The sequence below is a fragment of the Castor canadensis genome, chromosome 1 (genome assembly GCF_047511655.1).
Source record: "Castor canadensis chromosome 1, mCasCan1.hap1v2, whole genome shotgun sequence".
Classification (NCBI taxonomy): domain Eukaryota; kingdom Metazoa; phylum Chordata; class Mammalia; order Rodentia; family Castoridae; genus Castor; species Castor canadensis.
In genome coordinates, this window is record NC_133386.1 from 208461929 (window position 1) to 208515356 (window position 53428).

At 55.8% G+C, this 53428-nt stretch overlaps 1 protein-coding gene across 1 annotated transcript; it reads right to left on the bottom strand.

Annotated features, from left to right (window-relative positions):
• Positions 1-219: 219 nt before the first annotated feature.
• On the bottom strand, positions 220-33957 carry Muc5ac (mucin 5AC, oligomeric mucus/gel-forming). The gene is made up of 57 exons (XM_074064719.1): positions 33885-33957; positions 31786-31860; positions 31139-31198; positions 30593-30854; positions 30234-30348; positions 29638-29728; positions 28722-28831; positions 28386-28599; positions 28150-28275; positions 27832-27949; positions 27474-27612; positions 26405-26515; positions 25819-25888; positions 25575-25712; positions 25326-25490; positions 24500-24594; positions 23798-23924; positions 23245-23500; positions 23113-23165; positions 22662-22762; positions 22196-22347; positions 21783-21921; positions 21582-21695; positions 21294-21473; positions 20000-20239; positions 19471-19627; positions 18909-19037; positions 18488-18653; positions 17864-17907; positions 17583-17771; positions 15241-16775; positions 13747-14823; positions 13326-13660; positions 12742-13208; positions 12211-12650; positions 11324-12148; positions 10291-11181; positions 9826-10125; positions 8673-8865; positions 8239-8438; positions 7547-7721; positions 6979-7229; positions 6697-6880; positions 6193-6406; positions 5515-5693; positions 5151-5238; positions 4908-5011; positions 4735-4766; positions 4218-4389; positions 3795-3896; positions 3470-3507; positions 2833-2955; positions 2655-2753; positions 1492-1611; positions 1219-1366; positions 1000-1114; positions 220-460 (listed from the first exon to the last, which is right to left on the bottom strand). The coding sequence occupies exons 1-57, from the start codon at positions 33955-33957 to the stop codon at positions 220-222; spliced, it is 12657 nt and encodes a 4218-aa protein (XP_073920820.1).
• Positions 33958-53428: the final 19471 nt, after the last annotated feature.

Here is a 53428-nt window from a genome sequence, read left to right on the forward strand (position 1 = left end):
CAAGGGCACTCAGGGTCAGAGCTCCTTTGAGAAGAAAGTGGTGAGTGGACAGTGCCAGGACTCCAGCCAGCTGGACAAGGGCACCTGTCACACTGGCCTCAGGAGCTGGGATCTGAGGACACAGGGATGTGAAAGATGTTCTGCTCAGATGTCTGGGAGGATGGCTGTGGACTGGTGGTTTACTAGGAAGACCTGGGCCCCTCCTGCTGGCTCCTCCTCTCACTCCTGCCTCTGCTCCTTGTTCTCTTTGAACATGGACTTGGACTCTGATGATGCTGAGGGGCTGATGTCATCTGACGCGTGGCACTGCTGGCCTCGGCAGCCGCACTCCTCCACCTGAGTGTAGCTGAAGGCCCGGCGGGAGCCATCAGCGCAGTGCAGGGTCACCTGCCTCTGCGAGGTCTGCACCTCCTGGCAGCACTGGCACGTGTGCTCAACCATGTTAGCTTCCAGGGAATACCTATGGACAGAGCTGCTCAGCACCAGGGCCTGCTGTGGGTTCCAACCCTACCACAGCTCCCCACAGACACCACAGCACTGGCCTGCTGCCTCTACAAGCTGGAGGGTGCTTGGCCCCTGCCGTCCTTGTCACCCTGTACTCTATGACCAGGGTTGAGCTACTGGCTCTCACTTGTCAATTGTTTGGGAGCAATGCTCCTGCCAGGGCTGGTGTCAGCCACCACTGTGACCTCATGGGTCTCAGGGCTGGGGAGGGTCACACAATGACAGCAGCAAGTTCCCGATGGGGCACTCGTATGATACCTCAGCAAACAGCACTAATTTCAATACAGGCAGTGGCCCAGGTGCTTAGAGCCCACTGGCCTCACCCTTGCGCGTTCCAAGTGGTCATTAGGATTCCCCTCAGGGGCCCACAGCCCCCTTCCTGGTTCCACCCCATCTGCCCAGCCCCCATGGGCCCCACTGGCAATCACATCTCTGATCACCCCCCACCCCGGGGACTCCCTGTGGGGAGTGGGGATGCCCAGGAAGGGCTCATACATAGATGTAGATGCTCCACAGTCGCCCTGGCAGTAGGACAAGCGTACAGGCCCGGCAGAGCTGCAGCCATGCTGCTGGATGATCTGGTCCCTGTGATGCATGGCGCAGATCAACCCTGGGGAGGACATAGGAGGCGAGGCAGAGGTCAGCACCTGCCTCATCGTTTCCTGAACCTCCCGGGCTGGAATTGGGTCCTGCCCAGCAGACATTCCCACTTACCATTGGTCTGGGGTGCAGGCGGAGGACAGAAGTAGCAACAGCCATCCGTACTCAGATAGGCCTTGTCCTGTACCAACAAGGGGCTGCCATTGGTGCCGGGAGGGTCACTCGGCAGTCCCAGAAATGGGGGAATGGAGACACTGGCCAGCTTCAAGCAGAACTGGGCAGCCCTCCTCAGGAGGGTGACAGCCCTGTGGCCCTGCAGGGCTGACCATTCCCCACTAGTCTCCAGGTGATGTCCCCTTGGCTGGTGTGGAAGGGCCTAAGACTCACCTTAGTACAGCTGAGTGGTGGGCACTCCATCTTCACAGTCACCACCACAAGCCCACCTTGAAGCTTCTCACATTTGTGGGAAACACAGTGGTTCTCAGGGTCTGCCCAGGACTCATTAGGCTGAAAGGAGGCCGGAGCAGCAGGGTGAGTGCCCCTCCTGGGCACCCGCCTTGTCTGTCTTCCAGGGAGAACTGGCATGGCCCAGACCCACGCTTTGCAGAGATGCTTCCTAAGTGCCCCAATGGACCAGGACCCAGCACACTCAGGGCCCAGTGCCCCCAGGACCCTGTCCACTCAGTTCAGTGTCCCCAGGTCCCTGCTCACTCAGCCCAGTGTCCCCCGCTCAACCTATTGCCCCTAGGACCTTGCCCACTCAGAATCCAGTGCCCCCAGGACCCTGTCCACTCAGTTCAGTGTCCCCAGGACCCTGTCCACTCAACCCAGTGTCCCCCACTCAACCTATTGCCCCTAGGACCTTGCCCACTCAGAATCCAGTGCCCCCAGGACCCTGTCCACTCAGTTCAGTGTCCCCAGGACCCTGTCCACTCAACCCAGTGTCCCCCACTCAACCTATTGCCCCTAGGACCTTGCCCACTCAGAATCCAGTGCCCCCAGGACCCTGTCCACTCAGTTCAGTGTCCCCAGGACCCTGTCCACTCAACCCAGTGTCCCCCACTCAACCTATTGCCCCTAGGACCTTGCCCACTCAGAATCCAGTGCCCCCAGGACCCTGTCCACTCAGTTCAGTGTCCCCAGGACCCTGTCCACTCAACCCAGTGTCCCCCACTCAACCTATTGCCCCTAGGACCTTGCCCACTCAGAATCCAGTACCCCCAGGACCCTGTCCACTCAGTTCAGTGTCCCCAGGACCCTGTCCACTCAACCCAGTGTCCCCCACTCAACCTATTGCCCCTAGGACCTTGCCCACTCAGAATCCAGTACCCCCAGGACCCTACCCACTCTGTTCAGTGTCCCCAGGTCCCTGCTCACTCAGCCCAGTGTCCCCAGGACTCTGGTTGCTCAGGGCCACAGGTAGGACCTGGGCCCTGTAGAGATCCTAGGAGATGTATGGTGACTTTGTCCCAGCTAGGAGACCAGGGTCCACCCTCCCAAGACCCAACTCCCTGCCCTGAGGCCACCCAGCTGCAGCAGTGGCTACTTACATAGTAGAGGTGGACGGAGCTGCTGCTGGTGTTCATGACACAGGCCACCTGCACGCACTGTCCACAGCACTGCCCTCTCTGGGCCTGGTACTCAAATCCCTGTGGAAGAGTGGATGTGCTGACTGAGTTTCAATCGGCCACCTCTGAGGAAGAGGGCAGGGGTGGGACAGGCACTCACCACAGGGCAGTGGGTGTTGCAGATCTGGGCCTCACAGCTGACCACAAAGGCATCCCCCTGGGGGTTTCTGATCTCCTCACACCTGCATGTCTCACACGGGCTGGAGGAAATCACGTCACCAGGCTGGGGAGAGTCAGGGCTGGGCATTAGTTGGCTCGGGCTGGACTTGGGGAGAGACCTACATCCCACACACACCCCCACTGCCCAGTTGCTCTAGCCTGTCCAGCAGGCCGACCTGAACCCTGGGTGGTGGCCCTTGGTGTCACTTCCTGATGCAGAAGCCACAGCTCAGCAGCTGTGCCTCTGTAGGTGCCCGTGAGGTCACACCGAGAGGTTCAGCAGGAAGAAGCAAGGCCGGTGGGGGCGCCTGGCACACTTGGAATGATGGCGAGGAGCAGTGAGCAGCAGGTATCCCAGGCTGGACCTAGGCACCCAAGTACTGGTACCTCCAGAGACCCTGGGGCCAACCTTGAGCCTCAGCCACACTCAGCTGTGGGCTGTGTCCACAAATACTTGGTCCCCTGGTCTGGGTAGGAGCTCCTTGCCAGGCTCTGCAGGGGCTCAGGCTGGCAGGAGCGCAGGAGTGGGAAACTGAGTCCTGTGAGCTGTGGGGCACTGGGTGCTGGCCAGTTCTCACCTGGTAAACAGTCCCGTTGACAACGCAGGACTTCACGCCTGTGCAGGAGACACACAGGCTGCAGCCCTGGCTCTGCAGGATGCAGTCTGTCTCTAGCCCACCCAGCCCGTCCTGTTTCCACCTCCTCCAGCCACCTGGGCCCCCGTGAGTTCCATTGCACACTACTGAAATTCACCAGGCCTCATCTATGCCAAGGCTTGGAACAGAATGTGACCAGTACTGAACAAGCCATGGCTTCATCTGGTTGTGCCCTGGAAAAACCCCTGCCTGAGTCCACAGCCTTCAGTGCCCAGCACGGCCTGGGGCAAGGGTGAGGAAAACTCACTGCAGTTTTGGCTTGGGCAGCAGGCCCCCTCCTCGTGGGACACGACCCGGCGGTAGCCCTCGGGACACTCCAGGGGTTCCGGACAGTAGCTGGAGTTGCAGGCTGCAAGTCAGGGAAGCAGTCAGGACTAGACCCATACCTGAACCAAGAGGCTGCCCGACCAGGGCTCTCCAGGAGTTCCAAAGGCATGGGACCCCTCAGAAGCCCCACACCTGGAGAACACCTACTGGGGTCACCAGATGGGCTACAGAGCTCTCAGGCTGTGTGCAGAGGCTGGGAGGGGCAGTGTCCATCCTCTGTCTCCCTTGGCTAGGAGAGCTAGCTACTAAGACAATGTGACCATACCCTTACACGGGGTCAGCCCTCCCCTCCCGCCATGCTCGTGTGGGAACAGCAGCCCTCATCCACCCAGCAAGCACTCACTACAATTGAACTGGGGACAGCACTGTCCAGCCTCCAGGGCTATAGGCACAGGCACAAAGCCGAGCAGCGGGCAGGCAGGGGGCAGTGGGCAGGACTTCCTGTGGCAGGACAGGGTCAGTGTGGCCTTCTCACAGGTGCACTCGTAGCAGTCATCACTGACTGTGTGGCCCGGCTGTGTGGAGGGACACCTTAGTGTGAGCTGCTGGTCAGATAGGCCAAAGGCAGTGCAGCAAGGCTGGCACAGGCAGGTGTGGAGCTGCAGGCTGAGGCTGCTGCAGCTGAAGTCCAGCCTGAGGGAGGAGACTCCCTCCACCTCACACCGTCACATGTCCCTCAGGGCAGAAGGAGCCCTAGGGAAGGACAGGCAGCTCCGGTACCCAAGCAGAGAGCCTCCTGGGTCCCCTTGAGGTGCTCACCCTGCCCCTGCCCTTCCTCTGACACTGAAATGACACTCCACCCATTGTTTCTCCCACCTCAGGTTCTGGGGCTCCAAGGACAGTCCACTGTCCACACTCACCTCCACTGGCTTCCCATAGGGTCCCAGGCACACTGTAGGGCGAGAGATTAGGTTACCTTGGGCAGCAGTAGGGATTGGGCTGGGGCATGGCCCATGTCGGGGGCCAGGGTGGGAGCTGCTATCAATCTACACCCTGCCCTCTGCCCACCCCCCCCAAGCCACTGGGGACATACTGCTGCAGTGTGCAGGCACACAGACTTGGGCCTCATTGCTAAAAAGTGTCATGCTGTCTGGACAGAAGCAGCCTTCCGTGATGTTGCCAGCCTCCGGAAGGGCCCTGTGAGAGAGCAAATGGTTGGCAGGGTCCCCAGAGCCCCACGACAGGAAAAACTCTGGCCTGGGAGACACAGATTCCCGAATGAGGTAGCCAGGTGGCTTTGGGGTTCATTGACCCTATTGGGGGTGCTGGCACGTACAAGAGGCTAATGTTGTCATTCCCGTAGCAGAAGTGAGCACTGGATGGACCACAGGGCTGATACACCTTATCAGCAGGGCAGGTGAACACTGTGGACAGAGCAATTCACACCTGAGAGGCCAATTCAAGACTGTGTCTGGTCCCCTCCAGACCCCAGCCGTTGCTGAGCACCAACACTGCTCAGAAGCCTTTGATGGCTGCCCACGGTCAACTACTGGGTCAGACTCGACTGCTGCCCACCCAAGACCACCTGCATCTCAGCTCCCTGGGACCATGGAATCCAGAATTCTGCTCTGAGCCAGCCCTCCTTCCTCCAGAAACCCCTCACAACAAAGGACAGGGTGGCAGCTGGGCCTGGCACTCACAGCATGTGTTGTTGGTCCAGCGTCTCCAGTCGATGCACACACCGAAGGACGCGCAGAGCGAGGCGTACAGCTCCAGGCTGGAGCACTCCACCTCCGGGTCAGTCACATGGCAGTGATCAAAGATACAGCCCTCATAGAACGGCTTTGGGGAGATCACAGCATGGCAGCGCGTGAAGACCCTGCAGGCGTGGGGCGGGAACAGATGTGGTGGTGGGTGCACCCCTGCCTACTCCCTCCTGTCACCAGCCAGTTCCACAGAGAAGCTCCCCAACCTGTGATGCCCCCCATTGGAATTGAGGTTCTCAGTGAGCATGACTTCCAGATGAAGGGTATCCCGCAACTGTGTGTAGCAGGGAGGGTGTCTGGCTGGCACATCCCTTTCTGCAAATTCCTCTCCCCAGGACCCCCTTGCCCTAAAAACCTGGGTGCTTCCCAATACTGGGCAGTGACTGATGCCCACAGAGGTGAGAGGAGGCCAGCAGAGGGCCTCAGGCACTGACTGGCCAGCTCCGCAGTAGCTCTCCAGAAGCAACCGTTCTGCCATGAGCTCCAGCGATGGCACTCAAGGTCCATAACGGGTCAGCTCTCCTCCTTCTCAGGAGCCCCCTGAGGACTCAACAGCCCTCAGCAGGTGGGGCCAGCAGGGCTGCTGCCCACCTCCCTCACACCAAGACTTACTTGCTCAGAATCAGCTGACAGGTTGGTGATGGTGGGCACGAGGCAGGTGAGGTCGTGGGTGCAACTGAGGCTGAGGCAGGTGTCGGAGTAGGCCCGTAGCAGAACGGCTGGTCGGGGGTGTGCACCTTCCAGTGGCTAGCCATCTTGGAGCAGGAGGTAGTCACCTCACCCGCAGGCAGGCGGCACTCATCCTTTTGATCATTGGTGCAGGTACCTGCAGGAGAGATGGGCTCAGACGACTGGACAGCAGTGCCAGGCTTCCACCCCACTGTGGGCCCAGCGTACCCTTGCTGGGGTCAGGCCCGGCATCTGGGCTCACAAGTATGGGACCTGCCCAGGCTTCTTCCCTTCCCTGTGCCCCTTGTTCCTCCCGAGAAGCCGGCCCCAGGCAGTTCCTGGCATACAGAGAGGTCATAGCGCAGACAGCTGTGAGCCTCAGGTGTGCATAGCGAGGACACTTAGAGTCCTCCTCTAACGTCTCACAGTGCCCAGGGCAGGACTCACCGCACTGGCCCTCAGTGTTGTTAGTGAAAGTGCTGAAGGGAACCTCCACAGAGAAGATGAGGCCAGTGAACATGACCTGGACACCGATCTCTTGGATGGTCACGTACATCTTGATGCCGATTTGGGAGACAGCTATGCCGTTTTTCTGGAAGCCAGGGCTGACCACCTTGTCGTTGAATATTATCTGGATGCAGGTGGGACACAAATGAGGGGAAGTCAGGATGGCTCCCCCCGCAGACAAGCCTCCCCGTCCCAGCCCCGCGCACATGAAGCTGTGCCCACCTGGTTGGTCATAACCCTGTTGACTGGCCTGCGGGTCAGTACCACGCGGTCCTGGTGGTACTCGACAATGATGGACTGCGGGCAGGAGATGCTACCTTCCATGTCACAGAAGTAGTTGTCAACGAGCACGCGGAAGTGGCCATACACGGGCACGATCTGCTGCACCAGTACGTAGGTGCAGTTGTCCAGGAAGGTGTAGTAGGTGCCATCGAAGGTGATGTAGTGGGGGTCACCCCAGCCGCTGCACACACCTGCAAGCACAGCTGGCTTAGGACTCGCCCAGCTGGAGTAAGAGGCTTTCAGGCCTCCTCACCACCCCCATGGCCTGACTCTGGCTTGGCACCCCCACTGCCTCCACATGGGGAACTCGCCAGACTCTCCAAACGATCCTGACACACATGGCTGGCCCTTATAGACTTAGCCCAGCACATGTTTCATAAGGCCCCAGGGGCCCTTTTCTTCTACCTGGCAGGGGCCAGAGGATCCACTTGACACCCCAAGGAGGAAACTCATCTCCACCCATTCCATTTTCCTGTCCCAGCCCACCCAGTTGCGCCCCCTGTCTCACACTGGCACTGGTAGTGCTGGCAGCAGCCTTCCTTGTCGTACACCTTCAGGGCCGGATAGCCGTTGGCGCAGGTTGGCGCTTTCAACTCTGGGCACTGGCGCGGGGTCAGGGTGACGATCTGGTTGCCCTTACAGGTGGCCTGGGAGCAGTTGGGCATGGCCCAGGTCTCCCCTGTCTGCAAAAGCAAGAGCAGCTGCAAGTCTGACCCCTGCATCTCAGAGTCATCCCCCAGACCTCAGGGTCCTGCGTGGGGACTAGAGAAATGACAACTGCGCTATCAGGACCCCCATCTGAGCCCTGACCTTCGTTCCACCCCTCCCTGCCCTGTCACCTATCATGTCCTCCTGAACCCAAGCTGGCTGAGGGGGCTCACCGTGTGGAAGTGCTCCTCCACCATCCCTGTCACCTCCCTCCCTGTGCTACCAGGCCAGTGGGATTCGCCACCTGCTCTGCACCTTCATCCTCAGCCAGTGGAGTTTCAGCCTCGGTTCCTACACACCCAACTGCCTGACTATGCAGAGTTTGGGGAGCCAACCTCTAGTCCAGAGCAGGACCACCTCCCGGTGGTCACCCTGCCTTGGCTAGGGGCCAGTGACTTTCACAAAAGCTTGAGCTGAGGGCTAACTGCAAGGAAGCTGAGGTCTCTGCTGTGTCCCTGGAGCCCCAGAAGGGCAGAAGAGAAGTAGGGTTACCTTCCTTGGAGGTACTACGTTTGGGCATCCTTGCACAGTGACAGACTCAGAAGTGGACGTGGATAGGGATGAAGTCAGCATGGGGGTTGATGTGGTGGAGGGACACTCTTGGTCAGACCCTCTGACCACCTCACAGTGCTCGTTGCACAGGGCGTAGTAACAGTAGCTTGCAAGGTCTGTCTGGTTGTATATGATGGACCCTGCAGGGACAAGGTTGATGAGAGAAACCCCACTGGGAACAGGCCCTTCCCTTGGCCAGCTGAAATCCTAGGCCCAGAGGCCTTCCAAACCTATGTAAGAGAGTTAAGAACTCAAAATGGCCAATCCCAATGATGAAATTAAGCCCATGCCACCAGCAGACTCCACTCATCTCCACAACTTCATGGCATTTCACGGAGTTTTGAAAGGGAAATTAACAGGGAAGACATGCTTACCTGCAGGGTAGAGCTTGCCGGACACGCGGCAGAAACAGGTTGTGGTGGCGAGTGCCGTAGGGCTTTGTGACCACGGGGAAGATGTGGCTGAGGTGGATGGGGCTGGAAACGAAGTCTTGGTGGGTGACGTCAGGTGGGGTGTCACCGAGGTCAGCGGGCAGACTTCAGGGGTGCGGCAGCACAGCACACGCACCTGGTAATTGAGGCACATCCCAAGGCCCCCCTGCTGGTCACGGTTTTGGCACACCAGGCCCACATCTGGGTTGCACTGCACCACTTGGCCCAGCTTCTCCACACTTATGTCGGGGTGGTTCTCCGCCCGGCACTGCAATCTCGTGATCTCAGACTGACGACAAATTCTCTCTCCCTTCCTGAGGATGTTGTGGTAGGTTTCATGGTCCCCACCATGTGGACCAGGGACTGGAAAGTCCATATCAAACCACTTGGTCCAGCTGCACTGTGGCTGGCAACCTGTGGTCACTGCTAAGGACTGAGTTGTCCAAGGTGTAGACACTTGGTTTGTGCTGGTCAAAGAAACATAAGTGGTGCTGGGTGTTTCCACAGAGGTGGCACTGGATGGTGGCCTAGAAGTTGAGCTGGCTTTGTGTACAGAGGTTGCACTGGTTTCTGACATGGGCGATGAGCTGGCTGTTTGCATAGAGGTAGCACTCGTTGGTGGCTTGGAGGATGACATGGCTCTGTGCATGGAGGTGGCGCTGGATGGTGGCCTGGAGGTTGAGCTGGCTGGGTGCACAGAGGTGGCGCTGGTGTGTGGTGTGGAAGATGAGCTGGATGTGTGCACAGAGGTGGCACTGGTTGTTGGCGTGGAGGTTGAGCTGGTTGGTGGCAAAGAGGTGGCACTGGATGGTGGCCAAGAGGTTGAGCTGGCTGGGTGCACAGTGGTGGCGCTGGTGTGTGGTGCCGAGGAAGAGCTGGATGTGTGCACAGAGGTGGCGCTGGATGGTGGCCTGGAGGATGAGCTGGCTGGGTGCACAGAGGTGGCACTGGTTTGGGGTGTGGGAGATGAGCTGGTTGTCTGCATGTGAGATGTGCTCCAAGCCACACTGGTGGTTCTCTCAGTCGGGGTGCTGGGCACAGTGACAGGTGGGATGGTTGGGCAGCCTTTGGGGGTGCGGCAGCACAGCACACGCACCTCGTAATTGAGGCACATCCCGAGGCCCCCGTTCTGGTCACGGTTGTGGCACACCAGGCCCACATTGGAGTCACACTGCACCACCTGGCCGAGCTTCTCCACGCTCACCTCGGGGTGGTTCTCTGCTCGGCACTGCAATCTCGTGATCTCCTCAGGCTGGTGACAAATCTTCTCTCCCTTCTTGAGGATGTTGCTGTAGGTTTCCTGGTCCCCACCATGTGGACCAGGGACCGGAAAGTCCACATCAAACCACTTGGTCCAGTTGCACTGTGGCTGGCAGCCTGTTGTCACTGTTGGGGACTGAGTTGACCAAGTTGTAGACACTTGGTGTGTGCTAGTCATAGACACTGAAGAGGCGCTGGTTTTTTGCACAGAGGTGGCACTGGTTGGCGTGGAGGTTGAGCTGGCTTGTGGCAAAGAGGTTGCACTGGGTGGTGGCCAAGAGGTTGAGCTGGCTGGGTGCACAGTGGTGGCACTGGTGTGTGGTGCGGAGGAAGAGCTGGATGTGTGCACAGAGGTGACACTGGTTGGTGGCCTGGAGGTTGTGCTGGATGTGTGCACACTGGTGGTGCTGGTTTGGGATGTAGATATTGAGCTGGCTGGGTGCACAGTGGTGGCACTGGTGTGTGGTGCAGAAGATGAACTGGATGTGTGCACAGATGTGGCACTGGGTGTTGGCGTGGAGGTTGAGCTGGCTGGTGGCAAAGAGGTGGCACTGGGTGGTGGCCAAGAGGTTGAGCTGGCTGGGTGCACAGTGGTGGCACTGGTGTGTGGTGCAGAGGAAGAGCTGGATGTGTGCACAGAGGTGGCGCTGGTGTGTGGTGCAGAAGATGAACTGGATGAGTGCACAGATGTGGCAGTGGGTGTTGGCGTGGAGGTTGAGCTGGCTGGATGCACAGTGGTGGCGCTGGTGTGTGGTGCGGAGTAAGAGCTGGATGTGTGCACGGAGGTGGCGCTGGATGGTGGCCTGGAGGATGAGCTGGCTGGGTGCACAGAGGTGGCACTGGTTTGGGGTGTGGGAGATGAGCTGGTTGTCTGCATGTGAGATGTGCTCCAAGCCACACTGGTGGTTCTCTCAGTCGGGGTGCTGGGCACAGTGACAGGTGGGATGGTTGGGCAGCCTTTGGGGGTGCGGCAGCACAGCACACGCACCTCGTAATTGAGGCACATCCCGAGGCCCCCATTCTGGTCACGGTTGTGGCACACCAGGCCCACATTGGAGTCACACTGCACCACCTGGCCGAGCTTCTCCACGCTCACCTCGGGGTGGTTCTCTGCTCGGCACTGCAATCTCGTGATCTCCTCAGGCTGGTGACAAATCTTCTCTCCCTTCTTGAGGATGTTGCTGTAGGTTTCCTGGTCCCCACCATGTGGACCAGGGACCGGAAAGTCCACATCAAACCACTTGGTCCAGTTGCACTGTGGCTGGCAGCCTGTTGTCACTGTTGGGGACTGAGTTGACCAAGTTGTAGACACTTGGTGTGTGCTAGTCATAGACACTGAAGAGGCGCTGGTTTTTTGCACAGAGGTGGCACTGGTTGGCGTGGAGGTTGAGCTGGCTTGTGGCAAAGAGGTTGCACTGGGTGGTGGCCAAGAGGTTGAGCTGGCTGGGTGCACAGTGGTGGCACTGGTGTGTGGTGCGGAGGAAGAGCTGGATGTGTGCACAGAGGTGACACTGGTTGGTGGCCTGGAGGTTGTGCTGGATGTGTGCACACTGGTGGTGCTGGTTTGGGATATAGATATTGAGCTGGCTGGGTGCACAGAGGTGGCACTGGTGTGTGGTGCAGAAGATGAACTGGATGTGTGCACAGATGTGGAACTGGGTGTTGGCGTGGAGGTTGAGCTGGCTGGTGGCAAAGAGGTGGCACTGGATGGTGGCCAAGAGGTTGAGCTGGCTGGGTGCACAGAGGTGGCACTGGTGTGTGGTGCGGAGGAAGAGCTGGATGTGTGCACAGAGGAGGCACTGGGTGTTGGTTTGGAGGTTGAGCTGGATGTGTGCACACTGGTGGTGCTGGTGTGTGGTGTGGAGGATGAGCTGGATGTGTGCACAGACGTGGCACTGGTTGTTGGCGTGGAGGTTGAGCTGGCTGGTGGCAAAGAGGTGGCACTGGGTGGTGGCCAAGAGGTTGAGCTGGCTGGGTGCACAGTGGTGGCACTGGTGTGTGGTGCAGAGGAAGAGCTGGATGTGTGCACAGAGGTGGCGCTGGTGTGTGGTGCAGAAGATGAACTGGATGAGTGCACAGATGTGGCAGTGGGTGTTGGCGTGGAGGTTGAGCTGGCTGGGTGCACAGTGGTGGCGCTGGTGTGTGGTGCGGAGTAAGAGCTGGATGTGTGCACGGAGGTGGTGCTGGATGGTGGCCTGGAGGATGAGCTGGCTGGGTGCACAGAGGTGGCACTGGTTTGGGGTGTGGGAGATGAGCTGGTTGTCTGCATGTGAGATGTGCTCCAAGCCACACTGGTGGTTCTCTCAGTCGGGGTGCTGGGCACAGTGACAGGTGGGATGGTTGGGCAGCCTTTGGGGGTGCGGCAGCACAGCACACGCACCTCGTAATTGAGGCACATCCCGAGGCCCCCGTTCTGGTCACGGTTGTGGCACACCAGGCCCACATTGGAGTCACACTGCACCACCTGGCCGAGCTTCTCCACGCTCACCTCGGGGTGGTTCTCTGCTCGGCACTGCAATCTCGTGATCTCCTCAGGCTGGTGACAAATCTTCTCTCCCTTCTTGAGGATGTTGCTGTAGGTTTCCTGGTCCCCACCATGTGGACCAGGGACCGGAAAGTCCACATCAAACCACTTGGTCCAGTTGCACTGTGGCTGGCAGCCTGTTGTTACCGTTGGGGACTGAGTTGACCAAGTTGTAGACACTTGGTGTGTGCTAGTCATAGACGCTGAAGAGGCGCTGGTTTTTTGCACAGAGGTGGCACTGGTTGGCGTGGAGGTTGAGCTGGCTGGTGGCAAAGAGGTTGCACTGGGTGGTGGCCAAGAGGTTGAGCTGGCTGGGTGCACAGTGGTGGCACTGGTGTGTGGTGCGGAGGAAGAGCTGGATGTGTGCACAGAGGTGACACTGGTTGGTGGCCTGGAGGTTGTGCTGGATGTGTGCACACTGGTGGTGCTGGTTTGGGATGTAGATATTGAGCTGGCTGGGTGCACAGAGGTGGCACTGGTGTGTGGTGCAGAAGATGAACTGGATGTGTGCACAGATGTGGCACTGGGTGTTGGCGTGGAGGTTGAGCTTGCTGGGTGCACAGAGGTGGTGCTGGTGTGTGGTGCAGAAGATGAACTGGATGTGTGCACAGAGGAAACACTGGTTGTTGGCGTGGAGGTTGAGCTGGCTGGTGGCAAAGAGGTGGCACTGGATGGTGGCCAAGAGGTTGAGCTGGCTGGGTGCACAGAGGTGGCACTGGTGTGTGGTGTGGAGGAAGAGCTGGATGTGTGCACAGAGGTAGCACTGGATGGTGGCCTAGAGGTTGAGCTGGCTGGTGGCAAAGAGGTGGTGCTGGTGTGTGGTGCTGAGGAAGAGCTGGATGTGTGCACGGAGGTGGCGCTGGATGGTGGCCTGGAGGATGAGCTGGCTGGGTGCACAGTGGTGGCACTGGTGTGTGGTGCGGGGGAAGAGCTGGATGTGTGCACGGATGTGGCACTGGGTGTTGGCGTGGAGGTTGAGCTGGATGTGTGCACACTGGTGGTGCTGGTTTGGGATGTAGATATTGAGCTGGCTGGGTGCACAGTGGTGGCACTGGTGTGTGGTGCAGAAGATGAACTGGATGTGTGCACAGATGTGGCACTGGGTGTTGGCGTGGAGGTTGAGCTGGCTGGTGGCAAAGAGGTGGCACTGGGTGGTGGCCAAGAGGTTGAGCTGGCTGGGTGCACAGTGGTGGCACTGGTGTGTGGTGCAGAGGAAGAGCTGGATGTGTGCACAGAGGTGGCGCTAGTGTGTGGTGCAGAAGATGAACTGGATGAGTGCACAGATGTGGCAGTGGGTGTTGGCGTGGAGGTTGAGCTGGCTGGGTGCACAGTGGTGGCGCTGGTGTGTGGTGCGGAGTAAGAGCTGGATGTGTGCACGGAGGTGGCGCTGGATGGTGGCCTGGAGGATGAGCTGGCTGGGTGCACAGAGGTGGCACTGGTTTGGGGTGTGGGAGATGAGCTGGTTGTCTGCATGTGAGATGTGCTCCAAGCCACACTGGTGGTTCTCTCAGTCGGGGTGCTGGGCACAGTGACAGGTGGGATGGTTGGGCAGCCTTTGGGGGTGCGGCAGCACAGCACACGCACCTCGTAATTGAGGCACATCCCGAGGCCCCCGTTCTGGTCACGGTTGTGGCACACCAGGCCCACATTGGAGTCACACTGCACCACCTGGCCGAGCTTCTCCACGCTCACCTCGGGGTGGTTCTCTGCTCGGCACTGCAATCTCGTGATCTCCTCAGGCTGGTGACAAATCTTCTCTCCCTTCTTGAGGATGTTGCTGTAGGTTTCCTGGTCCCCACCATGTGGACCAGGGACCGGAAAGTCCACATCAAACCACTTGGTCCAGTTGCACTGTGGCTGGCAGCCTGTTGTTACCGTTGGGGACTGAGTTGACCAAGTTGTAGACACTTGGTGTGTGCTAGTCATAGACGCTGAAGAGGCGCTGGTTTTTTGCACAGAGGTGGCACTGGTTGGCGTGGAGGTTGAGCTGGCTGGTGGCAAAGAGGTTGCACTGGGTGGTGGCCAAGAGGTTGAGCTGGCTGGGTGCACAGTGGTGGCACTGGTGTGTGGTGCGGGGGAAGAGCTGGATGTGTGCACGGATGTGGCACTGGGTGTTGGCGTGGAGGTTGAGCTGGATGTGTGCACACTGGTGGTGCTGGTTTGGGATGTAGATATTGTGCTGGATGTGGGCACAGAGGTAGCACTCGATGGTGGCCTGGAGGTTGAGCTGGCTGGGTGCACAGAGGTGGCACTGGTGTGTGGTGTGGAGGAAGAGCTGGATGTGTGCACAGAGGTGGCACTGGATGGTGGCTTGGAGGTTGAGCTGGCTGTGTGCACACTGGTGGTGCTGGTGTGTCGTGTGGAGGATGAGCTGGATGTGTGCACAGGCGTGGCACTGGGTGTTGGCGTGGAGGTTGAGCTGGCTGGGTGCACAGTGGTGGCACTGGGTATTGGTGTGGAGGATGAGCTGAATGTGGACACAGAGGTAGCACTGTATGGTGGCCTAGAGGTTGAGCTGGCTGGTGGCAAAGAGGTGGCACTGGTGTGTGGTGTGGAGGTTGAGCTGGATGTGTGCACAGACGTGGCAGTGGGTGTTGGCATGGAGGATGAGCTGGCTGGGTGCACAGAGGTGGCACTGGTTTGGGGTGTGGGAGATGAGCTGGTTGTCTGCATGTGAGATGTGCTCCAAGCCACACTGGTGGTTCTCTCAGTCGGGGTGCTGGGCACAGTGACAGGTGGGATGGTTGGGCAGCCTTTGGGGGTGCGGCAGCACAGCACACGCACCTCGTAATTGAGGCACATCCCGAGGCCCCCGTTCTGGTCACGGTTGTGGCACACCAGGCCCACATTGGAGTCACACTGCACCACCTGGCCGAGCTTCTCCACGCTCACCTCGGGGTGGTTCTCTGCTCGGCACTGCAATCTCGTGATCTCCTCAGGCTGGTGACAAATCTTCTCTCCCTTCCTGAGGATGTTGCTGTAGGTTTCCTGGTCCCCACCATGTGGACCAGGGACCGGAAAGTCCACATCAAACCACTTGGTCCAGTTGCACTGTGGCTGGCAGCCTGTGGCTTCAGTAGTATGTGTGGCCCTGCTTATTGTGTACACAGGTGCTGAATGGATGGTGGTGTGCTTTGTGGAAGGTGAGATGGAGCCTGTGGTCCAGCCAGCCTGTGTTGTGGTGCTGGTTTCCTGTGTAGCGGGGTATGTGGTGGTCAGTGTCTCTGGAGTCCCGGTTTCCTCTCTGCAATTGTTCACCATCTCGCAGCACTGGATCCGAATCTCATAATTGTAGCACATTGGTGGCAGCTGGTTCTTGTTCAAACAGATCAGCCCCTCCTCACGGTTGCAGGTCACGTCCTGCCCCAGCTCCGCTAATGGTGTGTTGGGGAAGAACTGGGCCCTACACTCCACATTTGTGGGTTTCTCACAGAATTTGTATCCTTTGGCTCTCAGGTTTTGAAAAGTGTCAAAATCTCCACTGTTTCTGGTAGACCCAGGGTAGCTGCCGTCTATCCATTTTGTCCATTGGCATACCTCCTGTAAGCAGGGCTTGTTGGACTCAGAAGAGGTCAGCTTATCTGTAACCACTGAGGTTCCTGGGGCTGAAGCAGATGCAGTGGATGTTGCTGACATTGTGGGGGAGGGAGTTGTTCTGGCGTGTGTTGAAGTACCTGGAGCAGGTGTCAAGCTAGCTGGGGCAGGTGTACTAGCTGTACCAGTGACAGGAGCTGAGGAGACTGTGAATGGTCCTTTTGAGTCAGTTTCAACTGTCCAAGTGGCTGGATGAGAGGTCTGGGCTGAGCCACTGGAGGTGGGACACGACACAGGACTGCAGCACAGAACTCTAATCTGGTAGTTTTTGCAGAGTCCCGACACCTGGTCTTTGTTGTGGCAGCTCAGCCCCACGGCCGGGCTGCACTCTATGTTCTGCCCAATGGTACGGAGAGGCACCTCAGGGGCATCCTCAGCTCGGCACTCCACTGCTCTCGGTGCTAGGCAAACTCGGTACCCATGGGCACGGAGGTTCTCCAGTGTATCGTAGTCACCGCTATGGACACCTGATCCAGGACGGCTGACATCCAGCCATGGGGACCACAGGCAATCCTCCTCACAGCCCAAGGTAGGCAGGATGGAGGTTGTGGCAGATGTCCTGGGGGGTGTGGTGGTAGCTGTGGACGTGGCGCTGCTTGAGGGTTCCGTGTGTGCTGTGCTCTGGGTGGGGCTGGGGTGTGTGCTGGAGGGTTGCCTCGAGCTCACAACTGTGGGCAAGGAAGGCAAGGCTTAGCATCAGAGCCCATGCTTAGAGCTGCCTTACTAGATCCTGGCCCTGTCATCCCTGCTAGCCTGTGAGCTGCCTTGTGGGTTTCTGGATGGACAAACATTGGAAACTAAACACTTGGAGCCACATTGGCCAGCCTGTGCTTAGAACCTACCTGGCAGTGGGCAGGTGGGGAGGGAAGCAATTCAGTAAACAGATAAATTAACCTTCCTTAAAGGGGATCAGCTCCCTGGACCATGTCCTGAGCAGAATCCATGCCCCCAAAAGCCAGTTGCAGGAGATCTTCACTCAGAGAGGCTCTAAAGATGCTGCATGTGGCCTGAAAGATGCCCCCTGAGGAGGAGGGTGAGGGCTCAGGAGAGCCTGGTGCACCGTGCAGTGTAAAGCAAACAAGCAGCTCTGAATCCCAAGAGGTTCCCGTCATCCTCTAGGGGCTGGCCTGAGACCACACCTCCCAGCATTCTGGGAGCCTCAGTCCTAGGACCCCAGTGCCCCCAAGGCCAGCCCCAGCAGCTGGTGGAAGCAGGATCACAGGCACCAGGACTGCTAGAATAGCTCAGGGAGGCTGCCAGAAGGTGGGTGCCTGGCAGAAGGAGTCAGAAGGTCACCCATGTGCCAATGTCCAGCTTCTGGGCCCATTTCTGACACTCAGGGGATGCCACCAATGCTTGGAGCTGGGCATGAACCTAGTGTCTGATAAGATAATCTGCACTGGTCAGTAGGAAGAGGGACAACACACAGGGCACCTGAGTTCAGTTCACTCTGCCCTCAGCTGTGAGTGCCTTACCAAGTGGGGATGTGGAGAAGGAGAAGGTGGTTGGAGGTACGGGGGTGGTGAGGCTGCAGGTGGAGGTTTTCCTCTCGATGGTGCCATTAGCTCCACAGTAGGCAAAGAGGCAGCCGCCGATGCCGTCTGTCGTGTTGTAGATCGCATCCCCCGGATGGAAGCTTTGCCCGTTGTAGGTACAGGCACAGGCTGTGGGGAGCAGAGCAGCCAGGCTCAGTAGAGGCCAAAGCACTGATAGAACCCTTACCCCCCACAGCCCTGATGAGGATGTGGTTGCTTACCCTCAGAGTCATAGGCACAGCGCACGCCGCTCTCGGTGCAAACACTAGCGAGAGGAGAAAGAAGTGGGACTGGGCATATGGGGGCTGCCACCTGCCTCCACAGGGCATCCACTGTTCTGAATGCAGGTGGTGCAGCAGCCTCCACCACAGCCCAGGCTGGAGGACAGAGACCCTACCCAGTACCAGCCATGGGTCTCGAGGGCTTGCCTACTTGAGGATTGCCCATCAGTGACCAGTGGAGGCAGTATAAGGCTAAAACACAACCCAAGGCCTCAAACACCTGATAGACATCCGTCCCCTGCTACTGGGGTGCCATCGTGGCTCAGCTTCCCCCTCTGCTCCATCTGCTTGCCCCTCCTTCTACCCCATAAGTTTCTCAATCTGGGAACCACCCCATACTCAGCTTCCCCCGTGGAGCTCAGGCCACAGGGCACCAGCCCCTGAGAAACGTATCATGGATGCCTGGCCCAAAGCAGACGTCTCAGGAACAGGGAGGTCCCTGCAGCTCCCCCAGGTGAACCCCAAGTTGAGGGTGCTCTCTGAGCCTCAGGGATGAAGGCCTGAAGGTCGGTGATGTGGGTGGGGCTGGACTGGATTCCCCCACACTCTCCAGGCACAACTCACCAGGAGTAACAGTTCTTGTCTGTGGGCACCCTCGCGCCGGGTCGGTACAACTTCCCATGGACACGGCAAGTTGGAGGCGGTGGAGTTGGGATTGGGCAAGTGGCCACACACTGCATCGTATTCTCATCAAAGATTGGGGTCCCCAGAGGACACTTGGGATAGCAGCCTGTGGGCCAGGGGCTCTTAGTCCCAGACAGACAGACTGCTGACCACCTCACTGCAGAGTCCCCCGCTCTGTCCCCCACCCCAACCTATCCACAACACTAGTACTCAAGATTGAAGCCACAAAGACCTCCTAGTGGTCAGGAAGAGTCCACTTCTTCTGGTGAAGAAGACCGCAGGCCCAGGATCCTAATATACCCAGCCCAAATCCCAGGGACCCAGGCCAGCCCTGCCCCTCTCAGGCCAGCCCTCAGCTCACCTTCCAAGCCACCAAGGTCTCGCAGGCAGTGCCCACTGGGGTTCTGGCAGGTGCGCATACAGGGGGACCCGCACGGCTTGTAGTGCCATGTGCACTGGCTGTCAGCATTGTAGTAGTCACAGAACAGAGCTAGGGAGAGCGGAGGGTTGGCCCTGAGCCTGGCCTGCACCCCAGCCTGCTAACCTCTACCCACCCCTGTGTCCTAGGCTAAGGACAAAGTGGGACCAGGGAGGGTAGACCAGGCAGGGATTCCCCTGGCTTCCCGGGGTACCAGATGGACCACCATTGGGTGGAGGTTCTTCAGCCAGAGCAGCCCCCTGGCTACACCTGGCTTCATAGAGGCCAGGGCTCAGGACATCTTTAGCAGAGAACCTTCTCCAGGGCCAATAATCCCTCCTGCAACCACTCCCCCATCTCTATTTCACTTTCCTTCGAAACCTTTCAGCCTCTCCAAACACAACATGCATCCAGTCAGGCGCATGGCGCTGGCCTTTCCCTCCGGCTGGCCTTCCTCTCTGCCCCTCAATCCTATGCCTGGCACTCTGGTGCCCTGGGTACTCACGGCAGATGTCAGGCGTCCTCCAGGACACGCACACGCCCACATCGTGGCAGGCCTGTGCATAGGCGGCCACAGCAGTGCAGAAACACTCGCAGTCACCTCCTGAGTCACAGGCACAGGCATCACTCACACAGGCCTCGTAGTACTTGGCTGGCTCCACCTGAGGGAGATAGGACTTTTGGTTCTGGGGACCCCTGCTCCCTTGGGCTCTTGGGGACTCAGGCCTACACTGGCCTGTTGACCTGGTTTCCACCAGAGCTAAGGAAAACAAATACATGACCCTGAATGGCTGGCCAGACCTGTCATGGTTCGCAGAGTCTGATCCTGACCCTGGCTTCCTCAGATACAGTTAACACCCCTGCCCCAAAACAACAGCCCACTCTGGCATGTCCACATGGGTCTCTGAGCCCCAGCACACACACCTTTAGCTGCCCTCCCCGTCTCATCCCTTTCTCCCTCCCGGGGTCATTGCACATAACGCATTTCTCAGGCCCAGAGACAGCCCTGCCCCGCCTGGGTGCTGGTGCCGTACATGGGCGTGGCAGGCATCGAAGGTTGCACTGTTGATGATGCTGCACTGTTTCTGGGCCCAGGACTTGCGGTAAGGGTTGGCGGTGCAGGAATCCACGGGCACCAGGGCGTCCGGGCAGGACGGGGAGAACTTCCAGCTGTTTCCAAACTCCAGTGCGTTGCCCACCACAGACTGGCTCCGCGTGGTGAAGTCGTTGATAGTGTTGTCGTCAAAGTTCCCACACAGGCCGCAGACCCTGCCCTACAGAGCACCGGGAGAGGGGGATGGGTCAGAGCCATTTTCCTGCACCCTGAGGCCCCCCAAGCCCACCGCTGCCCCAGCTTCCTGAAGAGTAAAGAAAGCACGAGGTTTGGAAGCTGGCCCTCTGGCCTCACTACGAGGTTCCCAGGACTGCTGTGCCCACGTCTCCTAGGGAGGCCCACAGCTCCCCAGATTGGCAGCACTGGGAATCCTCTCCCTCCACTCTCCGGCAGGGCTGCTTTCTCCTTCCTCCCTCTGACCTGACCTGGGCATGAGGCCCAGCGTCACTCTGCAGGGTGAGTGCAGGGGCCTTGGTGGCCATTCTAGAGTCTTTCCAGGAGAAAGGGAGTTGAAAACACTGGGGTCTGCAAGTGTAGCCTCATTGGAAAGAGTCTTTATAGATGTGGTCAAGTTAAGATGAGGTTACTCCGGAGCAAGGGATCCCAGGTCCTTGTCTGGTGTCTTCATAAAAGAAGGAAATGTGCACACAGGCACACAGGGAGCCACAGATAATGGAGGCAGAACCCGAAGTCACACAGCCACAAGCCAAGGATGCTTGGAGCCCCAGAGGCAGAAAAGACAGGAAGGACCTCCCGAAGGCTTCAGAGAGAACATGGTCCTGCCGGCACCTCATTTGAATTTGTAGTGTCCAGAACTGTGAGGGAACTGGCCACCTTTATTACAGTAGCTGAGGACATTCACACAGCAAGGGCTCCCCTCGCTGCCCACCCTGGAGGCTCAGGGCTCACTTTCCATCCTCTGTCTCCCCATATCTCCTGTCTCTCTGTCCCTGCCTGCATCTCTCTGTCTTTCTGTCACTCTCTGTCTCTTATATCTCTGTCCCTGCCTCTCTCCCTCTTGTCACCTCTCTGTCTATCTCTGTTTCTGTCTCTGTCCCTTTCTCCCAATCTTCATATCTCTCTCTCTCTCTCTTTTCCTGTCACTGTCTCTCTGTCTCTCCTCCTGTCACTGTCTCTCTGTTTTTCCCCCAACCAGTGTGTCCCTCTGGACCCTGGCAGGGGCAATGGCAGTGGCCTCCATGGTTCTGTCTCACCTTGAACTCAGGGCCAAGTCTGAGGAAGATGCTGGTCCTTCTGTCCCACAGAAGCACCAGGCCGACGTCAGTTTCCACCACCAGGTAGACGCCCATTTGGTGGATGGAGTAGGGTGGCTCCTGCCCCGTGCCCTTCTGGACCACCTCCACCTTCCCGTCACTCAGTTTCAGCTCATAGCTCTGTGGGGTAAGGGCTTCCTCAGATCCTGACAATGACCAGGCCCCTCCTGTGCTCCCCCCATGGTGTCATGGAGCCCCAGTTTACCCCACCCCACCTGCCCTGCTCACCCCCAAGAAGATCTTGATGGACTTGGAGCAGGTTGTGCCTGTGGTACCACAGGGGACATTCTCGATGATGACACGGAAGGAGTCCTGGGCACTGTTGTTCCCACCGCAGTGGTCCTGGGAAAGCAGAAGATTGTGAGGCAAGGGGAGGTTGCTCCCACTAGACCGTACACGGCTGTGGGTGAAGCCACCAGCCCCGTGTACCTGCACCAGTGTGTATTCGCAGTCCCCACTGAAGCTGTAGCGCCGCCCGTCGAAGGTGAGGAAGTGACCGTCCCCGTACACGGCACAGGTTGCTAGGCAGGGCTCATCCGTGCACCGCCATGTTCTGTTCTCACATGTGCTGCGTGGGGCACAGGGGTCAGGCCAGCGTGCCCATGGGGCAGGAGTGGGAAATCCTCCGGAGGTTCTGGGGATATGACCTCCTGATGTGTGACCCCCCCCAGAAGGACCAGGAGCACAAACAGATGCCAAGGGTCTACCCAGTTGGGAGCCAGTGCCAGGTGTGCCAGCCTGGGGCTCTGTGCTGGGATCATGCTGCTCCTGACAAGTACCTCTGTACCATATAGTCTAGTGACAGCTTGGGACTGCCCCCCTGGGCTCTGACCCCCACATACCAGTTGTTGCAGCCCACCCGGATGGTTTCCCCTCGTCCATAGGTGGCCTCATTGTGCACACAGGGACAATCCTCTGCAGCAATGCAGCTCCCATCGCCATCTGCCACAAGCCCTTCGGGGCAAACGCAGCCAGACACGCACTGGGTGCTGTACTATAGGGGGTGCAGACACAGGTGAGTGGACAGGGAACGACAGCAGGCCCTACCATGTCTTCCAAGAGAGCTGGCTGCACAACTTCAGGGAACCCTGGGGACAGCAAGCCCTGTGACAGGGCAGGCAGGGGTCCTCCAGGGATTCAGTCTAGCCAGGTTCCCCTGAGGGTCCCCTGCACTGGTGAGTCCGACTGAACTCCCCACCCCAGGAACAGATTCAAGGGAGCCTGGTGGTCTCCATGGAGAGGTGGGGGGGGTGAGGGATCATCAGGAGAGTCATGGCAGGGTCATCAGGGGGTGACCAGGGCACTTACGCAGGCCATATCCAAGGTATGACAGCTCTTCTGACAGCCAGCCCCAGTGGCCCCAGATGTGGCATTTCGGCAGTCAAAGTAGACCATGGGTGTGTCACACACTGGAAAGGGAAGGGGCAGGTCAGGGTACCCCAACCCGCCCACCAGGCTGGCTCTGAGGGAAGCTAGCTGCTACAATATCTTTCACGTGTGTTTCCGGAAGGTCAAACATGTGACCACTGTGGGTGTGGGAGGGGTATGTATCCGTGAGGTGCATGTGCACAGGATGTTTGCGTGATTGTGTGTGGCAAGCCCACGCCCCCATCTTCATCACTGAGCCCAGGGACCACAGCCCACACCAGACACAGAGACAGTGATCAATGACCCCCAGTTCATTCAACCTGACACCATTTGGGGGTCTTCTCATGGAGTTCACAGGGCCAGAGAGCAGTGATACCCCAGGCAGGCTTACCTGGGGTGGGCGCATGGCCTCCGATGCAGGTCAGTGTCCCCTGTGTGCAGGTGCTGTGAGGAGAGAGTTGTCAGCATGTCCACTAGGGCTAGTGAGCCCCTAGGACCCACCTGCCCAGCCCCGGGTTCTCACCAGATGGCCCCACTGTCATGCACTGATTCGCCGTTGGGGACTGTGGAGCCCCTGTGGTAGCAAGGACAGCTGGTGGCCTGCACACACTTGCCCGAGTCATCCAAGAAGGTGCCCTCAGGACAGGTGCAGCCATCCACGGGGACAAAGTTGACTTGGCAGGTGACATCCTCCTCACTCAGGGAGCGGCAGGTGGGCTGGCAGGTGCTGATGTGGTAGTGGTAAGTCATCGACTTGGGGCAGGTGGTTGTGGGTTTCGCTAAAAAGGAGGGGCAAAATAGGGGAACACTCAGGAGGTGGTCACACAGAGACTGGTGGTTAGCAGCTGGCAGCCCAGTGGGCTGAGGCCTCCCCCCAGACACTGCCTCCTAAGCTGGTCTGTGGTCCACAATGGCCTGGGTGCCCCTCAGTTTCAGAGCCTGGCCGAGCTGGCCCCTGAGCCCAACTAGTTCAGGTCCCTTGGAGAATCAACTCAGCCACTAGGAGACCAGTGGGGACTCCCCCACCCTCCCAGTCCTGATGAGGAAAAGGCTGGGTTTGCCCAGGGCACACTCACTGCAGACTCCATCCCTCCAGCCTCGGAGCAGCACACCCTTGGCGGCACAGGCTCGCACATAGGAGGACAGGGCCGCACACATGCAGTCCTCACTCTTCTCACAGTTGCACGTGTCAAACATGCAGTTCTGGGGGCAGAGTGTCAGGGTGTCAGGGACCCCTGTCCTCACGGGGTGAGCATCCCCTGCACAGACGGGCCTCCCCATGTCCAGGAAGGATCCCGCCTGGGTCTCCCATTCCAGCACCTTCCCACCTTCCTTGCCTCCTCCTGGACACTTCCCTGCATTTTTCCCTCCAGCAGAACTTGTGTGTGCATCTTAGAGCTGAGCCCTCACACAAGCCAACCTCCCCTGCAGGGCAGGGGCCTCTGGGAGGACCCTGACCCTTTATCTCTGTGACCCACCAGGCTTGTTCCCTCCATGCATTAGCTCCATCACTGTCTGATTTCCCACTTGGCCACTGGGCCCAGCTAGCTACAAACCCTTAGGGTTTGGCTCTTGTCCCCATGTAGAGCTGGTACAGCATGACCTCAGTGAATATGCCATGTGTGAATGAGTGAAGTGGGAACAGAGCCAGAGAGATGGACTTGGTCCAGACCCCACTAACTGCTGCCTCCTCAGCACCCTCCCAACCCTCCATGGAGGTGGCCACACAGTCTAGTGATGGGGCTTTGGCCAGAGGAGCATGGGGGCAGGGGCATTACCGAATAGTAGGTGCCAGGGTTCACCGTGGCATGGCACTGGGCAAAGGAGCCGTTGGCATTGGTCAGCTGTGAGCACCAGTGCTGGGCATACTTCTCTGTGGACAGAGGGGAAGCCATCAGTCATTCACACTCCCCTCGCTCCACCAGGTTGCTCTTTCCTGGGCTTTGGGGCTTCCAGCATCTCTATACAGACAGACATGGCTGTAGCACTTGGTCATTCTGCAAACAGCACCCAGGACGGGGAAGTGGTGTCCTCCCAACACACATGGAGTGTGGAGAAGCCATGGCCACTGTTCCTCTCCTTTCCAGAGTCCCCAGCCCCATTCCTAGAGCCTCCTCCCCTTCTGGGGGCACAAATGGCCACCACTGTGGACAAATAGGCAGAAATCTCTGGGTCACTGGAGGGAGAGGAAGGACACAGGACCAGATGAGACTGAGCCCCACCTCTCCATTTCTGCCCAGCCTCAGGGGGGTTGGTGGTCAATGTCACAAGTGTCCTTCCTTTTACCCAAATGTGTGATGCTCTGTGTGCACAGCTGATGGCAGATAAAGCAGTTGGCCAGCTGTGGAACTTGTGTCAGGGGCTCTTCTGGACCTCCCTGCTTAGCCAGCAGACACAAGCCTGCAGTCTTCCCCAGAGCACCCAGAGTTACTGGCTTGTAACACTTCATGCATTGGCTAGTTTGCATGATGACCCCCGCTTCAGAGCAGACAGCTGGGCCCCAGTCAGTTGAGAAAATGCTTCTCAACTGAAAGCATTTCAGAAATAATAGAAGAAAGTAAACCAGCCTCCAGGCAGCCAGCCAGCACGGCCAGCCGTACGCACCATTCTCCACGCTGAGTGAGCAGGGGTCCTCAAAGATGTTTTTGACATTGGGACAAGAAGCCTGCGTCTTGAAGGTGTTGAAGAAGGCAGCAGCCGTGCCCTCCACCACACCACTGATGGTCCGGAAGTCATCAGCCTGGATACTGTTGAAATTCCCGCAGAGACCTGGGGGGAAGGTGGGCAGGTTGAGGCCCTGTGTAGACTCCAGGAAGGAGTGGGCTCAGGGGTCCCAGAGGCAGGGCCCCTTACCGCAGGTCAGTCCCCGGAGCTCAGGTGCCAGCCGTACAAACACCTGCATGGTGGGCACCAGCTGGATGTCCAGCTGCAGGCCCAGGGTGGTCTGAGCAATGATGAAGAAGGTTGAGGGTCTGAAGAGGGTGACATTGGCTGCAGACACAGAGGACAAAGGTTGTGCTAAGGCACATGGGAGGGACCCACGGGCAGCCCTGTGGGTACAGGGGGGCACAGGGGAGCTCCACAGGCTGTGCCTCACCTGCAGACACTGGCAGCTGAGTGTAGATCTGGTTCACAAAGACCTCCCCGCTGGCCTTCACCACTATGACCTGAAAGCAGCCCAGAGCCAACAGGGTAAGCAGAGGGCTGGGGTGGGGCCTCCCCTGCTGTCCCCTGGTGCCCCAGCAGAATCTGGGAAATGTGACTTGGAGACCTTCACCTGGAAAGTCACAGGCTCCACAAGGTGGGCTAATGCCCCGAGGTCATCCTCATCCTGATTTTCTGAATTTTCTATGAGAATCATGTTTTTGTTTTTTTAAGAATATAAAACCAAAGTTAATTTATAAAAAAAAAAAATCAACTAAAGCAGAGAAACTGTGATAGCCAGAGATGCTTTGGTCCTCCTTCCTGTCCAGGTGTCCAGCCCCTGAGCTGTTTCACTAAAGGATGGTCACTGGGAAAACAAGTAATGTACATAGCCAATGGGGTAAGAGGGTTCAATGGGCACTTGCCCTTCATGGTGTGGATCCAGGGTTTGGACAGAGGTGACTGGCCATGGGGACACACCCTCGTTCCCACCTTGTTATCTGTCCCTACTGGGGCTCCATCCCACCTGCGGCACTCACCGTCTGGCCCCCACCCAAGTTCAGTGTCACGCTCTTCAGGCAGGTCTCGCTATCCGTCAGCCCACACTTGCGCAGCTCGGCCAGCACAGTAAAGCCACTGCTGTTACAGGGCTGCAAAACACGGCAAGGGTCCTTGTGTGCTGCCAGGCCCTCCTCCCCCACCCACATCACCCCCTCTCTTCTCCAGTCCACACTGCTTCCCCTCGCTGGACACCCCACTATGGACTCCTCAGGCGTAGCCCACTCAATCCTGGAGGGAGGTGCTTTCAGGAGCCCCCAGATAGGAACCCACAGGCCCAAGTCGGGGAAATCTCAATGTATCCCCATTGAATCTGAGGAATCTAAGCAGGTGGCCACCAGATGGTTCTAGTCGGGTGACCTTGGGAAAGGCCTGACTGGGGAGAAGGTCAGGAGATCAGTGATTTTTGCAGGAAGGGGGATCGGTGATGGATATGCAGAGCCCAGTGTTCCCAGGATAGTGACACTACTCAGTGTGACCTTGTGATGTCAATACAGAAATGCAGAGCACCAAGAGCATTCCATGGACACTGGGTGTCCATGACAAGTCAACTTTGTCTCATCAATTGTAACAAACACACCATGCTAATTTGTTAATAGAGAGGAATTGTACTGGGGACAGGGGTACATGGGAATTCTCTGAACTTTCTGCTCCATTTATTTGTAAACCTAAACTAGGCTTGGTCTCTTACAACAAAATACCCAGTACTGGATGTGTGGCTTAAGTGGCAGGGCACCTGCTTAGTAACCAGCCCTTAGTTCAAACGCCAATACCACCAAAACAAAACAAAAACCCAAGGTCAGAGGAGTCAGGACACTGGACAGGAGTCATCTGGCAGGGAGGCTCTGATCAGCAGCCAGTGACCTTCATGGAGCCCAGGACTAGGAGATGGGGGTGTTTCCTCAAGGTCTCACCATCAGGTACCCTTGAGGTCTCCCAGGAGCAGCCAAGATGTGATATCCAGGCTGGGGAACCCCAGGAGACTGGGCACGGACCCACAGTCAGGTGCGTCCCTGAAAGCAAAAGGATCTGGGGCAGCCCAGGTACTACCTTGGTCAGCACGTAGCTGCAGTCCCCATGCACCGTGTACTGCCTCTCGTCAAACGTAGAGAAATGGGCACCTCCCACCACCGAGCAGGTTCCTGGACACGGAACCTCACTGCAGCTCCACCGGCCTCCGGAACAGGTGCTGTAAGGCAGCAAGAGAAGAGACACCTTGTATGCCAGCTCCTGGAACAACAGGCCTGCTGCGTCCCCACCTAGGCCAGGGGCTGCTACCTACACTGCACTGGCCACAACTGGTCTGTACTGCACAAGCCACGGTGGGCCTGGACCTTACCTGGCCCACAACTCTCAGGGGGCCATCCTGGCACAAGTTGGGGTCCTGAAGAGGGAGCCAAAGACCTACCATTCAGTGCAGTCTGTAGAGTAGTTGGCGCCTGGTGCATAGTACATCCCGTTGTACAAGCAGGAGCACTTGGATACGGGGACACAGCCAGTCTGGCCAATGTCATCGAGCACCATCCCTGCAAGAAGCAGCCAACCACGTGACACATGTCATCTGGGGGCCTCAACCAGCACCAGCAGCCCAGGGACACCTCGGGCCCAGGTCAGAGAGGTCATTTCTCCAAGGCTCAGCCATGGCAGCATGGCTGCCTGGCACCCAAAAGGCAGTTGTATTTCAGAGGTCCTGAGCCTGGGCTTGCAAGGCAAGAAGCCATCTCACCCTCAGGACAGAAGCATCCGGCAACACAGTGGTCCTCGCAGACCTGGGAGCGCTGGGGGTTGGAGCAAGTGTCTACACAGGGTGAGCCACACTCCCGATGCTTCATGTTCAGAGTGCAGTTCTGGGCTGTAGGGAGACCAGGAAGACAGGCTCCCGTCGTGTTTGCACCCCCTTCCCTGCCAGCCTGAGGCAGGACAATGGGATAAGGATGGGGAGGCCAGGGTGGGGGCACTCACGGCAGAGGTTGGGGCCCCGCCAGTCCTGTGGCAGCCCCCCAGCATGAGCGCACTGCCGGGAGTACTCGGCCAGGGTGTGGCAGATGCAACTGGACAGGTCAGTGCGTTCACATAAGCAGAGGTCCTGCTGGCAGGCCTCCACGTAGCTGCTGACGTCCACCAGGGCTGTGCAGTTTGAGAACAGCTGGCCTCTCAGGATCTCCTCACAGATGCCCTGGGGCCAGGCAGGAGCTCACAGTGAGTCCAGGTTCAAGGCCGCAAAGTGGAGTTTGGGGCATCCCCTGGGCTCACGGCCCCTCTTCTCTATCCTGCCAGCTGGTTCATTCTGAGACTTACAAAGGTGGTGGAGCACTTCTTCTGGAGTGAAGGGATAGGGTCCTGGCACTGTTCTGTGGGGCCGTCCATCTTCTGCAGGTTCCCAAACTCAAGGGGTGTCAGCCTGACATCTGCAGGAAGCACAAAGCCAGCTCTGCTTGCAGGTCCCAGACTCTCCAGCCCAGCATCCTGGCAGCAAAGTCTCAGGGATCAGTGCCCCAAGGTGGGATTAGAAGGGTCCCCTGCTGAGGATGCCTGAGTTGTCCTGTGAGCCCTGGCCTCCCCATCCTCACTACCCAGTACCCTCAGAGAGTCTGCATGATGCAGGAAGGAGGCTGGGACATCCAGGCTGCAGTGAGTCATTGCTGACACAGGATCTTGGGTCCTGCCCTCCAGCCCAGAGTGGACCTGACCTCTTGCCAGCCCTTACAGCCTGCCTGACTGGTCAGGGACTGCTGGATGCTTGGGTAGGCTTCATCTCCTGTGGATGGATACCCCTTACAGGTGGGCTTGTGTGGGGCTTTGTGGACCTGGCAGAGGGTGGGTGGGGTGGGGGACGTGCTCTGGTGTGATCTGGGCTGCTTGATGACAAAGACTCCAGGGTCAAGGACATGGGTGTGATTTTGTGTAAGAGTGTGTCACCAGCCACTGTGCAGAGCAACAGCACTGAGAACTGAGGAGTTTGGAAGGCAACCTGATGCCCAGGACTGTGAGGGTGGTGCAGGGCGCCTATGCACACGTGTGTACGCTGCATGTGATGGAATTGTGCATGTGGGCAGGACCGCGAGTGCATGCATCAGGCACATGCGCGTGTGCTCGATCGTAAGAGTGCATTTGCACACAACTTGCAGACATCTGACTTGGGATTCTAGAATCTAGAGGCTCCTGGGTGTTGGGAGGGGCGAGGCGACAGCACTGGCCTCTCCTGGGGTCTTACTGTGGGAGAGGAACTCGCTGAACACCGGGTTGCCACTGAAGTCTCCACAGAGCCCACAGGTCTTGTTGGCATACTTGGTGTCCAGTTCCAGCTGAAATTGGAGGAGACATCACGCCCTGTCCCCTCCAGGGTCACCCCAGCACACGAAGAACAGATTCCCAAGGCTGGGGGCTCCCAGAGGGGACACCGGCCATTAGAACCTCCCCACAAGATGCGTGAAGCTGCAATCCTGAGCAGGTGGAACCGGTACCCCATGTGCAGGGCCTCCATCTTGCGGGTGATGACCCTATTGGTGTCTGGGCACCTGTTTCACCTGCTGTGTGGCATAGGGTCCAATCTTCTCACCCTCCTTAGCCCAGAGACCTTCCTACCCTCTCAGGAGAGGCTATCAGGCAGGTCAGTCCCTGAAGGCTAGAGGTGTGTGCCATCCCCAGCCTCATCAAGAGGCTCCATCCACCCACTGCCTCCTTTCTGGCCTTACCAGGAGCCTCTGTTCACCCCTGCCTATTTCCCAGACTCACCAGGAGGCTCTGCCCATCATCCCCCCAACATCACACCCTGCCTCCATCCAACCCCTGCCTCTTTCCTGGCCTCACCAGGAGGCTGTCATCATGGTTCCACATGAAGACCAGGCCAAGCCTGGCCACCACCTTCAGGTAGCTGCTGCTGAGCTCAATGAGGACGCCGGATTGGCTGAAGGGCAGCTGGACCCTGTGGAGAAGGATGGGGCTGAGGTGCTGAGGTGCAGGGCCAGGAGAGGGACTCCAAGCCAGGATTGTCCCTGCAGCCCTGAGTGTGACAGGGTCGTGGCGCCTAGAGCATGGAGTTCCTGGCCAGTTCCTCTCCCAGGAGGCTTGTCAGTAACCCCAGTCCCGTGATTGTGATGCCCTGCTTTACCCACCATACCCAGAAATGCTGTCACCCCACCCAGCACCATCCAGAGACCCAGACTCACAGGTGGCCATTGACCAGGACAGAGCTCTTGGTCAGCTCGACAACGAGACCATCGAGCTTCATGATGACCCTGCTCACTGTGGTGGCATTGGACTCCTGGCTGCGGCGCAGCTGGATGTTGAAGTCCTCGTAGGCGGCACCACAGTGTGCAGAGAACACATAGTTGCAGAGGCCCGGGAAGCGGAAGACATCACCGTCAAAGGTCTTGTAGTGGAAGTCACCCCAGGTACTGCACACCTGCCCATTGTGCGCTGGGTTCAGGGCTGTGGACCAGAGCAGTCATAGCCTTTAGGGTTGCTGCCCTAGCCGGGCACTCCCACATGTAACCCCCCGTACCTGCCAGCATTCCACATCCGGGTGCTACCAGGAACCCCAGACACACTGCTGCCAAGGGCAGTCATCACTACAGTCCTGTCTGATCCAGGAAGCTCTGGGATTGGCTGGCTGCAGGTTGGGGCCCCTTTCCAACTGGGTCCTCCAGGACTGATGGAGGGAAGCCCAGCCAACCCATGTCACTTCCCTGGTTGGGACTCAGGATTTTACTCACCTCGTACCACAGGGATAGTTCTCAGAGGAGGGATGACAGTCACCCCACGGAGTGGGTCATCTGTGGAGACAGGGGCTTGTGGTGAGGCAGGGGGTCCCAGCTGCCCAGAGGAGGTGGTTCAGGGCTGGTGGACCCAGGCCTCCCAGTTCCCCAGGCCGGGTCTGAAACTACTAGGTGCTGAGGCCGGCACAGGTGTTGTACATAGGTGCGATGCACAGGTGTTATGCACAGGCAGAGCACAGTGCACCTGCAGGCCTACACTCCACATTCCCTTCTCAGGCTGCCGCCTGGAGAGCCCCTGGACTTTCAGCCCTCGTGAGCATGCAGCTCCCAATGTCAAAGCCCAGAAGGTGAATATGCTGCCGGAACACGGGGAGACAGGAACCCAGCCACACAGCCCAGTCAACCTACCAGCCTCTCTCAAAAACTCTCTAGAGCCTGAGCCTTGACAGCCATGACCACCCCAAGGCCCTGGATCAGGAAGGGCCAGGCAGTGACTGCTCAGGGTGTCCTCCAGCCCCCTAAGTTCTGGCCCCTCAGCAGTAGCCAGCTGTGTTACCACCCCAAGACAAGAGGACCTGGGAGGACCCCGGGCCATGTTGGGGTGGTGTTGACAGGCATAGTGGGGACGAAAGGCCAAGACTTACCGACATGCCCTGGAGGGAGAATGACTCTCCTGTGGTGATCATAGCTGGATTTCAGAGAGTCTTGCTCGGCCTGGCCTGTGGAAGAGGAGATGGACCTGAGCAAGGATGGCACCTCAGACAATCCAAACTGCAGGCCACCAGGTGTGTGGATGGAGTGAGGACCATAGGGGTCCAGAATGTGTTGGGTAGCCAGCAATGAGGACTCTGTGAAGGGCTGGGGGACACTGGGATGTCTCCATCCATGTGGAACGGTGTTTGAGGTAACCCAGGCCTACTGCTGGACAAAGTCCCCTGCGAGCGTCCCCTGAGGAGCACTCAGCATGGGTGGGGCCTCATTCTGACCCTGCATATCCAAGGCCCATTCGTTCTTTCCCACTTAGTGTCTGCTGTGTGCCGGGCCCTGTCCTCTGCGCTTGAAGCCTTCATGGTTCTCTCCTATTAAGTGACCACGGAGGGGATCAGACTGTAAGGACAGGTTGGTTACAACTTGGCATGAGGTATCCAGAGATCTGAGGGCCAGGTCTGAGATCAGAGCCTTGGTGGCCAGGGAACCTGGGGCAGAGGGACAGGCTTTGATCCTTATGGTACACTCTGAGACGAGGCTAGTTTCTGGGACCCACTGAAGTCCTCCAAACGCACAGGATGTCACCAGACACTAGCTCAGCGTAGCCCTGCACAGAGCCAGTGCAGCAGTGGGAGCCTGGCCTACTCCCAGACCCTGCCCAAGAGAGGTTGAACAAAACTGCAACTGACTTCCACTCCAAATCCAGCTGCCCACGTCCTGCCCCTGTCACTGGGATCCTTGCATCTGGCTGGGAGGACCATCCCCACACCATGCTCTCTTGCCCCTGTGGCTTCTGTAGGCTCTGTGCTGGGTCACGACTAGCTAGCCATGAGGGACAGACATGCAGCGGACAGAGTAAGAACAGCTTCCACAATTCATCCCTTGCCTGTGTGCTTCCCTCTTCCTCTGCCTCCCTGGACAATCTGGTTGCGAGCCTCATCCCTGGAGTGTGCCACAGGGATGCCAACCTGGCAGGAGCCAGTAAGGCAGGCGGTAAGGGCCTGTCCAGGACTCCTAGACATCAAGGGACAGCCCCAGCCCTGAATGGCTTGGCAGAGGCCAACAGGAAGTTTGATGGCATTCATGGTGGATGGGGGTAATGCCAGCCAAGGCAGGTGCAGCCCTTCAGCACCTACGGAGCTGCTGAGAACCTCACTCACCCCTGTCCCACTCTGGACCTGCCCTGTGAGTTCTGCGGGCCCAGCTCCAAGAAGCTCTAGGGGAGAGTTTTAAGTCTCCAAGAGCAAATGTCCAGTGTGGGCCCAATGTGGGCCTGCACTAAACAGGAGGATATGGCCAGGCCAGGAAGGTCCTGTCTACAGATTCCTCAGAAAAGCACAGGGCAGATGAGACAGGAGGCCTTTCTGACTCGAGACTGGCTGGCAGAGGGGAGAGTAGAGGGCTGGGGCTTAGGACTCTAGGACCTAGCTGACTTTGTCAGGTACCATGGAGCTGAGTGAAAGCACCTATCCTGCCCTTCCAGGAGTCCTGAGAGCATTAGGACTCATCTCCATCCAAGGCACCCATCCCCTTGGAGCCTCTGTTACTGCCTCACCTATCTCCAGGGGCAAGGACATCTTGACCCAGGTGGGAGGACTGTCCAGTTTTCATAGGCCTTGAGCCTTCCCATCCCCTGTGGGTGTCACATCTTCACCCAAGACTGAGACTTCAGGACACCCCTATGGAGGTCAAGATGGGGACACTGTTGATCTGGGTACAAATGGGATGTCCAAGGGGTTGAGAGCCCGCCCTGATCAGGCCTGATGGGGACAGAGTCCCCATCATAGTGGATGCCTAGCCCCAGAAGCCCCTGCAGCCGGCAGAGCCCTCCCCAACCACTGAACTGGAGATCGTTCAAGGTGGTCAGGCTGCAGGCAGGTGCTATGTGACCGGTGCCCTTTATGGTCATACTCAGTTTGCCCAAGATCCAGGACAAGGACTCTGAGCAGCTGCTGCCCACCTGGGACCAGAACGTAGGGGAGTGTCCAGAGACTCCAGGCCATAGCCTGGGAAAGCCAGGCAGCTCAAGTCCTACCTGTGTGCTGGGCGCAGGCCAGGGCCAGAGCCAGGGCCCAGAGCGAGACCAGCTTTCTCCGGCCGGCACCCATGGTGTGGCGTGAGGTGTCCCCACAGGTGGCCTCTGAGGACAGCCTGCAGTCAGCAGCAGTCTTTTGTAGCCCCAGAGCTGGCTCCAACCCCAGCGGCTTCACGTGGGTGGGCGGGGCAGCCCTGTGGTTCCCCTCACCCAAGTAAACAGTGGGCACTCACTTCAGGCTGCTCAACGGCCAGCGGAAGGAGGCAGAGGTGGGTGTGTTCATGGGTGGGGCCTGGTTTCCCTAGGGTTCCCCCAGATTCTCATCACACAGCCCCCACCCAGACTTTCCCTGGTTGCCCTTCTGACCTGAGTTCCTGGTTCCTCAAGGAACCCCAGCGCGTCCAAGGCTGACCAAATGTTCAAATGCTATCTCTGAGGCTGCCTGGGCCCTGGTGTGGCCTGTCGTCTTCCCTGGCCCTGGAGAGGCCAGCAGTCCCCAAGCAAGCAACAGCGTCCCTCCCCACAGTGTAGCCCCCAGCCCCATGCCTTCTGAGACCCCATCTGTGCTTCAGGCTCCCAGCCTCAGGCAGACGGTGGACAGCAGAGGGCCAGTTCTACCCACCAGATGGCCCCTGACCACCAGGAACTAGGAGCCCTTGGTTCCCAGTGGGCTGGAGAGCTGCAGCAGCTCCACCCAGAAGAGCCCCCAGTCTTTGTCCAACTGAGAAGGTACTGTCATATGATGGACACTTGCCCAGATCGTGGATGTGTGGTGGTGGGCCTTGTCTGGGCCTCTGGACACCGGGGCTGACATGCCCTCTCAGATGCCTAACTTCTCCAGCCAACAGCAGCAGCTCCACTGTCCACAGGTTGGTCAGTAAAGGAGATCCCAGCCAGGGAGGGATGATAGCACAGGAAGAAGTGTGGCTCCCAACACTTCTGGGGAGGGGTTGAGGGTCAGAAAGTCACCCTAAGCTGTCTGATCATTCGCTTCTGGCTCTCCTGGGAACAATCCAAGTCTATTCTGGCCACTTGGTTCTTGGTCTCTGTCCTACCTCCTTCCCATGCTCCATCTTGGCCCCAAAGCCTGGGAGAGGGAACACTGCACACATCACAGGGGTGGGGGAGTGGAGGAACTGTGAACAAATGAGTGAAGGAAGAGAACAAATCAATGAGTAAATAAGTGAGTGACTGAATCAGTGAGTTAATGAATAAGGGAGGGAGGGAGAGAGAGAGAGGGAGTTAACCAGTGATTGAATGAGTAGTCAAACAAGAAAGGGTTGGATGGTGAGGGGATACTAGGGCCTGGCAGGCTGGGGCTTCAGATATGTAGCCTCCTCCCTTCAGGCATAGCAGGGGCTCCCCTGCCTGGCCATAGCACCGGACATCAGGTCACCTGATGCTGACAAGAGATAAGGTGGGTCCTGGTCAGTGGTGGACCCACTGATCAGGACCCTATGGGGCAGGACAGAGTGGATGCGCTGGCTCCAACAGGTCGGTAGCTTCCATGGTTTGGATAGTGGAGGCCATGAGGGAGTGCAGGTGGTGACTGGGTCCCAGGCCAGAGAGAGTGGTCATGCCCTTCTCTTGCACTCAGAAAGTTGGGTGAGAGGAGCAGCTATCCAGCAGGGTCCATGCCCCTGGCACAAGACATAAGCCTGAGTAACCAGCTGGGTCCACACCTCAACTCTGACCCATTTGAGTCACCAACCTGGCCTCAGAGGTTATCACACCCTGTGTGTCCGAGGCTGGACTGAGCCACCAGCCTGCTGGCCAATCAGCTGCCCAGTGCTTGCAGCCCAGGCCACCTCCAGGCCACAGTACACAAGATGCTGCCCAGAACTGCTGCTAGGGACCAGGCCAGAGTAACTGCTCCACCCAGTCAGATACCACCTGGCTAAGACTAGCTTCCTCTTAGCGCCCAACTCTGGCCACCTGAACCACTGGACATGGACCACCAGGCTGACCTCCTGGTCCTATGAAAATCTGATTTAGTCCAATGCCTTGAGAGGCCTCAGGACTGTCCTTCAGGCCTAAGGTTTTGGGCACCCAGGAGTCACAGCTACCCTGAGGGACTCCACATGTCTTCACCCTCTGTGCTCTCATTCCCAGCCCTGCAACCTGTGTAGCCCAGCCAGACCCCTGGCTTCTTGCTGCTTTCTATGACCCTGAGGCAGAACCTTCCCATGGTTGGGGCCAGAGTCCGTTTTCAAGCCGGCAGCCAGGACAAGTGTGGGGCCAGTGACTCAGCCTCAAAAATCAGGGTCCTCGTCCCCTGTGACTTGCAGGAAGGGTCACCAGGTTCCCACCTGTGCCACTAGTCCTGAGGGACACTTAGTAGGGATGCTGTGCATAGGGTGGCATAGGGGGAACCTGGCCAGGCTGGTGCCTCCAGAAGCCCTCACTTCCACCGGTCCCTGGAGGCCACTTGGGCCTGGGCTTGAACCAAGCTGGTGCCCTCCCTCCATGATCTGACAAATGAATGGCTCACTACAGTCCAGCAAGAAAGGGCTGGCACTATGTCCCCAGGTTTTGCCATGGAGACAGGAAAAATGTTGGCAGGGCAGGGTGGAGGCCGTGACCACCTCCCAGAGCATCACTGTCATGCTGTCGTCAAGCTGCTGACCCTGCCTCTGGCCCCTGATCTGGGACAGGAAACGAGCACCTGATAGTCCCTTTGTCCTGGCAGTCTACCCAGATGACTCATGGAGATTAGCCCCAGGCAGCAGGGCCCCTGGTAGGGAAGAAATGGGCAACCAGGAGAACTGGAGGTAGCCTAGGATGGCAGGGAACTCCATGACCCTCACAATGGCTCCTCCTCCGCCTCCTCCAGTGCAATACATCCTTGGGGGTGAAGATAGGCCCGTACCCAGAACCCCTAGGACCCCTAAGGATGCCCTGAGCGCTCCTCACGGGTAGTGTGTTCATCCCAGGGCCCCTCAGACATGTAACATGAACACGGAGTCAGTCCCCAGCCCCCTAGGGTCTCCTTACCTTGGGTAGAGGCTGTGCCCACCCATACTGTTAAGGTGTCCCCTACGCGCAGCTCTTCTCCTGACCCCACCAGTCACTGAGCACCAGGAAAGTAGGATTCCCAGCCTACTTCCAGCCTGATCCCAGCCCAGCCTGGCTGTCACTGGCCCAGGACAGGACCTCTGGTTTCAATCTCTTCAGGAATGGGATCCCCCACCACACCCATGTGTCACTTTCGGTTTCAAGGTACAGTTCAGATGAGGTGACCTTAGGGCCCTTGGGTCAGCCTGGTGTTGGCCGGCAGGACCTGGGGAGGCTGCAGGCCCTCCAGCAATACTTAGATCAGCCAAACTTCAGCCTTCTTTCTCCTGTCCAGGGGTGGAGGGTGAGGGGCTCTAATTGGGAAGGCCATGGATGGGCAGTTCCCCACATCCTCCCCTGTGGACTACAGGGCTGTATGGGGTGGTTTTTTTCCCCTCCTGGAAGGAGGTGACATCCCAGCTCTATTTTCCAACAGCTGTGTGTCCCCAGGCCAGCCCATCACCCTCTCTGTACCTCAAGGTCCTTGTCTATAGGACCCACTGCTCAGAGGACAGTTGCCCCAAGGACAAAATAAGTCAATGGACCAGTGCAGCAACCTCTGAGCTCTCTGGTCCCTGAAACATGCTCAGTGTCAAGCCACTGTCTCCCTCTCTGAGGTCCCCCCCTCCCAGAGACGTAGGGCCAGTCAAGGGACTTGAAAACTGCTTCCTATCTGCAAAGCGGATAAGTGTGTCCCGCAGTGTGTCATTCTGCCATACGCCTTCACCCATGTGGCACATACAGACATGGCATGTTTTCCGGTGACAGTGGCTTTGTAGCCATACCCCACGGTCATGTGGTGCATGGACCCTCTTGAGGGTCCAGGGCTGGAGTTGGATGCACCACCAAGACCAGTTTGGGGGAGGACTGTATCTTCCCACTTGATCAGGCTGTGCGTGAATCCTGGAAAGTGATGTTGCAGAGAGAAAAGAGTATCTTCCAGTTCCTCTGAACCGACAAAGAGGAAGTGGGCTCTTGCTTTGAAAGGAGGTTCCTGGGGCCTCAGGAACCTCAGGCTTTCAGAGAATTATGGCTGGCTGTGTTGACAGAAGGGGTAGGCTTTCTGGTGGGTCTTTACCAAACAGGAACTTCCATGAAAAGGAAGAGGGGATCTTAAATTTCTCCCCCGCTTTACTTGGGCAGAGGGAAGCGAGAGCCATGGTGGGGTGAAGCCTAGAGGGACCTGACACCTGGCTGGACTGTATCCCTGCACCGGGAAGAAGGAACAGCACAAATGTGATTTTATGGTGGGGCTGCACTGATTTGCACATTCCTGTACTTATTTGTTTTCTCTGAGTCACAGGGCAAACAGAATTCCTCCCAAGATCGGCCAGGGCAGATGGAGGAAGTCCTGACCCTCAAGTCCCGAGTCCTCCCATACATGGTTCTGGCCAAAGGATCATTCATTCCCTCTACCCATGTCCACAGAAAGGCCCACACTGATGACTGCTGAGAGTGACTGACGCTGGCCTTCACATGGCCAAATCCTCGCCCAGAATGTCCACTTGCAAACCAGGGCAGGGCCCCTTGGTGTCCCGGGTCTGGCAGAGGACCAGAAGCTCCTGGGAGCCGAGCTTCCTCCTCCCACCCCTCCCATCCCCCAGGTCCCCATCCCTCCTTCCTTCAGCCTCTGGTCACCTGTCACCCTCCCATCTCCTGGGCCCCAGGTAGCTTCAGAGCAGCTTGTAACTGGAGTAACTTGAGAGGTCAAGACCCTGGGGCAGATCCACAGATCCCAAATCTTTCCCTGGGGCCACTGCTCTACCAGTTTGATCAGCCCAGCCTTTCCCTGAGAGCCGCAAAGGTCTGTGACATTCAGAGGACACTGTTAATACGATCTCCTATGTACCCTTCTATAGCTCTGCTCTCTCACCCTGGGCTGGGCACCTGGCCAGGCTGCTTGCTCTCCCTGGGTCACCCTCCCAGGTCAACCTCTGGGGAGAGAAGACAGAAGTGCTGTCCAATTCCCCCTTCGTGGTAGCTCTGACATCTGCTCCAACACAGACAAACCTTCTGTGCAAGAAGCCAGCAGACACAAAAAGAAAAGTGTTGCATGATTCCGATCATATGAGGTCCCTCGAGTCATCTGATCCACAGAGACAGAAAGCAGGAGCTGGGAGAGGATGGGGCATCAGTATTTTATGGAGACAGAGATTCCGTATGGGAAGGTGAGAATCTTCTGGAGACGGAGGTGACAATGCTTGCATAACACTTCAAATGTGCTCAATGTTATTGAATGTGCACTAAAATGATTAAGGTGGTAAATCTTATGTATATTTGACCATGATTAAAAAACTGGAAAAAAAAAAAGCAAATATTGCTTTAAATACTGCTTGCATTGAGAAATCTACATATGCTGTCCTGGAGCCTCCCTGCTCCTGCCTGCAACTGGGTCCTTCTACCTCGGTTCAGCCCCACCCCACCTCACCCAGAGGGTGATCATATAAAATCCAAGTATTGCTCCTGAAATGTCTGGGAGTGGGTCTGAGTCTCCTCAGCTCGGGGCAAGCCCAGCTCCAAAAGCAGGCAGGCCAGGGAATTTTATGTGTAGGGGCTAGAAACCCAGAGGTCCAGAGAACCACCCTGACACCCAGCCCCAAGTGTGCACAATGCTCACTCCTACACCCCAGTCTCTGAGGAAGGCACAGGTAAACAGCCACAGGTGCCCTGTGTATACCTGCCCCAAGCTGGCCAATCCGCTAACAGTTTAGAGCCCACACAACACCACCAGGTTCCTGCCTCATCTGACCTAGGTCCCCATGTGTCCCATCCCAGAGCAGAGGACACCCAGAAGTAGCAAGGATGTGGAAGTGAGGGCAGCTGGCAGTGGCCCTAGAGGGGAAACTCTTACAAGATGACACTGTGCAAAAAAGACAGTGTACACTCACCTGCACACAACCTCAGATTTATAAAACTATGACTAGAAAATGCAAAGGAAAAGCATGAAGCTGACAGCATGACTCAGGCACGCAGGCAGGACTGAGGGTATGTGGTACTCTCCAAAACAGCCACGGAACTGAGGTGAGGAAGCAGGAGCAGTCCACACACAAACGTGAAAACACACAGCCATGCAAACACACACTCACAAACATACACAACCCGCAAACACACTTGCATACACAAACATGCAAACAAATGTATAAACACACAATGCAATTGTACACACAAGCAACACACTAACACAGACGCACACATGCATAAGTGCACACAACATGCAAACACAACACACACACAGCAGGTGCAAACATAACTGAGCTTTGCCCTGCAGGGAGAAGGGAGGCAGCGAGGCTAGGTTTCCTCACTGCCTTCACTTCAATATGGCTATGCACTTCTGGCCATGGCCCCCACGGCCTTGGCCCCCCACATCCATGGCCTGCACCAAGGCAGTTCTGTGAGAAAGAACTATTGCTCTCCTTGGGCTCTCTACAGCCTCAGCCTCAGCCTTCACCTGCTCGCAGAGTTGGGGTCTGTAGGGACATGCTGGTGGTGACCACCACATTCTTTCTGGAGATGCCAGGCCCCTGGCCTGCACCCCGGAGGTTGAACGGGGAGCTCTGGATGCAGCAGAAGCCTCCAGAATTTCTGTCTCCACTCCTGAGGTCAGATGCCTGTGAGCCCAAGGCTGGAGCTAAGGGACCCTGGGAAACCCTGATGAGGTGGCTCACATTGCAGCCTTTTAAACAAGGTGACTCAGAGATCTGGTGAGGCCAGGAAATCCTGGCCAAGTGGCTTGGTGCCTGGCAGCTGCCTGAGACAAGATACCCTTGTGCTGGGGAGGTTCACTGAGCAGGCACAATGGGGCTTCCTACCGAGCATGTGCAACTCACATCTCTGCAAACAGGAGGTCATCCCCCAGCCCGCTCTCCATTGGTCCTGGGCTGGAATCTCACTGGCTCTCTGATCTACTCTGGGCTGCAGCTCGAGATCACAAGCATGAACTCTTCCATTCCATGCCCTAGGGACCCTCCTCCATCACTATCTCCATCCTGTCCCAGCTCTCTAGGATGACTGAGCACCCTGTAAGAGCACAGGCTGCTGGGGAAGCTGATACATCCATTCAATTCTATGGGTGCCAGCTCTGAATTGGACTCAGTGGACTGTCCCATCCACAGACTTCCTGGCAAGTTCAGAATGGGTAAGATTCCTACATCCTTCTACATCCCTTTCCCCTGGATTTCTGTTGCCCCAGGGGTGACCAACAGTCCTCATTTATCTGGAAACATCCCCATTATAAAGCTGAAATCCCACATCCCAGCAATCCTCTCAGTTCTAAGAGAACAGGTGTCATTGGTCCCCTCAGCTCTTCTAACTGGAGGTGCTGACCCCCCCAGAAGCCTGCAGTTGTCAAGGCCAGGGTTGTGAGGAGGCTGCAGGACAGGAAAGTCACTGACCCTTTGAGGGTGATGTGTCTGTGCACACCCAGGACCGGTGTGTAGCTCAGATGGCTGAGGGTCTCCACAGAGCCCACTCCTCCTGACCTAGGCTTGCAGGGAGGTAAGGGTTGTGGCCCCCAGTTAAGTCCCATGAGGCCCCGGGTATTGCAGGTTTCCTGTGACCAGACAGCTGGGTGGGCTCTGCACCCAGGTCTGGCACCCACCCAGCTCCCCATGCACAGACCAGCCTTGGACCAGGGAGGGTGAAGAAGGGTGCTGAATTTCTCTGGAGCTGGACTGCATCTTTTGAGAAGGGGGAGTCTTCAATAGAGAGCAAGGAAGAAAAGGGAAGTTGTGGAAGTTCCCACCAGCATTTCCTGGGCTGGAGCAGAGCACACTGCTAGGTCCCCTCTGTCACCTCCTGAACCCCAAATCCCAGCAATGAGGAGGCTCTGGAGCTGCCCTACCTGAGACACTCAGCAAGTCTGGATCAGCACCAACAGTACAGCAGAGACAGGTCAGCTAGGGATGGTCCTGGAAGCTGACCCAGCTGGCCTGACCTTAGCAGATGCCCTCAGCCCTCACCTGTTGCTGGGACTTTCTGCTTTGCGGAGTGGGAAGTCAGTGTCTCCCATCCTGGCCACTGGTGGGACAGAGGTGGGACCTCACTGTGGGTTAGTTGGCGGTTATTCCCTGCGGATTCCGGAGGTGGCAATCCTTCCTGTTTTCTTTACAGCCATGAGGAGTCTGACTGTCAGGCACCTGTTCAAGCCTTTTGCCATTTTTGTTTTAAACAATTGTTTTCTTTTTGTTTGCTTGCTTGTTTGTTTGTAGTACTGAGGGTCAACTCAAGTGGTCACCATTATTCCTCACATTCAATTTTATGTGCGCAAGTAGCCCTGTGATCTCATGTTGGACAATTAGGCTCTCTCACAGGCAAGCTAAGTGGCAAACACTTCATACAAAGCAGATTGAACTGAGGTTCCATGGGAAGTTCCAGTCCACGGGCTCAGGGATGGCCAGACAAGGGCCACAGGAGGGACCCGGGAAACCAGGGCACAAAAGGAGTTAACCTCCTAGCTTTCTATACACTTTCATCTTGTTCAGATTTTTGTTATCAATTTCCAGTTGTGCTTGGGTTAGAGACCATGGCTTATACACCTTCTTTTTCTATAGAATTCTTTGCCTTTCCTGGGTACTAACATAAGGCCAGCCTGTGTGACTTTGGAGAATGCTTGACCAAGGACACTGGTCTGTACCAAGAAGCACAGCTTGAAATCCGTGCATCAATGATTCTTGCTAATTACAAATGCTCTCTCTCTCTCTCTTCTCTCTTCTCTCTCTCTCTCCCTCTCCTGACATCTGTCTTTCTGTCTGTGTTGACAGATGTATCTTTTATGGGGTGAGACACTGTAATCAGGTTTTTCCTCATTTCTCTGTGCTTTGTCCTACATCAACTTTACACATTTTTCATATTAAGGTATAATGTACATTCAGTAAAGCACTCTTTTGGTCTCCAGTCTTTCAAGTCCTCATAAACACATGCAGTCCCGTACCAGCCCCACAGCATAGGGGTCACCCCACAGGTGACCCGGTACCCACCCCTTCAAGTCAGCCCTCTCCCCCACTCTGATCCTACAGCTTTCAATCTGTTTCTTTCTTTCTTTTTTTTTTTTTCAGTGCTGGGGTTTGAACTCAGGGCCTACACCTTAAGCCACTCCACCAGCTCTTTTTTGTGATGGGTTTTTTTCAAGATAGGGTCTCGTGAACTATTTGCCCTCCTGATGGCTGCCTCATGAGTAGCCAGGATTACAGGTGTGAGCCACTGGCACACGGCCCAAGTCTGTTTCTATCTCTGTATTTTTGCCTTTTCTGGAACATCCTATGCCACGTGCGATCTGAAGTCATTCATAACGCCTTTGAGGCTTGTCATTGTTGCTGTGTAGATTACACTTCATGGCGTTCTCCAGCTGAGGGGCTGTGGTTTCTGATAACCGTTAACACTCACAGCAGGTTTTGGTGTGAGCCAAGCTTCCATTTCACCTGGAAGCAACAGCCCTGAGGTAAGTTTGTCTAATTTACAACAAACTGCCTATCTTCCTTCCGGCATGGCGGGGCCACTTTGCATCCTCCTCCTCACTGTCGTTTGCTTCCTGGCTGTGAGGTGACAGGTTTTGCTCCACCTCACGCTCCCGCCAGGACAAGCTGCCTTGCCGCAGGCCCAAAACAGCAGAGCCTGCCAACCAACCATGGACTGAAACATCCAAAACGCTGGGCCAAAACAACCTTTTCTCTTTATAAGTTGACAGTCTCCAGTATTTCATTATGGCAACAGCTGAATAACACACTATTCTAACTTCCCCACCTTCCCGTATGAATTACTCTTTTTATTTTTTTTGTGGCGCTAAGAATGGAACTCTAACCATGTCCTCTACTGCTCAGCTATAATCCCAGTCCTCCATGGGGATTTGAGAACAGCGTCATCTAAACCTACAAACATTCTTGCTGGTATTTTTTTTCCCCCTCTGGCAGTCCTGGGGCTTGAACTCAGGGCCTCATGCTTGCTAGGCAGGTGCTTTACCACTTAAGCCACTCCTCCAGAACTCTTGCTGGTGTTTTGATAGGAACGAATTAAACTTGTAAGTTAGAGAGAGCTACCGTCTTTACCTCGTGGAGTTTTCATCCATGTCTTCGTGAGCACAGCTGCCCCTCCATTCACCCAGACCTTTGCTTTCCTTCCGCGGTGAGCCGCAGTTTTCAGGATGCACATCCTCCCTGTGTGTTGTTATTTGAGCACCGCAAAGAGTGTATATTTTTAATTATACTGGTGATGTCGTTACGGCAAGTACATAGCAACAGGATTAGCTTCCGTATGTTTTCCTGGTGTTCTCTGATCCTTCTGAACAGGCGTTAGTTCTTGCATTTTATTCATTTACTTTTTTGGTAGTCTTTGGATTTTTTACACCATCACGTCATCCCCAGGTAGGCTCAACTTTGCACCCCGCACAGGCCATCCACTTCCTGCCCGACTGCACTGCGCTGCCGAGGACTCCCCTGCCGTGCTGAGCGCGGGGTGTTGACGGTACGATTGGGGGTTTCCCATTAACTTTTTGTGCTTGGTTTCCGTCACCAGAGCCACACGTAGGCAGCTCTGTCTGTGTCTTGCGTGAGCTCCAGGGTCATCTGAGAGGAGGTGTGCCTCTGCTGTTGCTGGGTGGAGTGTCCACAAATGTCACTCTGGTCCTGTGGCTGGTCGTGCCACGCCCGGCTACATCCTTGTTGGCTCTCTGCCTCGTTGTTCCATACTTGTTTGAGGGGCGTCAGCATCTCTAGCTTCTCCTGTGGCTCACCAGGTTTGCGCTCAGGCTTCGGGGTTTGCAGTTCCTCGAGGACACCCTCCCTGCTGTGGCATTCTGAGCATCCTGCTTCTTTTGGTCATCGTGGTTTCTGATGAGGAATCTGCTCTCAGGGGAGCTTTTTCCCCTGTAGTAAAGTGCTGTTTCTCTCCTGCAACTCTCACAATTTGCTGTCTTTACTTTTCAGAAGTTTGACTTTGATCCGTCTCAGTGTGGATTTCTTTGGGATGATCCCATTTGGGGTTCACTAGTCTTCTTGAATCTGTACAGGAATGCCATATTTGGAAGTTTCCAACCTTATTTCTTTGATTATCTTTTTTAACCCCACCCTCTAACTCTTCTCCTTCCGTGACTCCAACATGCTGCATGAGTCAGTTTTGTGTCTCTATAGCAAATACCCAAGATAATCAACTTATGAAGAGAAAAGTGTTATTTTGACTCTGAGTTTTGGAGGTTTCAGCCCAACTTGGGGCCACTGCTTTAGGCTGTGGTGAGCAAGTGGCAGAGCAAAGCTGCTCCTGTCATGACTTGGAACCAAAAAAAACCAAAGAGGAAGAGGCTATCATACCGACACCTCCTTCAAGGCACATCCCAGTGACCTATGACCTCCCACAAGGCCCCACTTCCTAAAGGTCCTCCACCTTTCAATAGTGCTTCCTGGACACCAACAGGTGGGCCTTTCAGAGACAATGAAGATCCAAACCCCAGCAGCACAAACGTTAGGTCTGTCTTGTCAGTCCCACAGACTTCTGAGGCTTTATCTGTTTGTTTTCCTGGTTTCTATTAGTCTGTCTCTCTCTGTTTGTCATCTGAATCACTTCTGCTGGTTTATCGTCAGTTCACTCTTTTGACCTCTCGTGGGATTCCTTCTCTCCTTTCTGCCATTTGAGCCACTGAGGGTTTGGGGTTTGGATTTTATCATTTCAATTTAATTCTAAAATTTCCATTTGGTTCTCCTTCGTATTTTCTTGTCTTTTTGAGCCTTTTCCTTTGTTTGCTTTTGTTTTTGGTTTTTTGGTAATGGAAATTGAACCCAAAGCTTCACACATGCTGGCAAGCACTCTACACTTGAACCATGGCCTTGAACTCACAATCCTACTGCCTCTGCCTCCTGAGCAGCTGGGGTTACAGGAGGCATGTGCCACTGAGCTGGGCTGAGACTTTCTATTTTCAAATTTTTTTCCATCTTGCACAGTGGAAGTCTTCAAAGCTGCTGCTTTAAGTCTCCTCTGTCTCCGCTGACGGCCTTTCTGCAGCCAGCTGGAGATCATCCTGGCTCTTGCCATGGAGACAGAGTTTTGATCAAACGTTGAACCTTTTGGATACTATTGTAAGACTCTGAATCTTATTTAAACCTTTTTAGTTGGCTACTCTAGCATGGGGTCACCAACATAAGAGACAGACGTCCACATCCCTCACTGGCCCTCTCAACATGAAAGAAAAATCTGCACATCGCAGGGAGTGGGAGCTCTGCTATCCTAGGGTTTCACTGATTCTTCCCAGCCGGGGTAGGGATGGGGTGTTTCATTACTGCTCCCCATGAACCCTACGCTGACTTCCCCAAGTGAAAAAGGGATGGGAGCTCCATTGCTGTCAGTGGGGGCAGAAATCCAAGCACACCTTGTGGGTGAGCAGTTTGCTGGCTACAGGGTGAGCAGGTGCATGGCCCCCAGCTGGGATGAAGCCCAGCTGCCACCTACCCATGGGAAGACCTTGTGGTTACACATCTGGCCTGCCAGGGTGGACTGCTCATCTGCACAGGTCTCTGCTGGCCTCTGACCACCATTTTTTCCTGTGGGGTATGGCAGTATTACCCTAGAGTTGTGTTTTGCCAAACTGCCCCTTTCCTGACCACTGGCTCTGGGAAGCAGAATTTCGTTCCTGTTCTACAGCCTTCACTTCTCATCTGCTGATATTTATTTCCATGATATTTATCTCCAGGTTTGAAACACAGGAGGTAAAAATAAAACCAGGGAACTCCCCACCCTGTCTCTTGTTCCTCAGGCCCCAAGGGCCCAACTTGCCTTCTTCTCCACCTTTCAAAGCCTTCTCGGATCTGTTTCACCACAATGCTTGGGGGTTTTAGCTGCTCATAAGATGCTCCTCTCTGAAAGCAAAAGCACCATGGTTTCTAATGAGTAAAAAGCAATTGAGTTTGCATTTTAGGCCAACCTATTTGGTTTATCCACAGCCTCTGCTCTGCACCTGCTTTAGTCTGAGGTCCTGGTGTCCTTTACTGTGACCTTGCTGCCAGCCGTGTCTCTGGTGGAGAACACGCCGTCAGCTGTGGGCACTGCCCTTGCTTCTCGCTCGGTCCTAGGCTCCGCTGCATAGGCCAGTCCAGCCTGCAGCCCTTGATCACCCTGATGGGCCCTTGGTCACCCTGTCTTTGGTTTCCTGTGCAGCTGGAGTCACTTCTCTTTGCCTTTCTCTCTCATGTGGATCGTCACTCTTTTAAATTGTGGTAGAAACTGTCTTTTAAAACTCTTGAATCTGAATTTCAGTTGGGAATACTGATTCTCCTCTGCATATGAAGAGAATTCACTCCCTGTCCTTCCCTCCAAACCCTCCTTTCTGGGTTTTGTTCTGGAATATTCACTCTGGGTTAAAGTTAACAATCCCGCCCTTTGGGCTTTCCTGGCAACCGTGCTGTTTGTACTCTGTGAGGTAGTCACAGGATGGACTAAGGACCAGGTCACTCCAGACACACACACACACACACGCAGGTCCTCTAAGGTCTCAACCTCTCACTCTTCAGTCTCTGAACCAAGATTGCGCTGTGACTGGCTGAAGTATGTCTTTATGTTCTTGTGTCTCTGGGAGAGGCAGTGGTAAAGAGTCTTTCTAATCCACTGACTTTGATGGTCCTCGGGGCTCCCCTGCACCTGTGGCCATCTGTCTCAACTCCCCCTTTGCACTGTTGACTTCCTGCTACTGCTAAAAGCACTGCCACACTAAACTGTGATCCCATCAAACTCCCATTCCCACGGGAGCAGGGAATCTTGACTGGTTTTGCAGTTCAGTGAACAGAAGGGAGATTCTGGAATAGCCAAATGAGTGGGCCAGGTTGAAGGCTGTCTGGCTTGGTCCCAGCATCTCCTGAGGGCAGTAGGGGCTCGTCTGCACCCACTGTCTGATGAATCCTCACCCATCTGCTCTTAGCTCCTCTGGTCTTTGCCTGCTTTCCTTTCAGTGAACCCAGTTTGGACTTTTTCTTTTAAAATAAACTTTAAAAAAATAAACTATATTGAGATATAACTTACATAGCACAAAATTAAATCAGTTAAAGTTAAAATTCAAAGATTTTTGGCAAATTCACAACATACAAATGGATCTTGCTTTTTGAACCAATCTGAAAATCTCTGCCTTTTAATTGGAGTGTTTAGTCCACTTATATTTAATATAACATGTGATTGGATTTATAGCTACTATTTTATGGCTTGTTTCCTGTGGATGCTGTGCTTCTTCCTGGCTGCTTGGAGACTTTCTTTCACCTTTTCTTTTCAGGTTGACTATCAGACACACAGGTGTGGGCTTTCTTTATATTTATTAGACTTTGAGTTTTTTTCTGAGAATTCAGGGTTGGTGACTTTAATGGAATCTGAAAACATTTGGCCCTTTTTTCTTTAATATTTTTCTACCCCCTTCTCTTTTCTGCTCTTTCTCAGTCAACTTAATAGTGGTCTGCAGTTACTAAGGCCTTTCTTTAAAAGTGGTTTTCTCTGGATATCTGCATGCAGAAAACTGAAACTAGATCCATGTCTCTCACACTGTACAAGTATCAACTCAAAGTGGATTAAGGACCTTAATATCAGACCTCAAATTTTCAAGCCAGTGCAGGAAAGAGCAGGGAATACACTGGAACTTATACACATAGGCAATGACTTGCTAAATAGAACTCCAATGGCTCAATAACTAAGAGAAAGGATTGACAAATGGGACTACATGAAATTAGAAAGCTTCTGCACAACAAAAGAAATGGTCTCTAAATTGGAGAGGCCACCCACAGAATGGAAGAAAATCTTTGCTAGCTATACATCAGACAAAGGATTAATAACCAGAACATACAGGGAGCTCAAAAAACTAAACTCCCAAAAAAATCAATGAAGAAATGGACAATGAACTGAACAGAGCTTTTTCAAGGGAATAAGTCCAAATGGCCAAAAAAACACACAAAGATACTCAACATCCCTGGCCATAAAGGTACTGCAAATCAAAACCACATTAAGATTCCACCTCACTCCTGTTTGAATGGCTATCATGAAGAACACAAACAACAAATGCTGGCAAGGATGTGGGGGAAAAGGAACCCTCATACACTGCTGGTGGGAATGTAAGCTAATACAACCACTATGGAAAACAGTATAGAGACTCCTCAAAAAACTAAAAATAGAACTGCCATATGATCCGGCAATACCACTCCTACGGATATACCCAAAGGAATGTAAGTCAGGTTACAACAAAGATGCCTGCACACCCATGTTTACTGAAGCTTTATTCACAATAGCTAAGTTATGGAAACAGCCATGGTGTCCCACTACTGACGAATGGATTAAGAAAATGTGGTATTTATACACAATGGAATTTTATGCAGCCATAAAGAAGAATGAAATTGTGTTGTTTGCAGGTAAATGGAAGAAACTGGAAAACATTATCTTAAGTGAAGTTAGCCAGGTTCAGAAGTCCAAAGGCTGTATTCATATGGAGAATACAGACCCAATACAAATAAATGCAATATTATGTATACATAGAAATATATACGAACATGTGTCCAAAAGTGGGACCAAGGCAGGAGGAAGAGAAGTAGAAAAGAGCAAAACTACCGAAGTGCCTCACATCTGTGTAGGAAGAAGACAGGAATGCGTAGAAAACTTTAAACGTCACAGGAGGGGGGAGGCAGGGAAGTGCAGTGGAGGGGTCACATTGACTTAAACACAAGGCAGGTTTAATACTACAGGTACAACACCAAGGCAAAAATCCCACTCAACAGCCAACAGACACCTCAACAAGAAAGGACAAGAATGGAAACCAGGTCACACTTGGGGGAGGGCACAAACGGAAGGGAGAGGGTGAAAGAAGGAAGTAAGGAAGGTGAACGTGGACGGTGCACTGTCTATACAAGAATGAATATAGAACTTTTAAACCTGTCGAACTCACCATAAGAGGACTAAGGTAGAAAGGAGGAGAATGGAGGGGGATGAACCAACTCGGGGTACAATACATGTATACGTGGCCTTGTCACATGAAACTCTGTGTAGCTATCTTAAACAAACAAAAATGTCTTTTATTTGTCCTCTAAAACAGAGGACAGGAGTGCAAACCAGGTGCTGTCTGGGGGTAGGTACCAGTGGGAGTGGGGAGGACATAAGGAAAGGGTTAGAGGGGGAATGTGGTGGAAATACGTTCTCGTGTGTGAAAAGGAAAAATGAGACCTGTTGGAACTGTTCCAGGAGGAAGGGGATAAAGGAGAACGATGGAGAGTGTGGATTCAACTAAGACATAGTGTAAGCACTTTTGTGACTGTCACAATGTACCCTAGTACAATGATAATACAATAAAAATAAATAAAGTCCTTCCTAGAAGATTTGACAGAACCACTACTTGAAAAAAAAAGTTTTCTCTTCATTCCTTAGTGTGGATAATTTCTGTTGAACCTAAACTGCCTTACTGACCCTTTCCCTAGGTTTTCCAATATTCTGTTAAGTCTGTTCAGTGACTATTTCATTCCAAATAGTGCCTGTATTCCTGCTTTTAGTTTCAGGGTCACAGTCTGACGAGCTGGACCTGGGGTGAGGATGCAGGTGACAGAGTCAAGGTCTGAACATGTACACCCCTGGGTAGAGCCACAGGGGTACTCTCTGTGCAAGGACAGCATAGATGAGGCCAAGGAGGATGCAGACAGCCTCCCTGTGGGCCAGAGGAAGTGAGGAATGAGGGTTGGAGGTTCAAGAAATTTGTGGGTGTGACTGTAGCTTCCAGGAGCTACAGCAGGGGTTTGGATTGCATATGGCAGACACCAGGTGATACCGAAGTACCCAGGAAGACCACAGGGCTGGTGAGCAGCAGCCAGACATCTGGGGCAGTGGTGTCACCCCCACCTCTGGCTCTGCCTCACTTCTTGGGCATAGCCATGCTGCCCTTCAACCCCTAGCCTCTTAGCTTAAGTCCCCATCATGGCTCCCTACTGGGGAGCTCCAAGGTTGGAAAAGCACAACTGGGGCTTTTGCATAGGCGCCCTAGGACTTCAGGAGGCAAGGTCATGTCTCCTGGCCTCATGGGAGTGGTGACCAGGAAGGAGGGAGGGAGGGAGGAAATAAAAGAGGGAGGTGGGGGAGGAAGGAGGGGAAAATGGAGTAACCTTGGCCAGAGCACAAAGTCGTTCCTGATGTTGACCAGTAACACCCAGGCAGGGGCCCTGAAGGCCTCACTCCAGGGAGAGGAGCACAGGCTGACCTGACCTTGGCTCAGGACCACAGCCTGAGGGGGACCCAGGGGACTCAGGACCAGGTTTTCTCAGGGTCTCCTTCTTGCCAGACTCATTGTCCTCCCTGCCTTGGACCAGGGACCCAGAAGTCTCAGGATGTCTGGGCAGCAGATACTTCTGCCAGTATCCACAAGTCCTCTCCCTCTGCCCTGGGGTGGGGTGGAGCTGTCTAGACTGTGGGACTTCTCAGCCTCTAGCTTTTGTCCCCTGGGCACCTGCAACACAAGAGGCAGCCACACACAAAGAGCTGTTTGCCTTCCCCCAGTGCTGGAACTACACCCTGGCTCTCAGCCAGCCTTGGGGCCCCAGGCCCACCAGCTGGACCTGGGGAGGTCATTTCTCTGTCTGAGGGGGTAGGTGGAGGGGCAGAGTGAGTGAGCACAGACTCCAAGGGCTGCACTTCTGTGGAGGGGAGGCTTCATGGAGAGGACTTAGAGACAGGGCAGGACTTGGCTAGGTGGGTGTGGGTCTGGGAGGAACACGATAGTGGCAGGGAGATGGGCTCAGGCACAGATTCAGAACACAGATGACCAGGGAGTGAAGAGGTGGGCAGTTAGAGGGTTCTCTGGCTACCAGTCTTGAGTGGAAACCCAGGTTGGCTGAGGGCTGGATGCAGGTGGGCTTTGGGGTGGGGCAGATGAGGAAGATCAGGAATCTATGGGTCTGCACTCACCCTGCCCAACCCCTCGGCCCAGCTCCCCAAGTTCGGCACTCCTTACAGCCAGCCTGGGCTCCCCCTCCTTGTTTAACTCCACCCCCACTGCTCCATTCCGCATATATGAGCTGGACACCTTGCCCTGGACACCCGCCTTGGCTCTGCCTGATCCCCATATCCGTGTGTCTTTCACACAATCTCCTTGCTATTTTACTTTATTTGGGGGTTGTGTCTCACTGTAGGATGACCACCTGCCTTGGGATGAGGTCTGACTGCCAACAAGGGAGCAAAAGTCCCAAGGCCCAGCTTTCTCATCCATAAGCAGGGATATCGAGTTGACAAGTGGTGACCCTCTCAGCAATCCCCTTCTCCCCACACCATGCCCCAGCCCAGCTGCAGACCCTGGTGCCCGAGGCCCCTCCCCATTCACCCCATCAGCGCTCCATACACACGGAGCACACGTGTGGGTGACTCTGTAGACAAATGGTAGTGAATAGGGGATCCCCCAAAACCAGGTAGAAGCTGGCTGAACCATCATCCCCTGCTCTCCTCCATCCTCACCTTCCATGCCCCCAATGGCAACTGGCATGGACTTCCTGGGCCTCCCCCACCTTGGTGGGAGTTGGGCAGAACTGCCACTGGGAACGCCCCTCACCTGGGCCTGCCGGGCTCCACCTGAGACAACATCCTGGCCTCGATAAAGCTGATTTCATGCACCTGAGGGCACACGCCAACCTAATCTGCTTAGCTGCCCCAATCGCAGCCTCTCCCGAGAGGAGCCACACTGAGCGTAAACAGGGGACGTTGTTCCCAGCAGACATCAAGGCCAGCACCCAGGGCCTTGCACCTGAGGGACAGTCTCAAGTTTCAACCCTGCTTTTCTCCCTGTGCCCCACACCAGCACGGGTCATTTTGGAGCCATGTCCAAATGCAAGACAGCTGCCCGGGGAGACAGGGCAGTGGTCAACCCCCAGGCTGGGGTTCTCGACCGTAGGAGGGAAGCCTGGTGTATCCTGACCAGGCCTCCTGAGCACCTGTCCCCTCCCCGGGCAATGTCCATACTCACTGGCCATGCCACACCTGGCGGATAGCTCTGAATAGGGCAGCAGCAGGGCAGGTGTGAGGCTGGCTCTGTTGGCATTCACTAGGTGACTTGACTTCTGTTTCCCAGATGTACCTGATGTCGCAGGGCCCCTGATGTCCCCTCAGGGCTAGGATCCAGCTGCATGAGCGCTAGGCACCTACAGTAGAGGGAGATGAGAGAGATGAGAAGGCGGACCTCATGGCCACCAGTGGCCTGTGTGGTGGACACTGGGGAGCACCACCCAAATCCCTCATGATCAAGGCCACCACAGTGTTGTGGCCAAAGTCTAGGCCACCCCTCCCTAGGCACTGCCTTGTCCAAGGTCACACTCCTCCCCCAGCAGCCTGCACCACACTGTAGTCACTTGACGTCCACAGCTCAGCCCGTCCATCTGCTTACAGATGGTATGCTGGGAGTCCCCCACCAACCCTACCCCAACCCTGAGAGTCACAGACCTCATACACCCAGCAGATAACCTCAGACAGCCCATGTGGCTAACAGAGGGACGCCTGTTGGGCTGTAGGAAAGGGCATGGCAG

Bases quoted from the DNA above. Each gene is read 5' to 3' on its own strand.
- Muc5ac (XM_074064719.1), bottom strand. From the start codon at position 33,957: ATGGGTGCCGGCCGGAGAAAGCTGGTCTCGCTCTGGGCCCTGGCTCTG. The intron at 21,922-22,195 runs GTATGTGGGGGT...TGCCCCACGCAG, and splicing joins CGGGTGGGCTGCAACAACTG to CACATGTGAGAACAGAACAT. The intron at 17,772-17,863 runs GTAAGCAACCAC...TGCTCCCCACAG, and splicing joins CTGTGCCTATGACTCTGAGG to CCTGTGCCTGTACCTACAAC.